Below are 72,089 nucleotides of genomic sequence, written 5' to 3'. Positions count from 1 at the left end.
ATTATAGGTTTATTTCAGAGATGTTATGGGTTCAATTCCAGACCTTCAAAATAAAGTGAATATCACAATAATATATTCACCCTTTTTTTTTGTTTTCCAATGCATATAAAAGTATATGTATAATGTAAACATAATATAGTCTATTAAGTGTACAATAATGTTAAATCTAAAAAGATGTGCATCTCAATTAAAAAAAACTTTATTGCTAAAAAATGCTAAACATCATTTGAGGTTTCAGAAATTCATATATGCATGTGTGTATATATATATATATGTATATTTATATATATATATATATATATTTTTTTGCTAATGAAGGTTCTTGACTCAGTGTTGAGGGCTGCTGACTCATCAGGGTGTTGGTTGGTGAAGGTTGGGATGGCTATGTATTTCTTAAAATAAGACAGCCATGAAATTTACCACTTAATTGACCCCTCCTTTAACTTAAACATTTAGAGACTATTGTAGGGTATTATTGACCTTCTTTCAATATTTTTGTATCTCAGGGAATAGTAAAGTGCAAGGTGAAGAAGAGAGATGAGAGAATAACCTATCAGAATGCAAACAACATTTACTGATTAAGTTCACTGTCTTTAATGGGCTCTGTTCATGAGACCCCAAAACAGTTACAATAGTTACATCAAAGATCACTGATTACAGATCATCATAGCAGATGTAATAATAAGAAAAAAAGTTTAAATATGATACAAATTACAAAAATGCGACAGAGACATGAAGTAACACATACTTTTAGAAAAATGGCTTGCTCAACTCAGGGTTGCCATTAACCTTCAATTCATTAAAACAACAATAACAAAACAGACAAACAAAAAGAAAAAATTAAGTATCTGCTAGAAGCAATAAAGCGATATGTGATAAAATAAAATATGCCTATTTGTACTCATTGTAAGGTAGTATGCTATGGAACATTTTCTTATTTGGAATATAAATCAAGATAACTTGATTTTAAATTGATTTTAACTTACTGTATACTATAAAACAAGTAACAGTCTTTTTACAGGACAGCTAGCTGGCACATTGAATAAGTGTCTGGTTTAAAACAGGAAGCCTCAGCTTCCTGAATCAAAATCTGGCTTCAGACACTTACAAGCTGAGTGACTTAGGCAAATCACTTAACACTGTTTGCCTCAGTTTCCTCATCTGTAAAATGAGCTGGAGAAGGAAATGACAAACCACTTTGATATCTTTGCCACGAAAATACCAAAAGGGATCATAAAGAGGGGGAGATGACTGAAATGACTGAACAATGATAAAGAGCATCAATTTCTTCATTGAGCATATGTGTTAAGGTACCACTGTTGTAGGGTGAGATTGTAGACCAATACTGTGACAGGACAAGTAGCAAGGTAGAAGAATACAAATTCCAGGAACTGGAAATGGGAACCAGGGGAATCACTAATCATAGGATAAATGCTTATAGTGCAGGAAGAAGTAGGGAAAGATCCAGCAGAAAGAACAATTACTAATAAAGGGTAAAGGTACAATGCCAGGGTCAGAAAGTATCATATAAATTCAAGCTGCTGATGAAAGACACCAATTACTACAAAAGCCTAGTCACCAAGAATTTCAATTCATTTTTTAACTATTTAAAAAATTTCTTTGCACTTAATGCAGAGCTGAGAACATACATTGTTACTCAATAAATATTGTATTCTTTAGATTATAAACCACATATCTTCCCCCACCTCAAATCTTAATTATTCAAAAGTAAAATATATAATTATATTAGAAAATAGCAGAATAGTACAATAGAAAAATCACTGATTTGGGAGCCAGGAAAACCTGGGTTTAATTCTACCTCTGGTATTTAACTACCTGTGAGACTTTGGGTCAATTATTTTACTTTCCTTATCTTTAAAATAATGAAACTGGACTAAATGGCCCCTGAGGTCCTTTCTGCTTTTGATACTATGATCCTGTAATTTATAGAATGTATGCATGTATACATATATTAGTATATACACATATGCAAATATACATGCATTATTAATACACATATGCATATTATATATATAAAACCTTTCACAGTTTATATATGTATAGAAATTCACAGAGAAAGTAATTCTTGTGAATGCTTATTTTAGTAATTTATATATATATATGTATATATATATATTTAAGCTTACTATATCCAAGTCTTATTGAGATGTAAGGGACAAAAATATAAAGAGATTTGCCATAGATAATATTTTCAAACAGTTTGGTAATGAGGACAAAACTATGCTGCAGTGGAGAATAGGGTAAGTATCAAGTGAAAATTCAAGTAAATTTTTTTAAAGAAATAGGAAGAAGAGAGGGGAAATCTGGAAAAGGTAACATCTAAGTTTGACTTCAAAAGAAGAAATAAATTGAAATAAATAGAACAGAAAGGAGTTAAAAGATCATTGAGCTAGATTTAAAAGCATGATTCCCCCATTATAGTTGAGGAAATCAAAACCTGAAGAATTTGACTGAGGCTACATCAATTCCAGAGACGACAGACAGTGTAAGCAAAGATACAGAGACTTGAGAGAACAGGGTGAAAATGAGGATAATGAGTGGTCCAGTATGGCTGAAAAATAGGAAAGGAAAGCTGCAGGGGATGCCCATATTTTTGAGCTCATAGTTTCTACCAAGGAACTCTCTAGATCTTGTTCTATTTTCCTCCTTAACTTCCTCTCTTCCAGGCTTCTCTCTTTCTATTGAAAACACCACCATTCTTTCTATCTCCTACATTCATTACCTCAGAATTGTTCATAATCCCTCACCTTTCTTTGCATGGCCAATCAGTTCCTAAAATGCCTTTGCAACATTTCTTGCATGCTCCCATTTTGGTCTATTTAAACAGATAGAACCTTAATGCAAACCCTCATCACCTCTCATCCGGATCATTGCAACAGCTGATCAATCGGTCTCTCTACCACAAGCCTCTGACTGCTCCCATCCATCCTACTTTGGTCACAAAGTGATATTCCTTAAGCACAAATCTGACCAATTATTCTCCTCCTCAATATCAGTGGGTTCCTATTGCCTTTAAAATATAAACTCTTCTGTTTAGTTTTTAAAGTCCTGTCCAGTTTGACCTGAAACTATCATTTCAGTCTCATTTGAACATATTGCAATCCTCTGAATGTGTTATAGAGTGGTTAAGTGACTTTCTCAGGGTCATACTATTAAGGTCAGAGCTAGGACTCAGACTCAGGTTTTCTAACATTAAGAACTCCATTCAATCCTACACACTGGATTTAAAAACAAAACAAAAGCAGAACTTATAAATCCAAAAGAACAGTGTCTCCTTCAAAAGAGTCCCCATGGGAAGCAATACATTTATTCAAAAAATATTAACATTGTCAGACCTTATCTGAACATCTCCTTTAGGAACTGTCTTCCAAATAAGTTTATGAGCTACAGAGGAAAAACAGTACTGTCCTGCCAGAACCAGATCTTACTTTGGACCAAACCTGTTATCAATCAGCTTCATTCTCTACTTTATTCCCTATATCACTCTGATTGACTTTGGGCTGTTTCCAATATGTAAATTGACTTTCAAAGGATATAGATTTTCCACCATTGAGAAAATTCAAAAGAATGGGCCATAGGCATGGAAGGCAATTCCCAGGGAGGAGCTCTTGACATCATTTGAGAAATGGAAATGTTGAAATAAGTTCTCCCTTGGGGACAACTTGGAAGGACTATGACTCATTTAGATATATGTGTTGAAAAATACTCTCACACTGCGATTTGTGCTCATTCTAAGGAAGACTCTTCTGACATTTAGAGCTCTTTGACAGTGGTACAGTAGTGGGGATGAAGGAAAGGGTTATTGAAAAAAAGAAAACACTGAAAGTATCTTCTAAAGAGAACCTAGGTTTGAGTCTTGATTTCTACTTAGTGCTATTGAGAAAATTATTTTCCTTCTCTGAATCCCAATTTTCTTATCTATGAAGTGAGGGAGCACTGCATATAATTTTAAATATTTAAATTATCTTGGTTAGTTTTGGTGAAATGTTCTTTCCCCTTCTTTGCATAGTTTTGCAACAAGAAATGATTTTATTGAAGTGGACAGGGAATAGGAAAAGGATGCATTGGGAAATGGTAGTGATGTAAAAACAAAATGAAATTTTACTTATTTTTTTCTATGGTTCTTGTTTTGCAAAGAGCTGCTTCTTTAGAAGATTGGAAAATAATGATAACTCAGGAAGTAAGAAGTGGGTTCCCACTCATTAGAGGTTTTCAAATAAATGCTAAATAGACAATAGCTAGCCTTATTGCAGAGGGCATTATTAATCAGGGATGGTTGGATTAGGTGTTGCTTGTCAGCCTTTCCAACTCTAGGATTCTGTACCCCAAACAACAAACAAAACAAAACAAAACAACAACAGAAAAAAAGAGTAACAAAACTTCCTTATGTATGATAAGATTTTTAAAAAAACATTTGTCATAGATACTGTAGAGAATATTCACATTTCAGATGAAAACTGAATCTGTTAACTTCTGAAGTCTTTTGAAATTCTAAAATTTGGTGATTTATGGTCACACCTCATTCTATAAATTTAATTTCATTTTCAGTTCATCAATCATTTATTAAGAACTTATTTTGTGCTAGGAACTGTGAAAAAGGATACAGAGATAAAATAAAACTATTACTATTTTCGATAAGTTTATATTCATTAGGAGAGCAAAATGTATACATTTAAATAAATAATTTGTACAAAATCATTGTTGGATGATGGAAACCGGTCCAAAATTTAAAGCAGTTTATAACCAATTATAAAAGGATTAAAGGAATATTGAAAAGGTAGAGAAAAAAGATAAATATTATGATGCAATATGGAATAGTGGTCTACCCAATTTAACACTCAGAAGTTTAGTGATACTGGTGCAAAGGTAATGTCAATTTGATTTCAGGTCTCTGAGAAAAAAAATAGAAATTGGGATGAGACAGTAAATGGTTTTTTAAGGAGGGTATGAACTCAATGGAAGAACATATATCCAGTGTCTGGTCATATCTGTTGAAACAGGGGCAAGTAGAATCACAGGATAATATATCATAGAGTCATATATGCAGAGCTAAAAAGGACATTAGATGTTGTTGTTGTTATTTTTCCTTCCTTCTTGAAGAGGACCAGTGATATCAAGAGGGTGCTGTCTTGACTTGCCAACAAATTGGCTTTAAGTGAGGGAGGGCTGTACAAAGTCATCAACTTCACTCTCTCCTCCAATGTCAATTGAGTCCAGTGGCAAGACATGTCATGATGACTGGAGGTAATCCCAGATGCTGTGGAGAACTTGGCCTTTTGAAGTTAAAATCTTTAAGAGGGCTTAATTTGTCTAAGACTGTCTAGAAAATAAATGAGGCAAAGGATAACATAGGTTACCTATTCAATTAAAAAATTAATTAAACTGGGAGGGGAAGACATCCAGGATTTTGGGCTAGAACATACTTACACTTACTCTGAACCATCAAAACCCAAATAAAGAACAAGTGATGCTTGGACTGGGAACTATGACTGTCCAATCAGTGAGAGCTAAAGTGATTTGGATTTAAGGCATGGTCGAGAAGCTCTATTTAAATCTCAATGGGCTTTATCAAAGCCTGGTTTCTCAGAGTTGTATGTCAGGAATTCATAAATGAAACTCCATAATAATATTTTGGTTTTGGTGTAGGACTACCACACATCAAATGATAGAATATATAAGCAAAGAAGAGGGAAAAAAATCTAACCCCAAATCTCATGTGAAGTTTTGGCAAGCACAATTTTTATATTCCTTTGGACAGAATAACCACATATAAAGGTATGATTTCCTATGTGGACACAAGGAGAGGAAGAAGGAAGAAAGGAAGGAAGGAAGGAAGGAAGGAAGGAAGGAAGGAAAGAAGGAAGGAAGGAAGGAAGGAAGGAAGGAAGAAAGGAAGGAAGGAAGGAAGGAAGGAAGGAAGGGAGGGAGGAAGGAAGGGAGGGAGGAAGGAAGGAAGGGAGGAAAGAAAGAAAGAAGGAAGGAAGGTAGGAAGGAAGGAAGGAAAGAAAGAAAGAAGGGGAAGAGAGGGAAAGAAGCAAAGAGAGAGAAAGGAGGGCAGGGAAGAAGGAAGGGAAAGAGGAAACTGAGGACCAGGGTCAAAACATTATAACTCAAAAAGGAACAGAACCCAGAATATGAACTTAGGTTATCTGACTCCAAATCCAATATGCTTTCCTTTACACTATATTGCCAACATATCATCTGGGGGGGTTAAGCTATTTATGGCAGAATGAAGCATGTTTGCACATTCAGCCAAAATATTTCAGTTCTGTACCAGAAATCACTATAATATGAAATAGATTATCTTTTCACCAAAATAAAGGGTACTTGAGTTCATGCTTTTTTCCTATGTCTAGGAACCTTTCTTTTCTATACTTTATTGAATTCCTATGAATCTTTTAAAGCCCAGATCCAGCCTGACATTCCTTGGAATGCTTTCCTTGGGGCCTTACCTCGGAAGTACCTTCCTCTTAGGACTTTAAAATTTTTTGCTCTGTTTTATACTTCTCTGATTCACTTAATTCAGAGTGTGTTTTAGGGTTATGTGAATTGGTGTCTTTATACACTATTAACATCTAAATTATACAAAGGCAGGGACTATATCTAAATTTTGTATCTCTCCTAATGCCAGGCAAAGAGTTTAATGAATGGTAGATACTTAAAGTTCTGTCAAATGAATGAATGAATGAATAAATAAATATTAAGTGTTGAAGAAAGTATTTTAATATTATCTGTATAGGTTCTTATCTTTTTTTGTAGAAGAATAGGTTTGACAATGTAATCTAAAGCAAACTATGAAGTTATAAAGCAGCATTAATCACCTTATTTTCCCTTCATGCATATAGATGCATATCTATATATATATGAATATTGTGTATATATATATACATATATATATATATATATATATAAATATATCCTAGATCTAGGTATATATGTATTTTATATACACACATACACATGTACACAGACACACACATCCCACACAATATACATGCTGTATCCATCCATACATATATGTTAGATTTCACCTTATCATACTTTTTCATGTAAACATTGAGAAGCTGTATCTGATCTTTCACCAGTCAAAGAGTGTTTCCCAGTATGGTATAGCCACTGGGTTCTTTTATCTCACATAATCACAGATTTAGAAGGGAGGAGGAGGAACGAGGGACAGAAGAGCTGAAGTTGGCCACCAGGGATCTGGGAAAGCCTGCTCTGACATTCACAAAAGAAGCTAACCTCATATTCCCAACAATGATCCCCTATTTCCATTCCCCTCCTACATCTCGGCTGGAGTCTGAAAGCAGCATGAACATTACTGCTGTTCCAGAGCTGAGTGATAATTTTCAGGCTAATGGAAGACGTATTGGCAAAAGTTGACATTAAGTGGAACTAATTGCACTGTAACTGCAAAATAACTAAGAAATAACTACCCTGTAATTTATGGTGCTGGGTGGACTGCTCAGCAACTTTGAAGCTCTATGCACTGCAAAGCACTCATCGATGCATGGGATGCCTGACTTTTCATGGGCCAAAAGGACCCTCAAAGTGCAGACTCATCAACTGAGCACACTGGGACTGCAGGAGTTTACAAAGGAAGCCTATCTGGCTTTAGAAGTGATAGCTTCCACCTAAATGGCCAGATGATATGGAATTATTCCTAATAGACCATTATTTATAAAAACAGTTGAGATTAAAATCCCATACTCAGTCATATTTCTTTTCAAGTGTTATAATTGTGATTCAGTCATATTATGTATATCTAATTCTTTTTGGTGTCTTTTGGGGTATTTTTGGCAAAGAAAATGAGTAGCTTGCCATTTCCTTCTCTAGCTCATTTTACAGATAAGGAAACTGAAGTTTCTTGTGCCCTATGCCCAGGATCACACAACTAGTAAATGTTTGAGGCCAAATTTGAACTTGGGAAGATGAGTCTTCCTGACTCTAAGGCTGGCGCTCTGTGCCAACTAGTTGCCCCTATTCTCTTTTCAGGCAAGTACATCTTAAATTTAAATTTAATTTAAATATTAAATTTAAATTAAAATGCTTAAATGCTTGAAGAACTTGCTACTGCACCAAACAGACTCTGAAAAAAGGTAAGGATTTGGACATAACAGAGAGTCATATCAAGTCAACATGCATTTATTGATTTCTTGCTATGTAATAGGCACTATGCCAAGGACTGGGCAGATAACAGGACAGCCCCTGCCAGCGAGAAACTTATGGTCTAATAGGGGAAGAAAACACATAAAAGGGAGTGAAAACTCTGGGGGAGGGGAAGGGTACTGGGAAACTGTGAATAAAGTCTCAAGATCCAATGGAGTCAAAGAAGATTGAAGAACTGACTGACCTAGGCACTTATCTTAAAGTGGAAGTTATGGGAAGAACTGAATAATCAGAGGAAAGGGTCATGGAATATAGAGTACTTCCAGATTAATAAGGCTGATAAGGCAGAGAGAAATATCCAAGGTCAGAAATGTAATCTAGAGGGGAAGAAAGAAGTAATAGAATTGGAATTGGAAGACCTTCAATGTAAGCTACTTGAGTAGGGGATTATTTTTCAATTCATCATTGTAGACCCAGAGTTTAATATTCTTTTTCTTTTCTAGGCATTTTAATTAGCAAAAGAAAATAATGATTAAATTAAAAAAAGAAAAAAAGCTCTTGTGTCCAAGAATGGGAGAGGAAGAAGAAGAGACACAAAAGATAATGAAATTGCACTAAAATCAGGAACTTATATACAGGGCAAACCTGTTACTTGTTTGTTTGTTTGTTTTTTTTTATAGAAAACATCTACACTTTGGGATAGCATACAGAATAAATTAATAAATAAGGCATGGCCTCCAAAAGGTGACAAGGCTCTCTCCCATCCCAGTCCATGCCTTTCTTTCCCTTTGGTAGGGAGATTTGTGTGCAGATTTGTCTGCGTAAGCTACTTGGACACTAGTATCACGGGCTCTCTAAGTGTGGAAGATATTAAGATATATGAGGGTAGGTAAAAGGCACCAACAGTGCAAGGGAAAGGTGACAGTGGTCCTGGGCCCACACCAGTGCCTGGAAGTGAGGGTATGGGAGCACTAGAAGGGAAATGGCACTATTGATTTTCTGGGTACACAGGGAGGATGGCTGTGAGGCAGTGGGATGAGGAAGAGAGGTTCATAGAATTAAGCTGACAGAGCAGGGAGAATCTTCAAAGGTTATCTTTATTTTAATGATGAGGAAACTGAGACCCTTAGGAATAAGAAACCTTTAAGAAATATATGTTGGATTGTATTGGAATCCTGGATTGCTGTATGGCACTGGGCAAGGCATTTCTCTCTGAGTCTCAATTATCACACATAGATACTGAAGACAGAACTGACAGGATTGTGGAAAGGATTAGATATAATCATAGGCGTACAATGAGGTATTGCATAAGGACTTCAAGTAAATTGAATATTATTGTTGTTGTCTTACAGAAGTTGCCATTACTTTTAATGGAGCTAGGAATGTGATGGCTACTGTGCATGAAAAGGAGAGAAATTGCAGGGAGAGAAAGAAAAAAGGATGAGAAACAACATAAAGATGTGGAGAAAGAGAAATAAGAAGAGAAAGGAAAAAAGGAGGAAAAGCAAGAAAGCCAAAAAATGAGAAGAGAGAAAGCAGACAAATAGCTCAGTGCTATTTTATATCTAATTTCCTCTAACTTCATTATCATTCAGTAGCAAGACATGGCCCTCACAAGAGGCTTTTCCAGAAAGCTTAATAATGTTCCACTGGTGAAGGAGTTCTCTCAAATGCTCTTTTTTTTTTTTTTTTTTTTTTGCCAACCAAGTTATCGCTTAGTATATAAAATAAAAGTCTTTTTGAAAATTGACATTATAACTTGCATACAAAGAAGTTGTTCCATGATAGATAGTTGTTTCCTTAAGAAACTTGATACTTTCCTTCTCTCCAACCCAGAAAAAAAAAAATAGAGGGCTTATTTTCCTTCTGGATTTAGGTTAGCTTTCCAAAGAATGTTGGGAAAACCCCTAGCTGTCTTGCTAAGCCCCCCAGTTCCTTTAGAGAAGAAAAAGGGACAGCAAAAGAACTGAAGCTAGAAAATGGAAAACAGCTTCAGAAGGGGAGATATGCGCCCTAGGCTTCTGTCAGCAAGAATAATCTTTCTGTTATTTCAATTATTGACATGTGTGTGGGGGTGGGGTGGGAAGTGGTAAGTACAGAAAGAAGGAAAAAAATCTCTTCCACAAGATGTTGTCCAGTTATTAGTCATACATGTGAGGGCAAGGGATTGTGGATTTAGTGTAAGAAAAATCCTCCTTAAAGATCCTTTAAAAATCTCTCATTTCAAAAATGTGGAAACTAAGGCTTAATTTAGTAAAGTGATCTGTTCAGGGAAACAAAGGTAAATGAGACAGTAAGTATTCAAACCAAGGAACAGTCCCTATTAAAAGTATTGTTAGCTGAAGAAATACATGTCTATATAACCACAGGACAATAAAATTTTAAAAAATCTTAGAAAACATCTTGTCCTTCACTTTTACTTTTCATTTGAGGAAACTGAGTCCTGCCTGCAGAGAGGGGAAATTATTCTTCCAAGATTGCAGAACAAGTTAGTGGCAGAGAGAGCACTCCTAATTCTCACTTGATCTTTTTCACTATACTCAGTGATCCTTTTGGAGTAGACATCAATGACCATAACCTCCTTTAAAAGTAAATTCTTATGCTAATCAGGACTAAGTCCACTTGGGTATAGCAGCATAAAGTCACAAGTAGAAAGCTATATGCTCATTATGTCCAATTGCCGCTAACATACATGATAGGGTTGTCAGAGTGTCAGAAAAGTCGGTGGAAGACTTCTAAATGTGAAGGCAAAAAAGGGAAGAAAAAGGTTCACTCACAATCAGTAGATGGAAGAAAGGGGAAAAAAGGAACACATCATATGTTCAGATTGACTACACTCAATTAGAACAACAATTCCAAGATATCTATTAAAATCAGTTAGGGTGGTCAAGATTCTGTAGAATAATCCATCTAATTCATAGAGATGGGACTCAGATAAGTGAAGGGACTGACCCAGCTTCCTGTAGCTAGATAGTGTGCAGAGCTTAGAATAGATCTGAGCTATCTTGATGGATTCAAATAAACTGTTTTTCCTACTCTCCCTTCCTGGTATCTAAGAACAAAAACACATACAGCTAACCATCATTCAAAATAATAAATAATTTATGTAAGGTTTACTGACTTTTTTCTTCATTGTGTAAATAGATAGTGCAAGTATTATCTCCATTTTGCAGGAGGCTGAGGCTCAGAGAGGTAAAACAATTTACCATAGGGTAACATAAGAACTAATCCAAGATTTGAACACAGATCTCTTGACTCTCAATCCAGTTTTATTTCTAGTATAAACTGGTAATAATAGTCTTATCTCTTCATGAAATCAGGTTAAATGAATTTATATTTGAAAATATTTATTTCAAATTATTGCTTGAAAATGCTCATAGCCCTGCAGAAGAATCATAGTCTCAGATATGGAAAGGACTTACTTTCTCACTTTAAAAATGAGAAACGAGTTCAGAGTCAGATGAAATAACAAGGACCACACTTTCTCAATAATTCCCCAGTTTTCCCAATAATTCAGACCTGAAGTACAACAGACTTTCTAAAAAAAAAGCACCAGAGGTCTCTAAGATGACTTGATTGTCCACTTATTGGTTAAAGTGTTTACAAATAGGTTAAATGGATTGACCTCTAAAATTCCCCTCTAGCTATGCATTCTGTGCATCCAGAAGAAGAAAGGAAGAAAAGTGAAAATGAGGAAGAAATGATTAAAATAAATAATCATAATATAAATATAAGTAATATAATAAATATATATAATAAAAATCATTAAAATACATTTGTAAAATGAATTAACTTGGGAAACTTTAGGAATAGAAGACTGATTGGAAAAACTAGCATGGGGTCCTCAAGAAATCAGAAAATACCTCAACTCTAAATGAGACCAAGCATTCTGTGAGACCCTCAAAACTGATCCTTCTCACTCTCCTGGATTTTAGTTTCCTAATTACAACCATAGCCCTCATAATCACTTTGCCTAATGTAGAAAGAACTGCCCCATTAAATCTCAGAGGTCAATAGCTAGAAGGCTAGCTATGCATCAGATTCAAGTCTGCACAGAGGGAAGCTAGTTCATTTTGGGGGGGGGAGAATTAGGGGATATAAATACTGAGGCCCCCACCATTTAGAACTCTTTAGGTTGTTGTTGTTTTTGTTAAGAATTAATAAATAGCTAAATAAATACATTTATTAATTCAAATAAAACATTAAAAAAAGCACTTGTGTCCAATACATTGCACCTTCATGTGACTTATATTCTAGTTGGAGAATAAGACATTGACACCAAAAGATATGATATATAATAGTACATGACAAATGCATTAGAGAGATAAAACACAAAGGACTATGTGAGATTTTAGGGGTCATAACTGATGAGATATTACAAAAGGTTTCATGGATAAGGTGGCATTTAAGATGAGCTTTATCAATTATGTAAGAATTCAACAGGTGGAAAGGAAAAGTGGAGCTTTGCAAAGTACAGGAAATAGCTTGAAGAACAAAAGCTTAGCAGTGTGAAAGGGTAGCATGTGCTCAAAAAGTAGTCATCACTTATCTGCTATATAAAATGCCTGGAAAAAAGTGATAAGAGATAAAGTTGGGAAGATAGGTTAAGACCAAATTGTTAAAGGTATTATAGGATTATAGATTTGAAAGAGACCTTGTAAGATCATCGTGCCCAATCTGCACTTTTTTTTCCCCCTCAGATGAACAAACAAAGGTCTAGAGAGTATTTTCCTTGATTGGTGAATAAAGGTACTGAAACTTTACTTGGCAAATGATAAGAATCTGCTAAAGACTGTTATTAAAAGAAGGAGTATGGTAAGTTTTATGTATCAGAAAGACTATTCTTTCAGAGTAAACAGAGGAAAGAGAAAGATTTTGATATGGAGATATTGAATAGTTCAGGTAAGTAGTACTAATTGTTTTATAACATAGTGGCAGCAGTAGGACTCTAGAAAAAAGAGATGTTACAAATGGTAAGGTATTGGAATTGACTGGTCTTGGTAAATGATCATATATGAGAAATAAAGGACAAGGATGAGTCAAAAATAATTATAAAAGTTATGTACATTGGAGACTGAGTGAATGATAACACCACAAACAGAAATAACAGAATAATTCACTAATGAAGAATTCAGAAATTTACAGACCCTTCCTGTGCATTTTCCTAACTTCTGGTTCCCAGTTGGTCCTTTACATTACTTAATGAAAGCACCCTTCTCATCCATCCATCACACAACTATCTTCCCTCTCTTGATAATGATAAACAAAATGATAGCTTTTGTGTTCCACAGACGCATATACCATGACACTCCTCAGAGTATATTTATTTATGAGGACAATGAGAAATGAAATCTAGAAGAAAACAAGAAAATGGATATGAGAATGAAATCAGGTGAAACATAGGTTCCGACACCTATAGCCAGCCATTTATAAAATAAGCAGTTAAAACAATTTTAAGTTCATCTCTGTCACATTTAAGTGATTAGTACATGGCTTGCTGAGATTGGAAAAAACACAGCTAAGGTTACAGAAATGGACCTAACCATCTTGCCAGCAGATAAATAAAGGATTGATCTATCTAATCTAGAGATCAATCAACCAATCAACCAATATCTATTAAGTGCTTACTATATACCAGGCACTATGCTAAGCCTAAGCATTGGAGATACAAAAAGAGGTAAAAGACTGTCCTAAAGGAGCATACAGTTGAATAAGTAAAAAATGTAAATATGTATGTATGGAGAGAGATGTATGTATGTAGGTGTATATGTATATACATACATATGCATGTGTATAGCCCTATATATATGTATGCATACATAGATATGTTTAAGTATGTATCTGTGTATATGCATATATATGTATATATATATATGAAGCTATATACAGGGTAAATAGGAAATAATTAAAAGAAAGAAAGCACTGGAACTAGGAGGATTTAGGTAGGTTTCTTGTGAAAGGTGGGATTTTACTTGGAACTTAAAGGAAGCCAAGTAGATTAATAGTTGGAGCAAAAGAGGGACATCCATGCAGATTGAAGGGAAGGCCAGAGAAAAAGCTGGGAGCTGAAATATTTGGTGGTGAATAGGCTAGGCAATCTTGCTAGGTTTTAATTTCAGTGGGGAAGATGAGGCAAAGAAGATCAAGAGAAAAAAATGGAAAAGATACTTGAATTCTTTAAAGAAAAGAGAGCTTAATTATAAAGAGTGACTCATTACCAAGAAAATCTCTGTTTATAGAGCTGAATGAACAAAGAAAGGATTTGAGGATTAACTACACACAGAAAGTCAATGAAACACATCTGGATGAGTGTTGCTAGAAAGAAAAAGACATAAAAATGATTTTTGTATATACATGTGTATATATATGTGTGTAATATATACATACATGTATGTATTCATATGTGTATATATGGATATATGTTTATACATGCACATACACACATATGTCAATCCAGAACCAAAGATAACCTTTTTATTTTTAACTGCTTTTTACCAATTAAGAGAAGTCGTCTTAGAATCAGAAATTGGGTTAAAGTTCTGGTTCTAAAACTTGTCATAGATTCAGGTTTGTCACTTCACCCCTCTGACTTTGTTTCCTTGCCTGTAACTCTTGGCTGAGATTTATTTCTGCTGAGAAATAATTTCACTTTATAAGACTTTCAGGATCTGCTCAGACCATGGTATCGTTTGTCCTTCATTCTCAAAGAAGACCACAACATCAGGGAGGTGATGCTATTTAAGTGAACTGAATTTAAGTGAAGGAAGATTGTCCAAAGTCATCAGTCTCATTTTCCCCCTCTAGAGTCATATGGGTCTAGTGGTCAGATATAGGCCAGGACAACTGGTAATGGTCCTGGCTGCAGTGGGAGACCTTAGCCTTTTTAAACTAAGGTCTTTAATAGGTATCAGTTTGACTGAGGCAACACTCATTCAATGATCAAGGCTAAGTAAGAAGGAAATGAAGCAAAGAATGGCCACTTTTACCTAATCACAAACCTTCTCCCCTAAAACAAAATCAGTCTGGGAGGGGAAGACCCTTGGGTTTCTGGACAAAACAGAAACAATTTTCATTTACATTCACTATGAGATGAATGAGGGCCCAAACGATGACCAAGTGGAGTTTGAACTGGGACTTATAGTTGGGCAGTCAACAAGAGCCAGACAACAGACTGTGGAGGGTACAATAGTCTACATAATCATAAGTATGCAGAAATGAATGGGGTCATAGAAATCAAGTGCAGCTCTTTATATGAATTCCTTCTTAAAGGTCCTGATCCATATAATCTTTAGACAATTATTCAAGTCCAGTGATAGAAAACTCTACCTACTTATGAACTAAATCAAGTTATTCACCTGATATCTGTTCATTAGAAAGATATATCTTATATTACCTTTCTATTTGTAACTTCCTCACTTTGGTTCTAACAGCCTTCTGAAACCAAACAAATATTTCCCCTCTCTATTAGTAGTCTAGGAATTGTTCAGCTTGCAAAAGTTCTAGTTTTCTGAATCTATAATGATGAGTTCCATATCCCTTTAAATGTGACTTTTTGAAAAAGTGTGACTGTGCACTAAAATGCACACCATTAGTTTTCAGTCAATCCCCGAATACAGCATTCAGATTTAAAACTTTCAGTAAAAGATCCCCCAAACAAATTCTCTTTTACTTAAGATATTTCTCCTACTTAAGAATATCTTATAATGTTTTACATTTTAGGACCCTAAAAAAGTGATATAAGCTGGAAAATATAGTCTCATTGACACACAGTGTACAGTAAAATGATATAATTATTTCCAACATGCATGAATATTTTAGTACTATGCCCTGTGAATGTTAGATAAAGCCTTTAGATTCCTGCTTCTGCAGCAGCCTGCTGGCTTTCTGCATTCCTTTTTGTGGAGTGACTTTTTCAAAGATTTTGGTTGCTGAGAATGTGTGTTTTATTTTATTTTGTATTTAGTACTTTTCCTAATACATTGTAGGATTCACTAAGGAGCTCAAAAGCTCATCCCTTTGACTCACAGATTATTTATTAATTTTTCCCCCTGGTGGGGTAGCATATTCAAGAATTCAAAAAGCAGTTAAATCATATTATTTAGCTTTGTTCTCCTCATGCCTGGAGATGGCTTTTTTTTTTTTTTTTAAGTGCAAAGAGCTAGAATTTCTGCTTCCTCTAATATTCCCTTCCCTCAAGTCATATTGTTTTCTGAAAATCTGTTTCTAAAACAATTTCTATCATCACTTATGTACATTTACCTTTAAATACTCCTTTTGCTAAGCCTTTCTGCCCAGTGATTATTTTCTTAAGCTTAATGATATTATAATATGTCATGATATGAAAGGATAGTCTCAGAAACTAGACAAAATGTTGGAGCTAGTTTATAGAATGCTAGGACATTAAAGGCTAGACTTAGAAAGGACCTTAGAAATTAGAATGTTAGAGACAGTAAAAATGTAAAATCATGAATTTAGGGCTAAAAGGAACTATAAAAATTATTTAGACAAAATCTTTTATTTTACAGATGTGGAAAGTGAGGCTTAGAGGGAGTAAATGATCTGCTCAAGGTATCCATGGTAATAGGTAGTAAAAATGAGATTAAAATCTAAATACTCTGCTTCCTAATTCACCATTTTTAAAGATTACATCATGCCATCTCACTATTAAAATTTTAGTTTCAGCCCTGAAAGGAACTTTAGAGCAAAGGATATTAGAACCTAGAATTCTATGAATGGAGAGAATCTTAGAAAAAAAAATTATCAACAGAGTTGGGAATAACGGTTGATCATTAGGGCAAAGTCAGATTTATTTTTTTTTTTGTAGTTTTCTTTAAGACTGGGGGAGAAAGAAAGGTGAAAGCATATTTTGTCCTTGGTCTTTCCTCCATATACACATTCCAATGTGTCCTACAATCAAGTGCCAAGTTGATTTTTCTAAAGCACAGGTTTGAGTACACCAACTTCCTGCTTAATGAGTTTTAGAGGCTCCCTATTAAATTCAAAATCAAATATAAAGTTCACTATATGACCTTTATTTTACAATTTAATTTTTTATTCTAGTTAACAAGCATTAATTTCCTCCCTCTTGCATCTACTCTCTCAACAGAACAACAATAACAAAGTCTGTTCATAATTATCATACTCAAGCAAACTAAATTCCTGGATTGGTCACATCCAAATAATAAGTTTGATTCTGCCTCTTGAGTACAAAACCTCTCGTCAAGAGTTGGGTGACATCCTTAATCTTTGATACTCTGGAATAGTGGTTTGTTACTAAAATGAATAGCGTATTTAAGCCTTTCAAAGTTGTTTTTCTTTATAATGTTCTAATTCTTACACAAATTGTTTTCCTGATTCTGTTCACATTGGTTCATACATATTTTGTTCTTTGAAGGCTTCTTACTCCATTGATTTTATGACATGTGCTGGCTCCATTAATATACCATAATTTTTTTTAGCCATTTAAAGATGGATATACTCTATTGCCAGTTTTTTGCTACTTCAAAAAAAAATTGCTATAGAAATGTTTTAGAACAAAGGACAGTGTACTTCTCAGATCTATGGAGAAGTAAGGAATTTTGGGCCAAAGAAGAAGTGGAGTACATTATGGAATGCAAAATGGATAATTTTGATTATATTTAATTAAAAAGTTTTTGTACAAATAAAACCAATGCAGACAAGATTAGAAGGGAAGCAATAAACTGGGGAAAAAATTTCACATTCAAGGGTTCTGATAAAGGCTTCATTTCTAAAATATACAGAGAACTGATAACTCAAATTTATGATAGTTCAAGCTATACTCCATTTAATAAATGGTCAAAAGAAAAGAACAGACAATTTTCTGTTAAGAAGAAGAAATTAAAAACATTTCTAGTCAGGCAGAGCCAAGATGGTGGAGAGGACACTCGCTTCTTTCTGAGCTCTCCTCACACTAATTACAAAATTCTGAAATAATTCTAGACTGGCAGAATCCATGAATATCAGGAGTGCAGCCAATTACCAGCAGAAGATAATTTCAAAGATTGCTGTTTTGGTAGGGTGCAAGCACAGGAGGAAACCAGGTGCAGGCAAGGAGGCAGAGCACAGCAGCCAGCACATGCTGAGCAGAGGGAGGGGGAGTGGGGAGGAATGGGGCAGAGAATCTATGGGGAGAACCCTACTACAGTGTTGGCTACTCTGCCCTAGTTTGAAGCCAGTAGATCAACAGAAAAATTACAAAACACCCAATACAAATACAAAAGGTAAAGTGTGATGACCGACTATTTTAAAATCAGCCAAAGTCAGGAATTCAGGTTAAGGGAAAATCTTCAATCTTTATTCTCAATAGAGGTGAAGAAGGATCGGAGGTGAAAGAGAATCGGAGGTAAAGGGGGCATTGCGATAGCAATGTGTGCAGCTACATCAAGAAGCCAGCCAGTAGTCTCTTTCTGCTTCTCTCTCTGCCCCTCTGCCTCCACCCACCAAAATCATCATTTCCTATACAACACATCAGTACTTGCACAGAGAGTGGGTGGGGGCCATTCTTTATCCAAGCATATATATTAATAGAATATGGTCCAATTACTATTTAGTCTCACATGCTTGAGACCTCAGTGCATCAACTTGAGCTTCAGCCCATTACAGTAAAGAGTATACCCCAAAGCGTCAGAGTCTCATGGGACCTGGCCACACCCACCTAGCACAGGGAGTGAGTCAGCAGGATCCCAGCACAGCCACTGTTGCTTTCTGGTCTGTAGAGGAAGCTTGGAAAGTCTTCCTTGCCCTTTAAGCAGATTCCAACTTTTTTTTAAAAAATGAGCAAAATTGCAAAGCAAGCTCTAACTATAAGTAGCTTCTATAGTGAAAGAAGAGAAGAGATTTCAAACCCTGAGGAGACTAAAAGCAGATTGTCTCCAGATGAAGCCCCAAAGAGTGATATAACAAAGAGTGATCCACATCACACAAGGCTCTCCTAGAAGAAATTAAACAAGATCTTAAGAGAGAGAGCTAGAAGAAAAATGGGGAAAGGAAGTAAAAACTTAGCAAGAGGATTTGGAAAAGGCATATAACTATTAAAAGATAGATTGGAGAAAGAAAACAACTCCCTGAAAAACAGAATATGTGAACTGGAAAAGGTAAAGAACTCCCAGGAAAACAGAATTTGTGAATTGGAAAAAAAAACTCCTGAAAAAAAAAAAGATTTGTGAAATGGAAAAAAAAAAAAATTCCATAGAACAAAACAACTCATTTAAAACTCAACTGGACAAATACAAAAAGAAATAAAAAAAAAAGTAAATGAAGAAAATAATTCATTAAAAATCAGAACTGAACAAATGGAAATGAATGAGTTAATGAAACATCAAGAATCAGTCAAGCAAAATCAAAAACATGAAAAAAATAGAAAAAAATGTTAAATACCTACTTGGGAAAACAAAAGACCTGGATAATAGATCTAGAAGAGATAATCTAAGGATTATTGGACTCCCTGAAAATCATGATGAAAAAGAGCCTAGACACTATTTTTCAGGAAATCATCAAAGAGAACTTCCCACAGAATCAGAAGGTAAACTAGCCATTGAAAGAATTCATTGAACATCTCCTGAAAGAGACCCCAAAATTAAAACTCCAAAGAATACTGTGGCTAAATTTTAGAACTATTGGACCAAGGAAAAATATTACAAGCAGTCAGAAAAAAAATTCAAATACTGAAGAGCTATAATAAGGATTACTCAGGATCTAACAGCTTCCACATTAAAGGATCGAAGGGTCTGGTATCTGATATTCCAAAAGGTAAAGGAACTTAGAATGCAGTCAAGAATAAACTACCCCACTAAACTGAGTATTTTTTTTTACAGGGAAGAAGATGGGCATTCAAAGAAACAGGTGAATTCCATTTATTTCTGATGAAAAACCAGAGCTAAACAAAAAATTTGACCTCCAGATATAGGACTCGAGAAGCAAAAAAAGATAAAAAGAACTCTTGAGAATTGTATTTTTGTTATGGACATACATAAGAGAGTATGTATAATTTGATTTTACAGTTATAATATAAAAAAGAACTAGAGGTGGAAAGGGGATTGTGCTAGAAAAAGGGAAAAGTAGAGGTAAAAAGAAGGAAACTGCATCCCACAAAGAGGCAAAGGAAGCCTATTGTACCTGAGAGGAAGAACAGAGGGGGATAAATATTGTGTGAACCTTATTCTCATCAGATATGGCTCAAAGAGAAAATATTAGACATATTTGGTTTACAGAGAAACTTCTCTCACCTTATAAAATGGCAGGAAATACAGAATTAGTAGTTTTAACCATAAATGTGAATGAGGTGAACTCTTCCCATAAAGCAGAGACCAATAGCAGACTGGATCAAAAGCCAGAATCCTATATAATATGTTGTTTACAGGAAACACATTTAAAGCAGAGTGATACATACAGAGTAAAGGTAAAAGGCTGGAGCAGAATCTATTATGCTTCAGGTGAAGAAAAAAAAGCAGGAGTAGCCATCCTGATTTCAGATTAAGCAAAAGCAAAAATTCATCTAATTAAAAGAGATAAGGAAGAAAACTATATCTTGCTAAAGGATACCATAGATAATAAACAATATCAATACTAAACATATATGCACCAAGTGGTATAGCATCTAAATTTGTAAAGGAGAAGTTAAGAGAGATGCAAGAAGAAATAGACAGCAAAACTATAATAGTGGGAGATCTCAACTTTGCACTCTCAGAGCTAGATAAATCAAACCACAAAATAAATAAGAAAGAAGTTAAAGAGGTAAATAGAATACTAGAAAAGTTAGGCATGGTAGATCTTTGGAGAAAACTGAATGGAAACAGAAGGCAGTATACTTTCTTCTGGGCAGTTCATGAAACCTATACAAAAATTGACCTTATATTAGGACATAAAGACCTTAAAATTAATTGCAGAAAGGCAGAAATAGTAAATGCATTCTTTTTAGGTCACAATGCAATAAAAACTACATTCAATAAAAGGCCAGGGGAAAATAGACTAAAAAGTAATTGAAAACTAAATAATCTCATCCTAAAGAATGAATGGGTGAAACAGCAAACCATAGACACAATTAATAACTTCACTCAAGAGAATGACAATAATGAGACAACATAACCAAAATTTGTGGGATGCAGTCAAAATGGTAATAAGGGAAAATTTTATATCTCTAGAGGCTTACTTGCATAAAATAGAGAAAGAAAAGAGCCTTAAAAATTGAGTCTGTCCAGCAGGATAAAAACAGAGAGTCTTGGAGAGACTTACATGAACTGATGCTAAGTGAAATGAGCAGAACCAGGAGATCATTATATACTTCAACAATAATACTATATGAAGATGTATTCTGACGGAAGTGGATTTCTTTGGCAAAGAGACCTAACTCAGTTTCAATTGATCAGTGATGGACAGAAGCAGCTACACCCAAAGAAAGAACAATGGGAAATGAATGTAAACTGTTTGCATTTTTGTTTTTTTTTCCCAGATTATTTTTACCTTCTGAATCCAATTCTCCCTGTGCAACAAGAGAACTGTTCGGTTTTGCACACATATATTGTATCTAGGATATACTGCAACATATTTAACATATATAGGACTGCTTGCCATCTAGGGAGAGGAGGGAGGGAGAGAGGGGAAAAATTGGAACAGAAGTGAGTGCAAAGGATAATGTTGTAAAAATTACCCTGGCATGGGTTCTGTCAATAAAAAGTTATTATAATAAATAAATAAAAAAAATCGGGTCTGTAATAATTGGGTTTCCAACTAAAAAGTTAGAAAATCAAATACTAAACTTGAAATTCTAAAAATAAAAGGAGAGATTAATAAAAATTGAAACTAAGAAAAAATATTGAATTAATAAATAAAACTAAGAGTTGGTTTTACAGAAAAAGCCAAGAACATAGATAAATCTTTGGTAAATTTGATTAGAAAAAGGAAAGAGGAAAATCAAATTGTTAGTCTTAAAAATGAAAAGGGAGAACTTTTCACTAATGAAGAGAAAATTAGAACAATAATTAGGAGTTACTTTGCCCAACTTTATGTCAATAAATTTGATAACCTAAGTGAAACGGATGAATACCTACAAAAATATAGGTTGCCCAGATTAACAGAGTAGGAAGAAAATTACTTAAATAGTCCTATATCAGAAAAAGTTATACAAGATATTGATCAACTCCCTAAGAAAAAATCCCCTGGACCAGAAGGATTTACATGTGAATTCTACCAAACATTTAAAGAACAATTAACCCCATACTACATAAAGTATTTGAAAAAATAGAAAATGAATGGGTCCTACCAAATTCCTTTTATGACATAGACATGGTAGTAATACCTAAACCAGGTAGGACGAGAACAGAGAAAGAAAATTATAGACCAATCTCCCTAATGAATATTGATGCAAAAATCTCAAATAAAATATTAGCAGAGATAACAGAAAATCATCCCCAGGATAATATACCATGACCAAGTAGGATTTATACCAGGAATGAAGGACTAGTTCAATATTAGGAAAAGTATTAGCATAATTGCCTATATCAATAACCAAATTAACAAAAAACATGATCATCTCAATAGTGTATAAAAATCATTTGATAAAATCAACACCAATTCCTGTTAAAAACACTAGAGATTATGGGAATAAATGGACTTTTCCTTAAAAGAGTCAGTAGCATCTATTTAAAACCATCAATAAGCATCATATGTAATGGTGATAAACTGGAAATAAGGTTGCTCACTTTTACAATTACTATTCAAATATTGCATTAGAAATGCTAGCTCTGGCAATAAGAGATGAAAAAAAGATCAAAGGAATTAGAGCTGGTAATGAGGAAACCAAATTATCACTCTTTGTAGATGATATGATGGTATACTTAGAGAAGTAGATAGAGATGCTTATAATAGTAGGGCAGATGAAAGGGGCAAATAGATTTTTATTCATTTTTTCTCTCAAAGGAACAGAATTTCTGGGAGTTTGAGGATTTCTTCTGGGGGATAAATATAAATTATTTCGATACTGATGATTTCAAGTTGGAACAAGTGTGTATCAATTATAAAACTATTAGAATTAATTCAAAACTTTAGCAAAGTTGCAGGATACAAAATAAATCCATATAAATCATCAGCATTTTTATACATCACTAACAAAATCCAACAGCAAGAGATACAAAAAGAAATTCCTATTTAAAATAACTGCCGATAGTATAAAATATTTGGGAATCTATCTGCCAAGGGAAAGTCAGGAACTATATGAGCAAAACTACAAAACACTTTCCACACAAATAAAGTCAGATCTAAGCAACTGGAAAAATATTAAGTGCTTTTGGATAGATCAAGCAAATATTATAAAGATATCAATACAATCTAAACTAATCTATTTATTTAGTGCTATACCAATCAAACTCCCAAGAAACTATTTTACTGACCCAAGAAAAAATAACAACAAAATTCATCGGAAGAACAAAAAGTTCAAGGGAACTTAATGAAAAAGAAATCAAATAAAGGTGGCCTAGCTTATAGATATAAAACTATATTGTAAAGCAGTGCAAAACTATTTGATACTGGCTAAGAAATACAGTAGTTGATCAGTGGAATAGGTTAGGTTCACAGGACAAAATAATCAATAACTATAGCAATCTAGTGTTTGACAAACCCAGAGACCTCCGCTTTTGGGATAAGAATTCACTATTTGACAAAAACTGCTGGGAGAATAGGAAACTATTATGGCAGTAACTAGGCATTGACCCATACCTATTACCATATACCAACATAAGGTCAAAATGGGTTCATGACTTAGGCATAAAGAATGAGATTATAAATAAATTGGAAGAGCAGAGGATAGTTTACCTCTCAGACCTGTGGAAAAGGAAGGAATTTATGACCAAAGAAGAATTAGAGCTCACTATTGATCACAAAAAGATAATTTTGATTATATTAAGTTTAAAAGTTTTTGTACAAATAAAACTAATGAAGACAAGATTAGAAGGGAAGCAATAAAATGGGAAAACATTTTTTACATCCAAAACGTCTGACAAAGGCCTCATTTCTAAAATATATAGAGAATTGACTGAAACATAAGAATTCAAGCCATTCTCTAATTGATAAATGGTCAAAGGATATGAACAAACTATTTTCAGATGAAGAAATTGAAACTATTTGTAATCATATGAAAAGGTGTTCCAAATCATTATTGATCAGAGAAATGCAAATTAAGACAATTCTGAGATACCACTAAAAACCTGTCAGATTGGCTAGAATGACAGGAAAAGATAATGGTGAATTTTAGGGGGGATAAGGGAAAACTGGGACACTGATACATTGTTGGTGGAACTGTGAATGAATCCAATCAGTCTGGAAAGCAATTTGGAACTATGCTAAAAAAGTTACTATTGGGCTTACATATCAAAGAGATCTTAAAGGAGGGAAAGGGACCCACATGTGCAAAAATGTTTGTGGCAGCCCTCTTTATAGTGGCTAGAAACTGGAAATTGAATGGATGCCCATCAATTGGAGAATGGCTGAATACATTGTGGTATATTAATGTTATGAAATATTATTGTTCTGCAAGCAATAATCAAGAGGATGATTTTAGAGAGACCTGGAGAGACTTCTATGAACTGATGCTAAGTGAAGTGAACAGAACCAAGAAAACATTATAGGTGGCAACAAGATGATTATATTATGATCAATTCTGATGGATGTGGCTGTTTTCAACAATGAGTGATTTAGGCCAGTTCTGATGATCTTGTGATGAAGGCAGGCATCTATATCCAGAGAGAGGAATGGGGGAACTGAGGGTGGATCTCACCAAAGTATTTTCACTTTTTTTGTTATTGTTTGCTTGCATTTTGTTTTCATCCTCATTTTTTCCCTTTTTGATCTGATTTTTCTTGTCTAGCATGATAATTGTGGACATATGTATAGAAAAATTGCACATTTTAAACATATACTGGATTACTTGCAGTATAGGGGAGTGGGTAGGGGGAAGAGAGGGAGAACAATTTAGAACACAAGGTTTTTCAAGGTTGAATATTGAAAACTATCTTTGCATGTATTTTCAACATAAAAAAGCTTTAATGTAAATATTTTTATATATGTAGGTAATTTTCTTCTGTCTTTAAACTGGCACATAGACTTAATCAGTGATATTACTGGGAGTGAGTTTGTTCCTAATGTTCCTAATGACTTTCCAAAGTGGCTAGACCAATTCATAGCTTCACCAAAAATGTATTAATGTCCTTTTTTTTTCTGTAGCAACTCTGACAATTATCATTTTGCTTTCCTCCCCCCCAAACTGATGAGTGTGAAGTAGAACCTCAGTTTCTTTCATTTGAATTTTTCTAAGATTTGTATCATTTTTTGAAAATATGGCAGTTTATAGCTTGAATCACTTCCTTATTTAACTGCTTGTTAATATTCTTTGTCTATTTATATATTAGGAAATGATTCTTCTTCCTATCTTTGATCTAGCTACAGAAGTCTACTTACAATTCCTTAAGTACAACAACTCCATCTCCTATTTCTGTAGTCCTTTTGTTCTAGTAGTCTTTCTTGCACAGCATGTTTTGTCCCCCTCCTCTATCTCTTACTTTCCCCAATTGTCATCATGACGACTTGTAGCCCACCCCCGTCCCCACTAATATCTTCTTTCAGACTGTTTTCTAAGTATTCTATACATTGACTCTAACTAGTTGTTTCTATTAGAATGAGGGCAGGAACTATTTTCTGCCTTTGTTTCTGCCCAGCACTTAACACAGTGCTTGTGACATATAAGTGCTTAATAAATGCTTGTTGACTGATTGACACAGAGAAAGAGGGAATATGACTCATCTATTGCAATCAAATGTCTGAAAATACTTAAAAACTATAAACAGTGATATTAATACCAAGAATTTTCAGCATTATGGTAGGCTGATGGTGAGACACTTTGGGAGAAAAAGAAATGTTCCAGAAAGTACTAGTTAGTTCTCCCTCCAAAACACACACCCACACCCACACCCCTAATCAAGCATTCTAAATTAGGTACAAAATCTGCTGTGTGAAGTATTGAGGATTTACAGAAGTCATCCCCATTCTCAAAGAGGATAAACAATGTGATCCTAGGGACAAAGACAGGATAAGTCTGTCTAAGGCATATACTCATTCCCAAGAGTGAGATCAGGTAGACTACTAAGAATTACAGAGGTAGAAACACATTAAATATCATCTGAGATGATGACACAAAACGTATGCCACGGTTAATGAATTCACAGCTCTAAACCAATATACTGGAAAAAATCATCTAGAAAAGGCGGGTTAAAAGTAAAGTATGATAGAGCAGAGGGTTGATAACATAGTAACAATAAGCAGAAGCAGGAAAACACGTAGGTATATGAGCACCTAAGTATTCATGGTCATGTTGGGTGGTTTTCCTTTGGAGGGGTTATATGAATCCAAGGCAGGGCCATATCATGGAGTAGCAAAGTGGGTCAATGTTTCTTGGAGGCATGGGGTGCCAAACTGTCAGACATACTGTTGTTCTTGGAATATACTTCTTTTTGTCTCTAACTCTTAGAATTTCTTGTACCTTTCAAAACTAAGATCAAAAATCGCTTTCTATATAAAATTCTTCCTGACTTTTACCTCCAACTCCTCAGTTCTCGGTGCCTTCTAATTACCTTTTATTTATTTTCTATATATTCACATGTTTTCAGATTGACTCCTTAATACATTGTAATATCCTCAAGGGAAGGGGTTATTCCATTTTAGTCTTTGTAGCTGTAGTGTCTAACCAAGTGCCTGGAATACAGTAAATATTGACTGATTCATTAGAAGGCAAGATCATACCAGGGCACAAAGATGACTTCAATGCTCTTTCAGTCTGTGAATGGGTCATCAAAATAAAGTTTGGTTTAAAATAGTTCATTACAGTTTCACATATAGCATTTCAAAAATATCTTTATGAATATACACAGAGAAAATGCTAATATTAGTACAATCCTATTTTAAAAGCCTCAACAGGATATCAAACTAATTTTGCTAAATTCAAATTGTATTTAAATGGAAATCTCTGGCTACCATGTATTATATTAATTTGGTTTTATTTATTAAAAAATAAAAGTCAAACTTTCCTCCCATTTCTTATTTTTGCACTCTGCCAACATGCCAGTCTCTCTGATCTCCCCACACCCCTCTCAACAGTGTATCCTTGCCCAGAATTGGCACTTTTCCCACCCCTCCCCTGTCCACCCTCCACTGAGACTGCAGGATACAAATACAGTTACAGCAGAAAGCACAAATACTGAAACACAACAAGGTTTCCGTTAAACAGCTTGGCTAGAACATGGGCAGGGAGTTGTGAATGCATCTGTTCAGCATGGCTTTTTGTTGAATTAGAATTCATTGAAGCTAGATCAGCAAAGCATGGTTACTAAGGGCTATCCACAGGGACTTGGGAATAGCTTTGTTAAACAGAACCCTATGTCAAAAGAGCATTTGTTAAACCAGGATTTTACCTTTTATCTATATGAATATTCATATAGATATGTCAAACAATATTCTGAAATAGCATGTCTTCTTATTATTAATCATCAATAAATCAAAGAAAGCCAGAGCAGAAATAAAACTTTTAGTAAAGAATATCAGAGGTAAAATGATTCTTAGAATATGGAGTTTTAGAAGATAGAACATAGAATGTTAGAACTGGTACAGAATATTAGAATTGAAAGGGTCTTTAAAACACAGACTGTTAGAATACAGAATATGTAATGTTAGTGCTACAAAAGCTTCTGAGAACACAGAATGTTAAAAAAAAAAATACAAGAGCTGGAAGGGATTTTTAGAAGATAAGGGATATGGGGGGAGGAAGAGGAATCAGGAAATAGAATAATTATAAAGTCAGAGGCTTCCTGAGGTATCATCTACACCAGAAGTTCTTAATCTGGAATTGATGGAGTTGTTTTTAAAACTACTTTGATGATTTTTGCAATATGATCAGTTAGTTGCCTATGTTATCTTATGTGTTTTACTTTAAGCATTTAAATAAGGGGTCCTGAGATTTCACCAGACTACCAATAGTGTCCATGATACATTCAAGGAAAAAGATTGAACTCCCCTGATATAGATCAACCCCCTCAATTTTGTACACAAAGAAAACTGAGGTCCAAAAAAAGATGATGTTTCTTGCCCAATGACATATAAGTGGTAGAATTTAGCTTAAAGCCCAGTTCTTTTTACAACCAAGTTAATTGAAAAAAAATTTTTTTAAGATTTTTATTTTCAAAACATATGCATGGATAATTTTCAACATTTACTCTTGCAAAAACTTATGTTCCAAAATTTCCCTCCCTTCCTATACTCCATCCCTTAAGATGGCAAGTAATCTAATATATGTTAAACTTGTGCAATTTTTCTATATGTATTTCCACAATTATTGTGTTGTGCAAGAAATATCAGATCAAAAATGAAAAACAAAATGAAATGTAAAGAAACAACAACAAAAAAGTGAAAATACTATGTGGTGATTCACACTCAGTCCCTACAGTACTTTCTCTGGGTACAGATCACTCTCTTCATCATAAGATGGGACTGACTTGAACCATCTCATTGTTGAAAAGAGCCATGTCCATCAAAATTGATCATATTATAATATTGGTGTTGTTGTGTACAATGATCTCTTGGTTCTGCTCATTTCACTTAGCATCAGTTTATGTAAGTCTCTCCAGGCCTCTCAGAAATCATCCTGCTAGTCTTTTCTTATAGAACAATAATATTCCATAACATTCATATACCATAATTTATCAGCCAATTCTCAAACTGATGGGCATCCACTCAGTTTCCAGTTTCTTGCCATTACAAAAAAAGCAGCCACAAACATTTTTGCACACGTACATTCCTTTCTTTCCTTTATAATCTCTTTGGGCTACAAGCCCAGTAGAAATACTGCTGGATCAAAGGATATGCACAGTTTGATAGCCCTTTGGGCATAGTTCCAAGTTGTTCTCCATAATGACAATCAAATTATTTAAAAATATTTATTAAAATATTTATTTTAAACCATTTGAGTATTTGTTTTTAAATATGTTCTCCTAATAACCTGGGGGGAACCATTTTTAGAAGCTTTTTTTCAAAGTTTGATTTTCAGATTCTCTCCTCATCCCTTTCCTCCTTCCCTCAGATAGTAAGTGATTTTATATAGACTATACCTGTGCAATCATGTAAAATATTAGTCACATTAGGAAAGAAAACACAGACATCTCCCTTGATGCACACACAGACAAAAAAAAATTAAGATATTTGCTCTGCATTCAGATTTCATCAGTTCTTTCTCTAGAGATGGCCTATATTCATTGAATGATATTGTAGTATATTTATTAAGCATCTAATGGGAGTCCAATGCTACATGAAGTACTATAGGGAATACAAAAGAAGTTTAAAATATTCCCTTTCCTGAAGTCAGTCTAACAAGATACAGAAAAACACTTTAAACAAATTCTAAAACAAGAATAATTAGACTAAAATTCAGATCTAAATTGTGCAGTAACCAGGGTTTATGAAAAATATCTGTGGTAATCAGAAATTAAGAGACCACAGTTTTGTCCTGGATTTGATTCTAATTCACTGTGTGATCTTGGGCATGTCACTTACTATGGTTCTATTCGTGTTTTGTTAATTTTTCTTCTGTAAAATGGAGTTAAGCCCAAAGACCCAAAGAGCAACTAAGGAAAGTTCATTGCAAAGCATACTTCATATGGATATATGAATGCATGAATGATGCATGCAAAATGAAGAATAAGCAGCTAGGTGGTACAGTGGGTACAGCATTGGGCTTGAAATTAGGAAAGCTCATCTTCATGAGTTCAAATCTGCCTTCAGATACTTATTAGCTGTGTGACCCTGGGCAACTTACTTAACTCTGGTTGCCTCAGTTTCTGATCTGAAAAAGGAAATGGAAAGTCCCTTCAAGAACCAAACATAACTCAACAAAACAATATTTTCGATAGTGACATCAAAAGTTTACGTGTGGCTCAGTGAATAGAGCTAGTGTTGGAGCTGGAAAAAGGAAAACAGGAATTCAAATCTAGCCTCAGTCATTTATAGGCTGTGTGCTCAGGAAGGTCTTTAACTCCTGGAATTCATCCTAGTTTCTTTGTCTGTAAAATGGCAATAATGATAGTACCAATTTCATAGGGTTGTTGTAAGCATCAAATGAAATCTCAATTGTAATGCATGTATGTTCTTGGCACATAAATATTTATTATTATTATTATTATTGTTAGTAGTAGTATTAATAGACTATGCACATGCTACAATGTAATATGAAGATTAATAATAATACAAAGTAGGAAGCAAGGTGGTGCAGTGGATAGAAGGCCAAATCTGGAGTCAGGAATCTGACTAATCTTCATGAGTTCAAATCTGACCTCAGACACTTATTAGCTATGTGATCCTGGATAAGACACTTAACCTGTTTGCTTCCATTTCTTTTATGATAAAATGAGCTAGAGAAGGAAAAGGCAAATCATTCTAGTATTTTTACCAAAAAAACCCTGAAAATGGGGTCACAAAGAGTCAGACATGACTGAAAACTACTAACTAACAACAAATGCAAAGAGAGAAAGATTTAAACATCCATGATTTTCTTTTAAGTGAGTCATTATACATCTGGGAATTGTCTTCCCTTTTCTGAGCTACCATTTCCTTATTTAAAAAACAAGCAAGCTGGATTGGATAGCCTTGAAGATCCATTTTAGCTCTGACATTCTGTCTTCCAATATTCTATATTCTGCAGTTGCATCTAGCTTTAACATTCAATTATCCATCTAATTTTTCCTTCTTTGACTTCCCCCTCACTTTCTCATTTGCTATGTGGCTGGCACATAAGCACATTACAATGGTTATTTCATTTAATCCTTACAACAGCAATGAAGTTGGTGCTACCATCATTACCATTTTTAGGTAAAGAGACTAAGATAATCAGGAGTTAAGTGACTTTTCACTGGATCAGCCAAATCCATTTAAAATATGTGTGTGTGTGTGTGTGTGTGTGTGTGTGTGTGTGTGTGTTTTCTAATCAGTTTCTCCATCTATATCTTAGGTTCATGTATTTTAAACTGACTCTAAATTGTCATCTAATTCAACAATTCCATTTTACAGATGAGGAAACTGATAAGATCACAGAGGAATTATATTTGAGATTTAAAGCAGGATGCCTTGACTTCAAGTTCAACATTCTTTACAAAACACCAAATGGGTGATGGAACTAACTGACCTTTTTTCTACATCACCCAACCTAGGCTTGTTTTACAAAAGCTGCTGAGAGCCATGTGCATGCTGAGATATATTTTCATTTTATGCAGAAAGCTAATATTAACATTGTGGTCACCCATTGCAATGCTTTAAATACTATTATATTTTTCAATTCTTCAAGGATCTGTGATTTCTTCAATGTGGGTACTGCTTTTTTCAACACAGATTGCAAACTCTCTGTGCATTAATAGATGATTTCACGAATCTCTAGGCACCATAATTTATTATCTATTAGCAGATGTTCCCTTCCTCTCTTAAGATGACTGTTGTTTTCATAATACTTGAAGGTTTACAAATTATTTGCTCATTTAAGAAAACAAAAACAAAAACAATTCTGCAAGCTAGGTAATGTTATTAGCCCTATTTTACAGATGAGGCAACTGAGTCTCAGTGGAGTTAATTGGCTCTCATGTGGCTACATAATTATTAATTTGAGATCTAGGAATATGATTTCAGTCTTTTGACGATAAGCTTAGCACCCTTTTCAATATCCATGATGTACTCCTAACAAATATTTTCATAGCAAAAATTTATTTAGTACTCTGTGCTTTTAAAAATAGCTTTGACATACATTTAATGACCCTCACAAGCTTGAGAGTTAAATAGGGCAAATATAATTCCTATTTTGCAGATAAAGAAATTGAGAACTTGAAAACTGGAATGAGTTGCTCAGTAGCACAATATAGTTTCTGGATTTAGGTTCCAAATCCAAAACTCACTCAATGAATGACACTTTGTTAAATCACTTAGCCTTGCTATGTTTCATTTTCTTTATCTATAAAATGGTTATAATCACATTTGTGCTATCTCTCTCACAAAGCTTTGGGGAAAATACTTGTAAAAATGTGACTTGCTATTATTAAGTAAAATCAAGTGTTTACTAGGTGCCATAGCTGAAAGGCTACACCAGGTCTCTAGATTTTGAATCCCAAGCTTTTTCCAAATGCTGCTATCTATTACTCATGTGTAGGGAGAATTCCCATACCATTTACTGAACCTCAAAGTTAGTTAGATTTGATCTTGCCCACAAGAGTCAATAATAATGAGGAATTGGGGAAAGGAAGATAAAGTCCTATGACATCTAGCCCTGAGCCCTTCTCATTCCTCTGCTTGAAATACCATGAGAGGAAACATTTCAGGACACATCTCCCCTCCTAGTCTATATTCATTTCCTCTTTTTTGCTCTTACTGTAGAACCTGGGAATGATTTGAAGAGGGTTTCCTATTGCTGAGCTGAATGGCAACCTTCAAAAAAGGCTATATCTTTATCAAAAGACAACATCAAATTAATTTCTCTCTGGTCTCAGGAACTCATGTAAAATTTATGGGCTGTTTTTTAATTTTCTCGAGTGCGGGTAGCATGCCGTGGTTGGGGGCAGCGGGGCTGTTAGTGGTGGAAGGAGAGAAAGTTTGTCGTGGAATTGGCTACACAGACACAGGCCCATGCATGGAGTGACCTTGCTCGCATGCCAAACTTCACACAGAACAATAATGAGAAGGCAGCGGAACTAATCAATTTGGAACAGGGCCCATTCCCTCCATCCCTTACACGGCCCTGGCCACTTAGAATTCAAGCGATGTCCTAGGCATTTCGTACAAGGCTGCCCTTTGAAGACAAACACAATGACTTCTCTTACATAACCCAACAGCAATTGAGCAGGTTCACAACCTAAAACAGGCGCTGAATTTGTTATCTTATTAATGCACCTTCTCCTCTCCTTTCTCTCAGTCTCCCTCTTCATCACATTTCTTTGTGGACACTATGGTAACATGAGCAGGAGGATACTACCTTTGCTTCATCACACGATGGCAAAGAGACCCAATATATAAAATGAATATAAGTCATAGCATCTAGTATAAGAAATCTGAATAATTTGGGGAGATAAAGATGGGAAGAATAAGGGTTGGGAAGAAAAAAAATTAGACCAAAGGAGAGAAAGCTTTATAAGAAAGCTGGTGTTTAGTATTTCACTGAAATCATAGGTTAGAATTGGAAGGGACCTTAGAATGTGAGATCTGGGACAACATTTAAACAGAAGGTGTTGGAACTGGAAGGCAGAACGGTAACTAGGAATTTCAGCATCTGTGGCCCATTCTGTTGAGCTGATGAAAATAAGGTTAAATCAAGCCATGGTTTCATGCCTAAACTTTCTTTTCCACCTTTCTGTACCCTTGTCATTTGTAGTTTCAGGGCACTAAAACAAAAATCTCCCTTTTTTCTGCTATCCCTCCCCAATCCCTCATTGTCATTCACTTCATTATTCCCTCTCCCCCTCAAGTGGTTATCTTGTTCGGCCCTTCTTTTTTGCTGTGTTCTCTGAAACCTTCATCTTAACATTAATGATTTTCACATTGTCCTCCTCTTTTTTCAGGTTCTTGCATCCATGGAAACTGGCTTTCTCAAGAAGAAACTAGAATCCAGGTCATGCTCCCAAGTGGTTCCATGTCTTGACACACTGTGCCAGAAAGAAGAGGAAGATTAAAGATATTCCTTGCTTCTACTTCCAGCCAGATTTTCCTTCCTTTGACATCACTCAGAAACTTTTATTCCTCGGAATTTCTTTTTTATTTTCTATCACATTATTTATATCTTGATGAATGCCATTGGTATCTGTGTCATTCTCTCTTTTCTCTCAATTCATTCAAAACTTGACTCACAGGGTTTTTTTCTTAATTCTCTTTCACTTGATTAACTTATCAAGTAATATCAGTTTAATTGTCATTTCCATGCAGATGACTCTGAGGTTTTAGATATGTAGTCTTGGCCTCCATTCCTATAGTCATCATGAAATACCTATTGGATATCTAGTAATGAATATCCTATAGGCATCTCAAACTCAATATATCCAAAAGAGAACATTCTCCACCCCTCTAGAACTCACAGCTCTTATGAGTTTCCCTATTTCTGCCCAAATTATTACTGTCTTTTAGTCATGCGTATTTACAACTTCAATGCTATCCTTGACTCTTCACTCTCATTCACTCCACATTTCAAATTGGTTGTCAAATTTTGTAATTCTTAACATCTCTTACATATATCCCCTTCCTTCACCTTAGTTCATCTTAATTCAGCTGTCATTCTACTTGATTCCTATCACTCCCTACCTTGACTATTTCAATAATGTTTTTATTGGTTACCTGTTTCAAGTCTTTCCTCACTCTAACAACAACTCCCGCCACAACCAAAATTGTTTTTCTTTAATCCTATGTCTGTCTGGATCATAAATCTCCTCAGTAAACTCCAGTGGCTCCCTTTCACTTCCAATGTCAATCAATAAATCAAATAAGCATTTATTAAGGCTCTCTGTGTGTTAGGTATATAGACTTCTGAAAAAGTCCTAAATATTTCCTCATAATGATATAGCAGTAACCCTGGGATTTAAAATTTATACCAATTAACTACAGATTCTTGAAGCTGAAAAATTTTATAGTGTATCATGTATACATTCTGCCTTCTGTCCCAGTTATAGAACTGCTTAGGTCATATATCCCCAAAGAGCTCAAAGAAAGAGGCAAAGACCACATATATACAAACCTATTTCTAGTTGCTGTTTTTGTAGTGTCAAAGAAGTAGAAAAGAAAGAGGTGACCATCAATTTTGTAAAGAATGATACTTCAAAAGGAGATATATATATATATATATATATATATATATATATATGTGTATTTATATAAACTGATTCTTGGTGAAGTAAGTAGAAACAGAAGCCCAATTTATAGTATAATAAATATCATAAAAAATGAATAATTTTAAAAAAGAACTCTGATAAATTAAATGATCAATGATGATTCTAGAGAACTGGAAAAAATGACCCAATTTATGATAATGAACAAATTTAAAAATAAATACATTTTTGTCTTTGACCAATATAGAACTAAGTTTTTTCTTAATAAAAGTTTATATAATATGGTAGTTCTACATATTTTCCCTTTCTTTTTCATTAGATAGAAGAAAATGAAAAGAAAAAAAATGACTGGCTAATTATTAAAGAATTAATAAAATTTTGAAAAGATGAAAAGACTTCAAGTATGGCCTCTGTTTTCTGAAGACCTGTCTAGCTAATCATCTAGACAGAATCAAAACATCAGTAGGCTGGCCACATGGTGATAAACCATTTTTGATCATGAAAAACCATGAAATAGGGAAAAAAAAAAAATCGACTGTCAGGCGTATTCATTACCCTTTTGCTTCTGTAACGATGTTGGCAAAGTGCCCTGAAATGAAGCAGAAGGTTACAAAAATCACACGGATTTTCAACCACCAACAAAGCTAGTTCAACTCTTATTACTCTATATGTGAGATCCTTGACCAATAAGTAATGTATTGAAGTATTGCTGGAGGAGCTAAATCATATCAATCATGGCATTTTTGTCATGAACAAAATGAGAAGAGAAGGAAATTGAGCACCATGAAAATAATCAGAACTCGATTTGGAACTATACCCCCCCAAATCACTAAATTGCATAAACTTATTGAAAGAATCACTACTACACTTTTAACTCAAAAAGATAAAAGAAAAAGGAAAAAGGACTTCTCTGTATATAAATATTTATAGTTCTTTTAGCTTTTGTAAGATTGGCAAATAAGAGATTGCCCATAAATTTGGGAATGGTTGAACAAATAATGATCTATAAATGTAATGGAATATTCTTAAATATAAAAAAAATTCCATAAAAAAGGATGAATGTGATGGTTTCAGAAAAACTTGAGAAGACATGTGTGATCTGATATACAACAAAATAAGTAGAACCAAAGGAACTATTTATGCAATAATAAGAGCACTGTGTAGTCAAAAGATTTTGAAAACTTTGAAAACTATGATTAATGCAATGACCAACTAGAATTTTAGAGGATAAATGATGAAATATGCTACACATCTGCTAAAGGATTGACTCAAGATGTTACACCAAACCTTGTATTTCTTTTTCTCTCTTTATCAAGTCTTCACCAATTTTGACTTGTGGTAATTTATAGTGGAAAATAAACAAATTGTTCCCTGCCTCTATAGGGCTGGAAATTGTATTAATTTTGCATATGGGGCCATCTACTGCCAATCTGGGTCAAATAGACCATTCCTCTGCTATATTGGCTCTTTATTTGACTCTATTGACACTGCTTTCTGTTCTACCAGTGGAACATCCGAGATCTCTGAATTATCTCTCAGATAAGTCTTCTAAACATTCTTTTAAAACATCCATTCTCATAAAATCAAGAAAGAATAAATACACAACAAAGAGAAGGGATGTGTGCTCATGGACATATGGAGACTTATGGGGAGTTAGAGAAGCCTCTCTTTCCCCTCTGGAAGCTTATATCAGTTTTCTTTAAATGAAAACAATGGAAAGGTCTTATGGACAGGAATTGACACCTTAATATGTGTGTGGAGCTCTGGCTTATTTGTCAATGAAAAGATTTTGTTAGTAAATTGCATTAACCTCTAAGTCATGTCTGACAGGAAACAAGATGGAGTTTGTATAGATGAAGCAAAAAGTTAATTCCTCCCAAGCTTCCAGGTGTTTACCAGGAATGTCAGCTGAACATATCCTAAGATGACCAAGGGAGTCACTAAATCTATATAAATACATATTGTCTCTCCACACTATAAAATTAGATTTTTGAGAGCAGGGACTATTTTATTTTAGTCTTTCTAGCTCTGGCATCTAGCACAATGCCTGATACATACTAGGAATTTAATTAATGTTAGTTGATTGATTGCCCATTTGAAACTGTGACCTTGAAGAAATTCCTGGACATAATTTTTTTTTTCCCTCTTTAAAATGAGAAGGTAATTCTGAGGTCCCTTCTAGTTCTAAATCTATGATTGCATGATTCTTTCAGATTTGATGGACTTGAATGTCATTGTGCTATTTTCCTGCTTTTCTTCTCTATCTTCAGTATTTTCCTTTTCTTTCTGGGCTCCAAGGCCATGTGTACCCTGGCAGTTATATAGAAAGTAAAGTTAATTATCTTGAGAATACAAATTTTAAAAATGTATTATTGGAAAAGAAATTAATGTAGGGTCTCAATTACTGAGACTCTTTATCTACTTTGCACTTTTCCCCAGCTGTATATTTTAGTCTACCTAAATAAATGTAGAGGCACAAAAACTATATTAGTCAGTATAATACCAGTATTGCCTTCTAGGGCTTGTAATGTCAACCAAAAGAGGTAGAACACATTCCAAACCTTATCCTTCCATCTCCTCTCACTTTTTTTTTGTTTTTTCCTCATTTGAGTCATAATTTTTTCAATCTGTCCTAATACATATGGAAGATACTTATCCATAATTATTCTATTTGGTTTGCTGGGTATTCTTTTTAGGCCTTGCATATTCTACAAGGTTAAATTATCAATAATATGGATCATGATTTTATACAAGTCTGTTCTTCTAAGAAAAAAAGAATATAGAGTTTTATCCCTTTCTGTGAAACAGCTATGAAGGGAGGCAAAGTGGGAAAGGAACTAATTAATGTGAGTACCTAGGAATATTAATGATTGTCTGATCCCTAAAATGTGATGTGATAATTTTCTTTTTCTTAAATGTTTTAATTCTATTCATCCATGTAACAGGAGACAACTGCTATCATTTTCATTGTCAACACCTTTTCCCCATGGGAAAAGTAACCTGTATTTCAGCACAGTAGAAAGACCATTGGTTCTGTAATTAGAAGACGAATTCAAATCCTGTGTCTAGTGCTTACTTCCCATGACCTTGGGAAAGTCATTGAATTTCTCTGGTTCTATACTTACTCTTATGTAAAATGGGTTGCTTAGACTAGAAGCTCTGAGCTTCTAGGACTACATTTAAGATTCCATGATCCTAAGACCCTCTAGTCCATGACCTCCATACTATCTCCACATTCCTCACTTGCACAAAGCTACCCAGCTTTGCAAACAGCTGAGTTATCCTGACTGGTAGATGAATTAATAAAACTCTTCAATGCACTGATTCTTACCAGTCCTAGGACTTTACCTCCACTCTAGTCCTTGATTAGGACCTATGAGGAAACCAAGAACTACCCAGAAAGAACATTTTTTCCCTTTTGTGCCATCTTGACCACAAATGCACACTTACACACAAAGATACTAAGAAACATACAGATACAGATACACACAGACACACAGACACACAGACAAATGCACTCTACCTCTTGTTTTTTGCTCTGGAAACAATAATCAAAAGAGCACTACTGAAAAAGGTGTAATTAATGGCCTATTGCCTTATTCTTCTACTTAATCCCTATGATTTTCTAGATCAAATTCCTTTTCTTTGTCATCAGTACCTCACATATTTATCCCTTTATTGGAATTGATTAATGAACTTTTACTAGTATAACCTCCTTGAAGGTAGGGACTAGCTCATTTTTTATTATGGCATTCATAGTGCTTACCCTAATGTCTGACACAAAGCAGTTGCTTAATAAATGCTTGTTGATTGATTAGTGGACTTATAGATACAAATTTCAAGTTATTTCTCTCTCTTGGCTTTAGTAAAATGAAGGGTTAAGATAATGTCTTAAATCCCTTCCAATTTAAGCAATATTCTATGATTGATATTCTTAAGTTTTCTAACATATTGAAATGCCAAACTTTAGGGTTTCTTCTAGCTCTATTTTTCTATGTTCTAAGGTTCTTTTCCAGCTTTAACATTCTATGACCTAATTCTTTATTTCTTACATTCTTTCTAGTCTTAAAATTTTAAATTCTAAGACACCTTCTAATTTTGACAGTTTAGATAAAGTTATTTTACATTCTCTGCTCGGAAGTTCTTTAAAACTATAAAATGCATGTTCTAATGCATCTTCCAATTTTAACATTGTTGAAGTCTATAAATTATGGGTCTTTCTAACAATGTGCTCAAGATAATTATTCTATTACAGACACTGATATCCCCCTTTCAATCTGACTTCTCCAACTCTGCTCCCTTGATCTTTTCACCAAGAATGGTTTTAATTGGAACCTTCATTTCTATTTAGATCACAAAAAGCCATTGAACTAATGCATTCAAGGAAGCATCTATATTGCATCTTTGTCCCTATTCTTGGATCTTGATCAATAATCAACAAATATTTACTAAGCTCCTATTCTATACCTAGCTCTGTCGTTGGTGTTAGAGATAAGTCCAAAGAATGAAACAATTCATATTTACCAGAAACTTACATCCTAAAAGGGGAAAGAGCAGGCACATTTGTATATGCACACAAATACACACATATATCATAAATATAAAGTTAATAAATGCAAATAAATATAAAATAGGTAAATGCAAAGTAGTTTGGAAAGGATTTGTGGAAATCCAGAAAAGTCTCATGTAGAAGACTGTTTAAACTTCATCATTAAAGAGATTAACTCTATTAGTTTGAGGCAAGGAAGTTATCCTGGATGGTAGATGAATGAGTAAGAACTCTCTGCAAGGATGATTCTTACCAGCCCTTGGACTTCACCTCTCCATCAAGTGGGTCACAATTCATTACATAGACGCAATAAATGTAGGATGGGTGAGCTTGCCTATGGAGCTAGTCCTTAGAGCGTATACATTCTCTCATTTGACTCCAGTCCAAATTTCCACATGGAAACTTTGGAGTTTTGGAGATGGCTGTGTGTAAGAATCCTGTTTCAGGTTTTACATGACTAATAACTGTATACTCTATGATGACTGAGCTCCTTCTAATGGTATACAGAGGGGCAAGAACTCTCGATTGAGGGGTTGTGTACAAAAGAGTGACTACTTCTTCATTCATCTTCCCATTGTGGGTGTGAGAGAGGCAGGATGACTTTGAGCAGCCCTCCTGAGAGTTGTGTAAGGGAAGGTTGGTTGCCCTGTCTCACACCTGGATAGGGGCTAAGAGCTCACAGTCATTTCTGTACCTTTGTGTTCATCTTTCTGATTTTAGGCTAACAAGCATTCTGAGATGGAAGTGCCTAGGTGATATAAGTTTAGAACAGTGGTTCTCAAAGTATGGTCTAGAGAATCCTGGGGATCTCTGAAATCCTTTTAGAGGGTCTACAAATTCAAAAATGGTTTTTATTTCCAATATGGTAAATGTCTATAAATATAATCCAGATAAACAAAAACTCTTTGGAGAGATCCTCAATAATTTTTAATAGGATAAAGATACTGAAAACAAAAGTTTGAGAACCACTGGTTTAGAAGATTAGAGGTTCTGTCTAAGGTTCCAAAATCATTCAAAGCTGAATGGTGACAGTGGCAACATCCATCAAACAGAAGAGTAATATTCCATAGAGTAATAGTGTCTGATAAACCAAGCCAAAGATAACTTTATGAGGACTCACAAAGAGAAAAAGGTTGACAGGGCCAGGAGAAATCCTTTTGTCATGTCCTTTGCAAGTGACCTCAAAATTATTGTATTGTGAGCTTATAGCCATTCACTACAACAAAGGCTGTGTTTATTGGTAGTAGTTTGTGCCCAAGTTTGGCAGGATTGGATCTTTTGTACCAATGATTCTTGCAATGTTTCTTAGTAAACACCTTTTCTAAAAGCTGATTAAGTCTATTTGTTTTATTCAAATGGAGAACACACTGATGAGTATTTAAGATATGGAGGATTAGGAGAAGAACTCTTCAGGTTTACCTCTAAAACGCTAGGAATCAGTAGTTAGCCATTTTCTAAGGAGCCCAAAACCATAGCATCAGTGACAGTTGGTGGGGGCTCAGGGTGGTGGTAGAGTAATTATTTAATTCATTTTCTTCTGGTATGGCTATGGTTTACAAACAAATCAAAGTCTAGGGAAAAAGCATAGAGGAAATAGGTGTGGAGAGGAAAAAATACCTAATGTCAAAAAAAAAAAAGAAAAGTCACTAACACCTTTCAATGATTCTTCCTAATTAAAAATGCAAACTTTTTGTGTGGATTTAAGTTAAAGACATATGGCCTCTGATTGCTGGCATTTTCCATTCATATGGGAACATTACTTTGTTGCATTATTGATGAAGAGGAACTTTTTGACATTTTAAACATGTTTGAGTCTTTTTCTTCCTTCTTTTCCCTCTTTTTCAGAGATAGACCAGCTGAAATAAGCCCCATTAACTATGTTTACAATTCTGTCAATGATGTGATCCTATAGACTGTGTGAATCTGTCATCTGAAAGAACTGAAGCTGGCTGGGATACAAAGCCCTTTTGGGTCCCTGAGATAGAAACCAACTTCCTGAAAAGTTTCCTACCTAACTTTCCATTTGTCAGTCCCTGCCCTAATATCTCTAAAGCCTACATACTAGCTCAACATTCCTATAATAATTCCAAAAATAGTGTAATATAATGTAATAGAAAGAACACTGGGTCTGGTTTCAGAGGGCATAGGTTTGAATTTCATCTCTTGTACATGTTACCTGGCTGGTTTTAACAAGCAACTTTGCTATCTCAGGACTTTAGATCACTAAAGTCACTTTTATCTCTACATTTACTAGTCTGATAACATTAGTAGCTCAGAATTTATGGGATCTATTCCGATTATCAATATTTTAAAGAACATATTCAAATCTTATTTTTTTCCATGAAAACTTCCCTGACTGTTCCATCTTGTAGTGCCCTCTTAACACTGCTGTGAAACATTGCACTTGGTTTTTGATTTTTGATTGCTACATTAATTCCTATTGACTGACTAATGACTGGCTGGATTAAATCCAGGCTCTGTCACTTGCTAAATGCATGACCTTAGTCAACATTTCCTTTCTCTGTACTTAATCAAAAAAATAATAATAGTAATAATAATTAAAGGACAGCAGGGTGGGACAGTGGATAGAGTGCTGGACTTGGAATACAGAAGACACCTTTCTGAATACAAATCTTATCCCAGATACTTACTAGCTGTGGGACTTTAGGTAATTCATTTAATCCCCTTTACCTCAGTTTCCTCATTCATAAAATAAACAAGAGAAGAAAATGGTAAGAAAATCCCAAATAGAATCACTAAGAATGAGTGAAAAACTGAAAATGACTGAAAAAAATAAATGGCTCTTAATATTTATACAATGCTTTAAGGTTTGCAAAGAACTAAATAAATGTCCCATTTGACACTCATAATAAGCCTGTGAGATAAATGCTATTATTATCCCTATTTCAGTTAATAGAATCATAAATTTTGACCTGGAAGGGACTTTAGATGCCACTGAGTCCAATCTCCCCATTTAATAGATGAAGATTCTAAGTTCTAAAATCACTTGTTCAGAGTCATGGAGTTGCTAAAAATATGAACAAAATTTGAACCCAGTTCTTCTTGACTCCAAGTCTAGAACCCTCCAGGGAGGATTAAATGAAATGATAAAATTTAGGATCATGAGATTTTGAGTGGAAAGGATCTATAGAGAATGTCTATTCCAATATTTTTAAAAAAACTTATATATGAGGACATTAAATAGATATAAACTAGTAGTTAGAATAGAGATTTTATAAAATTATTTTTATTTAATTGATCACAATGATGAGGGGAGCCCCAAAACTCTTTCTCTTTCTATCTCTCTGACTTTGGGAATGAGTCATGAGGTAAAGCATTTGAAGCTCCTTGAAGGAGAAAATCTCCTTCAACCCAGTCTCAGTGAAAGACCACCCCAGGGAATCAGATAAAGTGGTTTATCTAGGTAGGGTTGGTTCAGTCCTGAGCTAAGGAATTCTCACCCTATTCAAATGAAGATCTTCTATTCAATTTAACTCAAGCTGTACCCAACCCCATCAAGAGCAACCCTCAGCTTGTAGCCAAGGCTTATAAAAGAGCCAATCTAAAACCCTCTCTTTGCAGAGGTCCTAACATGTCATGTCATGCCATGCTATGTCAAGGAAACCTCCGCCCACTGGAATGATAGTCTCTTTCAGCATTACCCTCTCTATATCCTCACCTATTTCCCTAATGAGACTTTAAACCTCTCTGTTGGGATTTCTCTAAATTTCACTTCTCTGTCATACCTTGCCACTAAGGAATTCAGCCTTTCTATTTACACATAGCAAAGGCTGGCTTCCCAAGGCCTATAATAAACCTCTTTTATCAATCTAGGTTTTTGGGTTTGTAAATTCCTTTACAGAGAATCTCTGTACTGACAGAAGGGGGTTCCCAAAACTCAAAACCTGCCATTAGACCTCATCACTTAACTCCCTGACCACCATCATTTCCTTACATGACAACCCTAAATCTAGACCTCATCATATTCTGGTTCTCAGAATCCCAAAACTTAAACCTCATCAATAGCATCATAGATTTCTCATTATAAGATTCCTCAGAATCCATTTGATTCAGTCCTCTTATGTTACAACAAATTGATACTCAGAGAGATCTCACAACTAAGAAGTTAGCAAGATGGAATTTGAACCCATCTTTCCAAAATCAAAAAATACTTTCTATTGTACCATGTCACTCTTAGTGAGAACACTGAGCCTTAGTGAGGCTCAGAGACTTGAAGCATCTTGCTCAGGTTTTTTATATGCACTTACTGACAGATGCAAATAAACAGATTACATGAAGGTATAATCTCCATGGCTACTCTGCAACCTGACATTTTATGGACAAGGAAATTATAAACATTTAAAGTTTGCATGTCCAGTATTCTTGACTATGTCAGCAGGAATTGCTTCTGTGTAAGAAAGAGAACATTTTATTTACTCTAAGGAGACCTGAGTTCAAACTTACACTCAGCCTCTTATACTTGTCTAATCTTTGACAAGTCACGTGATTTCCCTTGGCCTTGGTAACCTCATCTGTGAAATGAAGGTCTGGAGGAGATAATCACATAATTCCCTTCCAACTCTACACCCCATCAAGCTTTTTCTCTAAGGCTTCAGACTCTTTCCCACCCTAACCTGTCCCAAGCAATGCAGCAATTTCTACAGAAGGAATCACAGACATAGTTCTTTTTGATCCCTGTGGTTTTGTTTCTCCTCTTTTTAGAATGTTCCCAGTGTGAGAATTCAGGAGAGAAGATTTCAAAAGACAGAAAAGTACAATCATTACAGCTGAGAAACTGCTCTTGAAACTTATTAGCTCGTGACTCATATCTCTGAAAGGAGCTAATACCTTAATTTCATATTTCTCTGCTCAAATGGAGACCAAGGCGTAAACTGAAATGAAACTTTACACTAATGGCTTCTTAATTATACCCATCTAAAAGCAATTACCTGAGTTATAACAGATACAAAGTTAGGGTTGATGGGACCAGTAGATGAGAACTGAAATGTAAGGTCATCTGAGAAAAGATCAGTAGAGAAAGTAGTTTTAGAAGAGATGGGGGGGGGGGAGGAAGCTAGAGGTGGTCAGTACTGTTAAACCCCCAATACATATTTTACTGAGATTCTAAAAGGAAGGATCTTTCCCCCCAATAGGAGGAGGAAAAAAGAAGGGGAACTAGTTTTAACAATTGGAGCAAGAACTGGATCTGAAACCTTGATAAAATACATTGTTGTTTAATGACCTAGGTCAACTCTTTCTAACAAAAATCCAATGGGCTGGGGTTGTACAATATAAACTACAGTTGTCCTGTTGGTTCCTTTCATTCAAACAAACTAAAAATAAATCAGTCAAACTCAGCACTTAGCAAAATTAGTCAGAATAATAACAAAGAGGTACCTGATACTACAATAGATCCATAATCTCTAGTTATTGAATTAAGAGCATTTATTAACTATTAAATGTGTCAAATATTGTGCAAAATTCTGGTGAGGTCCTCTCCTGGAAGTTACCCTCTAATAAGGAGACAGGGCATTTCTTTGGGATGGTGGTCATGGAAGAGTGTTTTGGTCTGGAAGATCACAAGAATTGTGACACTTCCCTCTTAGTCCAAAACCTAGCACATATTAAGAGCTTAATAAATATGTGTGATTAATGATAATGATAATGAATTGAGCCACAGAAGAGTTAATTGAGACATCCTTTATGGAAGCAATGGTAGTATTTTTTTTTGAATTTGCTTGATAACTAATCAAGAGAGCTGGAGTGGATACTTCTTCCACTTATTCTTCTTATGTATATATGTATCTCTAGATTAAATTACAAACTCTTTAGGATGGCATTCAAAGTCTTCCATAATCAGGCTCTGACTACCTAATTATTCATTACTTCTTTTCATTCATTCTAGCCATGTTAGATTATTAATTGTTCCTTGAATATAGGATGATATCTTTTAAGATAGAAAGAAGCTTGGAGACTCTCTCCTTTTATATAGGTTGAAGTTGAGACACAAAGAATTTCAGTAACAAATCCAAGACCAAACATCGTCCAAATTATTCAAAATTCATTCTTCTTTGCCTTTCTACTCTCCCTGTTGCTATATCTTGCTTTTCATACATTTATGGATCAGAATCCATCACTGGCATTCATTCCTTTTTCATTTCTGTCTTTTAGAATGCTTTCTCCTTTTCTTTTAAGGCTCAGTTCAAGCACCACTTAAACCTTGGAGCTTTTGATGATCTTTGCTACTTCCCTCTCTGTCCCCACTTTCTCTTCCAATGAAAGTGTTTTCTTACTCTTCAAACTTTCATGAAGCACCCTGTCTTTGTCTCATTTTTGCTTCATAACTTTGTAGTACTGTGCCTGACACATGGAGGGATAGGGGGAGGAGCACATAATTAATACTTATTGATTTTGTCAGCTTAAAAAAAGTGAAATCCCAATCACTAGTATAATTTAAACACAGTAGACATGCAATACATGTTTTATGAATAAATAAAGAATAAATTCATTGAGAGCAAAATTTCTTTGTATTCTCAACATCTAGTACAATGTCTGGTATGTAGGAGATCTCTATTAAATGCTTTTGTATTGACTGATTGATTGACCTAATGGCTTGGAGGTCTTTTTCATGTTTAGAGTATAGCAAAAATTCTTTCTCTGGTATCTCACCTTGATCTGAAAGATACTCTTAATTTCTAAGTCTTTAAGAGTACAATGAGAGTAATCAGGGAAATCATTGTTCCCCCATTACCTCTGACCAGAGAAAAATCCATAGAAAATACTATATATATTTTCTTTGGAGTTGGGCATAGCCCTTTCTGGTGAGTTCCTCCAGAAGGTTCTTGATTGGGGTCCATTTAACATCTTTCCCATATTCTTCCATGGGGGGATGAGGGGGAAGTCATGAGGGAAGTGTCAAAGCTGCTATCAGAAAAATCAATCACAAAAGTTGGGATGAGTCACATGCTCAATAATCCCACCCTTTACTGCTTTCCTCCTTTTCCAAAAGGTTAGGCACCAATGGGAAATTTTCTGGGAGACTTTAAATGAAGGGAAGGAAAAGGTCACCCTTCAGGAACCTCCTGCCCCTACAGAATCCATGATTTCTCAAACATGAAAGCTAGAGTAGGGGATCATCCAGGTACACCTGATTAAGACTCTGAAGGCCCCGGCCCCTGCTTCTGTCTTATATAATCTCTCTGTGTCTCAGTTGTTTAATGTATAGAATGAACCAATCTCTAATATTATTTCCAGCCCTAAATCTTGTGATCTTGAGTATTTCTATAATCAATTAAATTAAACTGACATACATAGTTTCTTTTACTTCTTGATGATAGTTAAATGTACTTCATATCACTTTGGATTCAAACCCAGATCTTTAATCTCCAAATCAAGTGTTTCTCTGTCCTCCCTGCATCCCTCACTACCAATGGCATCATGTCCTCATAGACAAAAAGAATGAAAAATATTGCTTTAAGGCTTATAAAACCCTTCATTTATTAAAAAACATGAGGCAAACAGCATATAAAACCTATACTCACATTCACACACTCTGATATTTTGCATCTGGATCAATTGGTGACCCTTCAACTCTATGCTCTCTTTCCATACAGAAATGACTTGTGTCTCAGAACTGTGTCATTCAGATGTACTACTTTGGACGGGGTCTTTTAATAACTACAGCTTGAAGGAGTATAATAGGACACAGTGTGCACTCAGTGGATGCCTATATAAGCAGCAGATATCTATGCCCCAATCCTCACTTTCACCATGTTCCCTAAATCAAAGAATCTTCTAATCCAAGCGTTCTTACCTTTTTTATATGTGTATTATGAATCCCTTTGGCAATCTAGTGAAGTTTATGGGCAGGTAATAAAATCCAAAATATTACAAGGGAAACCAAATATATTGAAATCCAGTTATCAAAATATTAATACAGAACAATAAAACAAACAAATAAAAAACAACGTCACAGACTGCCAGTTTAAAAGGTCTGTTTTATTGCCTCAAGGACAAATATCAAATATGGACAAGTAAGGGATACTTCTATTTGTTGCTGTTGGTTTTCAGTTATGTCTGACTCTTTATAACTTTATTTGGAGTTTTCCAAGCAAAGGCATTGGAGTGGTTTTCAATTTCCTTTTCCAATTCATTTTACGGATGAGGAAACTGAAGCAAACTGGGTTAAAATGACTTGCTCAGCATTACCCAGCTAGTAAGTATCTGAGTCAGAATTTGAACTCAGAAAGAGCAGTCTTGCTGAATTCAGACTTGGCAGCCCTACCCACTAGTTGCCCCTTCAAAGTCACTATCCCTTTAATATTCTCTTCTCTGTTTTTTTAACCACAAAGAACACTCTCCTTCAGGATCATGGGGATGAATTCAGTCCGGGTATCCCAGAGGGAGAATTGACACCCCTTCTGGTAGAAAAGTGGCACAGTACATAAAAAGTCAGCCTAGAAAGTAAGATCCTTTGGATTCCATTGCTGCCTCTGAAATCCTTTAGTACTCTAGGCCAATGGTGTCAACTCAAATAGCAACAGATCCCTGTGAGCTCCATATTGATTTGGAAAGCCACAAGTCAACATTATCTGTAGAGTTCTGTACTTTCATTTATTCTGTTAAACATCTACCAATTATCTTTTAATCTTATTTCACAAGTTTGACACTTCTGTTCTAGACAACCATCTAAGATATAGAGATGGCAATGACCTTCATTGAAAGAAGGAATTTCCTCACTTGGAAGGTTCCTGTACTAATGAAATTACAGTCTCAGCTCTCATTCTATCATCAGTCCTTATTTGCTGTCACTTGACCTTATAATATTTGAATAGAATCTCATTCTGGTTGAAAATGTTTCTCAAATTTACATTTTTTGAGATACTCTTGTTCTTTCATTATCTCATATACCTGATTGTTTGGTTATTTCCTTTTCTGCATCTAATATTCTTCCTATTTCTTCCTACATATAAATACACATCTATATTCACATTGATAAACATGTATGTGTATTTATGTATTACTCTGTTAATATTTTATGTAAATTATAAAATATAAATTATAAATAAATATAGGATAAGGATAAAAGCAATATTTAAAAAATAAATTTAGAATTTATTTAATCATATTAGAAAAGATAAATAAATTGGCTATCTCAGACTATTCATTGTGATGTGTGCTGTTAGTGAGGTAAAGGTAATAAGAGGAGGGACAGAGTCAGAATGAATGACTGCTTGAAGAGGAAAACATGTGGCTGGCTATCCCTCCCAACCCCAAGAGACACACTCAGAGAAAGAAACAGCTGACCAGCCGGGCAGGCAGTGGCCACAAGTACTCTGAACAGTGGTACTGTTCCTCCTCATTCTAATATTTTCTTCCCATATGCCAGTGTATCATCCCATGTACCTCTTGGGGGTTCCTGTGTCCCACTTTAATAATTACTAGTTTATAAGAGTGATCAAATCAGCTCTATTTTTTTCAGAGCCTTAGAGGTAGAGGGGAAGCTTCCTTTTCACTTTCCCTTGTTCAGAAGACAGACAATGTGGGGCTAGGGAGAAAACCTGTACATTCTAAGTCCTTTTCCTTTAGGAAATGCAAATAACTGCCTTGAGAACAAGTTGTATTTGCTTATAATGGAGAGACCCAGAGATTGGATTTTCCAAACCTGAGAAATGGCAACTACCAAGGCATGAATACGTTTCTTTGTGAAAAGTAGGAATACATGTACCCACTTTGTCTAAGGACTTGGTTCACAGACACTGTTTAGCTAACCTAACTAATGTGAGTGCCTGCATAAACTGGTTGAATTGACTGTGTTGTTTGGTACTGAAATGTAATAATTTTAGGAAAGCACTTATATAGAGCTTTGTGTTTTATAGAGCTCTTTACTTGTTATCTAATATGGGATAATTAATTTTTTTGTCTCATGTAGTTCTCATTTATAATTTCATGAAATATTGATCTGACAAGGCAGTCTTTGATAAAGCCCAATATGATTGAAATGAAGCTTCTTGACTGTGTCTTCACACCCAAATCATGCTGGCTCTCAATAATTGGCCAATAATAGGTCCCAATCCAAGCTTCACTTGTTTATTGTTTCTGTTTTTATGGCTCAGAGTAATTGTAAATAGCAACTGTATTTGTCCCAGCGGGAAACACCCCTCCAAGCCCAATTCTTTTGTGAAGTCAAAACCAAGCCATCTTTTGCCTCAATTTTTTCACCCAGCCATCTCCAGACATCCTGGTCTGTCTCTTGCTCCTGGCCTCAAAGGGCTCAGAAGGAGAAAGACTGATGATTTTGCACAACCCTTCTTCTTTTAAATCCAATTCACTTGTAAGTCATAGCATAACCTTTAGGATGTCATGGTGCTCTTTCAGAAATAAGGACAAACAATAAAACCTAAGGTTAACTACTGAATAGGTGTCGCCCAGACAATTGAGACCTGGGAAAGACTTTAGTTTAAAAGGGACAAGGTCTCCCATTTCATCCAGGGCCATTGCCAATTGTCTTGACCTGTATGTTGCCTGATGACTCTGATGACTCTGTAGGAGAGTTGAGGCTGTTGACTGCACAGCTCTATCTCACTTAAACTCAATTCACTTACAAGTCAAAACATCATACTGCTGATGTCATCAATCCTTGGGATAAACAACAATGATCCAATCCTCACAACAGCCCTGTGGAGTTGATGCTATTATTATTCCCATATTACAGATGGAGAATCCTAGACTAAGAGAGCTTAATTGACTTGTCAATGTTACATGGCTAATAAATATCTGAGGCAGAATTTGAACTTAGCTCTTTCTAACCTGGAATCCAACACTAAATTTACTATAAAAATTACCTTCTCAGTAGGGATGAAAGATTCCTGGCCAACACTAGTTTTGGGATTTGCCTTGTGAGTAACCCCAATTTCAAGACTTTCAGAGTATGTGAGACCTTCCAGAAAAAGAATGGCATTTCCCAATCCATTGTGCTCATTACAGAAAGCAGAGAATCACTGATACAATTCCAAAGAGCTTCCAATATAGTCACTGAGTCATTCAGACAGCTGCAGGAACCATGGGAAGGAAACTGTTCCTCCAGCAGCATGAAAACATATGCAAAACCCAGTCTCAAATCATGAGTCTGGGAGGGACTTTTTAGCACTCCACTAGGTTGGAAGTCTAAATGCTGCTATAGGGGTAACCCCAAATCTGACTTCCTTCTGGGAGGATCTGATGATCCATTTAAGTTCTTTATGTGTTTAGGGGTTGTTATGAGTCTGTTGCCTAGATTTTCTATAGAGTTAAAGATCGTATCCATCACTACTTTGAGTATTTGTTTGAAAACTGAGATGATGTTACTCAGATTTGGAGAGAAGCAGACAGAAGCCAAATTAACTATGGAATAACTGCAGGTGAGGGCAATAGAGTAAAGAGATAATGAAGCTTTTAGAATTCAGTCTCTAGGATTTAACCTAGTTCATGTGAGTCCAGAGGCTTGGAGTAGGGAGAATGGTTGGATCATGAGTAACATATAAAAAAACAGAATAAAGCACTTATCATGACTCACAATGACTACCAGCATGAACAGGTGGGCATACACTGGGCCTTAAAAGTATGGGACATAAGAACGTAAGGATACACAATTAGTGTATCCTTTCCATTAGAACCAGGAGTTTAATTACCAGAAAAACCTTTGAATAGACCATTTGATAGTCAGTGGAAAGTGAGCTGAAGTGATTTAAAAACAGCCAGAAATAGCAACTGAAGGGACATTTGATGTATTTATTTAGGAAGATATTGTCTATAGACCTAGCTTTGCTTTTTTTTCAGTGAAGATAATGGATTTTTTTTCTTTAAACAGTTTTTTTTTAAATCATGGTTACAGATCTGATTTTTTTTTAAATTACCATCTCTACCAGAGAAGGATATTGGAGATCAGGGGAGAACATTTAAGTCAGAAGACCTTACAATGTGAATAGTATTGAATCTTAATTCAACACAAATAACTCATATAGGTTGTTCCAAAAGATTTTAAGCTAACACTTAACATTTTAATCTAAAACTTAAACCTACACTAAGACTTTTGTGACACTACCTACATAATGCTTTTAGTTTTACAAATACTTTCATCAAAATTCCAAGGCAAAATAGAATCTGTTCCTATGATCTCATTAGTATAGGGAACTCCCAGATGAGGAAATTCTCTCTAACAATGTAGCCAAGCATCTTCAAATTACAGTATTTGATTGTTTCCCAGAAATCTGGGAATTTAGGTAACTTTCCCAGTATCACACAGTACATAGAGGAGAGAGTCAGGCTTTCTAGTTTGGCTCCAAGTCTTGCTCTTCATCTACCATGACATTTGTTACTTCTCTCTGTGAGAAAGACTATGCAGATATGAGTAGCATATTACTGTTGTTATTTTAGTGATGAATGTTCAAAGGAAGAAACATAAATAAAGTGCCCACGATTATCCAGCTGTTAAGTGGAAGGTCTGGGATTGAAACCCAGATCTTTGGGTTCCAAGTTCAATACTTTTTATACTAAACTATAGTTGCTTCATAGATAGTGAGGTATATTTTTCTTGATAGAGGAAGATCTAAAGTTCAATATGCCTGGAGATAAAATCATGTGGAGTGCTGAAATCATATGGAATAAGTAATTTCCTTACACTTTCAGTCTGTCAACAATACCCCATTCTACACTGTGAGTATTATTTGTTATGCTTTCTCATCTGTCCTAAACAACAAACCCAAAATCTGAAGATCTGTTTCTCTCTATATCCTTATATCACTCAGTCATCAGCACATAATAGCAAACTATCCCTAACTTCTGCCTCCAATTCTCTCATTGCTGTCTTGCTCAATTCTTCCCTATCTATATCCCACTTCAAAGCTACTTATTTCTTCCAATGTGCCTTCTGGAATTCCTTTCATTCTGATCCATCTTCTCACATACCCTATCTCAGCCATCACTTAGGCTTAGCTCACCATTGATAACATTGCATCTCTAGACATCTTTTCCAACTAGGGCTGTACTTTCATTGATGGCCTATAATACACAGGAATTAGAATACTTCTTCCTTCCCTCTCTTATTTTTAAACTATTCTTTTGCCTTTATCATTCATTAACTTAATCAAAATTTTCCCTTTTCAGATTATGGTGACTGTAGTATACTGGCTTTTATGTTATTTTTTTCAATTTGGAAGAGTTCTTAGAATATATGTTAAAGCAAAATAACGTTTTGGTCATGTATACTTATTCTGTATCTAATTTATATTTTAATGTACTTATCATCTACTGGTCATCCTGCCATCTGGGGGAGGGGGTGGGGGGTAAGAGGTGAAAAATTGGAACAAGAGGTTTGGCAATTGTTAAGGCTGTAAAGTTACCCATGCATATATCCTGTAAATAAAAGGCTATTAAATAAATAAAAAAAAGAATATATGTTTAAGTTAAATAGGAATTTAGAACCCATTACGTTAAAACATTGCTAGACTTACAGGAGACCTTAAGTAGCATATTCTAACACTTTAGTTTTACAATTGATAAAATTAAGCCTCACAGAACAATGTAGCATATATAAGGTCACATTGATACTTAATGGTAGATCCAGTACTATTACATTTTTCTTTTTTCTAAATTTCTCTTTCTGTCTTTGTCTCTGTCTCTATTCCTCCCTCCCTCTCTCTTCTTCCTTCTCCTTCCTTCTCCCCCTCCTTCTCTCTCTTTTTTTTTTTTTTTTTTTTTTTTGCTGTCCTAAAAGCAGTAAAGAGCATGATTGCTACAGAATTTATTTCTCCTGTGATCATGCTGGAACAATATATTTTCCTTCTTTAAGCATTCGGCAAAGTAGAGCTTCTAAAAAGATGGATGGGAGAACATTCTCCTAACTATGCATTTTTTCCCCCTTAAGTACTAAGACTCACAAGCCACTTATTGAGTATCCTATATTGCTAATGCAGTATGCACAGCTTTGTTGACCTGGATACATATTGCCAATTACATTAGAAACATTACAAAATCCAAATAGGAGAGCATACAACTGGGAGTCAAGAGAACTGGATTTAGTTTCTATTCTACCACCAGCTAACTGTGGACTTGGACAAGTCACTTTCCCTTACTCTGGGACTCAATTTCCTCATCTATAGAATGCTCTATTCTAAGTGGGTGTAAGTGTGTGTATGTGTGTGTATGTGTGTGTATGTATGTGTATGAGAGACAGAAGGAAGAGGAGGAGGAGGAGAAGGAGAAGGAGGAGGGGGGGATGAGAGAGACGGAGACAGAGACAAAGGGAGGGGGAAGGAAAAAGGAAGGGAGGAAGAGAGAGAAAAAAGAGAGAAAGAAGGAGGGAGAGAAAAAGAGAGGAGGAAAAGAAAGGGGGAGGGAGGGAAAGAGAGGGGATGAGAAAAGAAATGAGAGAGAGAGAGAGAGAGAGAGAGAGAGAGACAGACCAAGAAGGAGAGAAATAAGGAGCTAGGCAGAGAGACACAGCAAGACAGAGGAAAAGAAGGGGAAGAGAGAAAGAGGTTATAGAATTAGGAATGACAAGATATGGCAATTAATTGAATATATGGGTTGAAGGAAAATGTCAAACAGAATGCCAAGGTAGCAAACCCGAGTGACTGGAAGAGTGGTGATACCCTTAACAAAAACAGGGAAATAGGGAAATTTGGGAGATGAGTGAGTTTTAGGGGAAAGATAACACAATGATAATGGATTCATGTCTGCTTATTCTGTGTTAACTCAATTTTTCCCACCAAAAAATGAAAAATGTATACATGTGAGAAGGAGACAGAGAGAGATCGAGAAATGTCAAGAAGAGAAAGACAAAGAAAAGAGACACAGAGGGACACACACACACACACACACACACACACACACACACACAGACAGTGACAGAGAATAGGTCTTACTCATTGGCTACTGCAGCAAACGGATTTCATCTAAAGAACACCTACTTCAACTGCAAGGAAATGCAATGTGTAAGGGGGGAGACTGTGGAGATGGCTGAGGTTTTGAAGGGAGGATGTTGTGGGGAGCACAATGAATTTTGCTTCTACCTCTGCTGAGCTTGTGGGTAGGATTTGATTTAAAGTACTTTAAAGGACATGCTCTGAGCAGCCCTAAAAGAAAGTGTGTAGAGTGGAAAAGTGTTTAAAAGAGTGATATAGTTGTGATTAGGCAAGTCCAGCCCTTGTTATGACAGGGGAAAGAATGAGATGCAATTTTCCATCTTTCACTCTCCAGATGACCAAACCATCATCCCCTTAGGTTTGATATGGGTTTTCTTAATTTAGTAAGCATTTTATGGGCCAGGTTCAGCCTTCCCCTTGGAAACTACTACTCCAAATGGAACTTACCTTTTTAAGCAAATCTTTTGTTTCCTTTTCTTTAAAGTATTTGAGTCATCACTAAGTTAGCCATCAAATAACAAATCTTTTCTTCCACCACAACTCATGAAAACATCTTATGCTTTGGATTTACAATAATTCAATGAAGATGCATATTGATAAAATTACAAATTGTTTAAATTTTATATAAAGTCCTCGTTACCAGCTCTGTAAGCCTGAAGGGACAAGGAAGAAGATGGAGGAAAGAGGGGGTCCATGGTCCCTGTGGTGAAGTGCCTTGACATACCATTCACACACTTTTTGGAGGGAAGGGGTTAACAGTACAAATAAGGCCACTGGTAGAACCAACATAAATAGCATTTTGCAAAAGAGCCATTTATTAGGGAGATTATGGAATCTGTTTGAGATTCCCCCAGAGGACCTGTTAAAAAGATGGCTCCTGAGCAACTTAACGAGAGGTGAGATGAAACACATCAGGCTCTGTGTAGGTGGGAATGCTTGCTGAAAATTAAATCCACGTTGGAAATGTTAATAAATGCATACACATGTTCTTGTTTGTAACATGTTCCTTGTTGTTCTCTCTTGCTTCTTGTTGTAACAAGAATAAGGACTCTCTGTGATGTCTCCTGGGACTCATCTTTCTCTTCTCCCTTTTGAGCTGATTTTGTTTCTAATGTCCTCCTCAGGTCATTAAACTTCCTGAGCTACCTATGAGCTTAGCATGGTTCTAATGAAGATCAGTGGATATTGTACAAAAGGGAAAAGATGGCAAGAGAAAGGACTGGCTGCCTGTGCTTTATAGTGAGGGGTTTTATTATATTTATTTTTCCAAATATCAGAAAGCATACTTGTCTGCGATTCCTAAGAAGAAATTCCTGAACCCAGAGGATTGAGTGACAGAAAAAACTTTAAGGCTCCTGTTCAGATATAGATTGCATTAGATGCCCTCTAATTTACCTCTGATTCTAAATTCATGGAATTATGGGGTTAAGGGTTAGATGAGAGTATCCCTTCATTTTCTGTAGGAGGAATTAGAGAACTCAGGAGGGGAAGTGATTGATCCAAGCTCTTCCAGGGTATAAGCAGCACCTTCATCAAAACCTGGGCTCTCTGACTCTTAAGTCTGAAGTGATTAGGTTCTAAGATACTGGGACCAATGTTCCCCTGGAGATGATACTAGAGGAAACAAACATGTAGGGCAATTTATTACTAGAGACAGTTTTCAGGAGCAGTGACAGATGGATTTGGATTTAGCAGCAACTCAAAAGAATCAAAGGAATGAAAAATGGGAAAGAGTTTTGGGAAGAGCTCATAAGAAAAGTCATCAAAAGATAATGAACTAAACCAAAAATATTTTTTTAAGATTCTATCTTCTGGTATAATATCTGGGTCCTTCCTTGTCTTGACAACCAAGACCATCAGATTTAGTCTCCTGCTTGATATTCTATTCACCCAAGCATAAGAAGGAAGGAGAAGAAGAGCTTGCACCAGCTCCAAGAGTGGAAGAATAGATTGTCACTGGCTCAAATAAATCTAGAATCAGGAGTATTCAGAGAAAAGAGGACTAGATTAGAAGTCTAGGAGCCATTAAGCCAGAGTTTGGATAATGGTTTCATCACTAATTATTTGTAATCTTGGGAAACCATTTTAGTTCTCTTATTTTACTCCCTCCTTTGTCCAAATGAAGAGACTAAAAGATTTCTAAATTTCCGATATAGCACAAAGTACTAGGACCCCCCGCCCCAGACTATCAATTTAAGTTAATCAGGAATCCAAGGATAATAGAGAAATGAAAGCAACCATGAGATACCAGAAAAGGAGTTAGAAAGTTTTAACTATTAAAAAAAGTATAGGGGGGAGGGGAGAAAAAATCTGAAGAAGTCTTAGAAATACTTATTTACATCTCAGCAATTGATATTCTAATAACAAGCCACTACAACAAAAGTAGGAAAAAATTAAGCCCCACTTCTTGAGTTATAATGAATGTTGGGTGATACTGGATAGATATTGAAGAATTCAAATAGCAGTTTTAAATCAACAAATATTTACTAAGTATTTATTCTATACAAGTCTCTGAGACGGTGACACAGGCAGTTGAATATGTGAGTGCTCTGAAACAAACATTCATCCTTTTAATATCTTGCAACATAGGGGAAAGATTGTTGTGCTTAGAATGAGGAAAATTTTTGCTCATATTCTATCTCTGACACTAACTAGCTGTGTGACTGAAAAAGTCACTTAAACTCAACTGAGAAAGACTTATCTAATGAGTTATACAAAGGTTGTGTCTGTGTAGATAATTCAAACATCAGGAGTTTGTTCACTGTGATAAGATCAGAGACATATGTATATTCTTTGATGTGCTCTATGGCTATGAATCATGGATTATCACAATCTCCAACAAATCAGAGTTGTGGGTCACTCAAAGGACAATGGAGAAAACTAAAAGCTGTATTATTAAAAAAAAATCCATACAATGATGTCAGCAAAGACAAGTAGGACCAGAACATGAGTATATCATTCATGGAACGAGGTCACAGAATGGATAGACCATATGTTGAGCTAGTACCTTAACCCTAAAGAAAGAGTAGACCTCCCACTTTAGTATATATGAGGGGAAATGAATATGAGTCCCACAGGATGATAAAGAAAATATCTCCATATTTAAAGAATGAATCCATATCAATGAGATTTCATATTCACTAAAGTATTGGAGATTTTTGCAAGCCATGTAATAAAACATTAGATAAAACAGGTGAGGAAAAACCGCAAATCTCTCTAAGTCTCCATCTCAAAGGGGACAGGAAGAGACAGACCTGGATTAGCTGCCAAGATAATATTATTCCTATTCCCAAACCCATTTGTATGTGACTCTCTCCTCAATGGTAGATATGGATACCTTGCTCTCCATGAGGGGCAGAAAGGAGTTGATCAGAGAGCAGAACATTAGTTGTCTTTAGTCCTCTTTAGGACTCTTCAAGTTTCAAGTGACTTCAAGAACATCTGGCTTCCAGTTGTAAGAGGGAAGATAGAAGATAGAAGAGATCAACTCTATTTGGAGATGATGAAGAAAAAAGGATCTGAGAAAACATGAAAGGAGCTAGGAGTCTCCATAATGTCTTTATCCCTAGCTTTGCTACTCTACAGAATGCAGGGAGTTTCCCCTTGGGTAACATCAAGGATTTTCTCTTGGTTGAGCTAAGTGATTTTGCTCCCAAAGGGATGGTTCCCTCATTCTGTATCATCTGGTATATATTCTCCTATCTATATTTTCTCTGATTTCTCTTTTGCTATGATTTGTATAAATGTGTTTCTTTGCCATTCACTATCTGTATTTATTGTTGAATTCATATTTAGTAGGAAAGAAGTCATCTTGCATATGGAGCTTGGTGTCCCCCTAACCCACAATAATAATAACAAAATAATCAGAAGTTATATTGAATCTGATAATATCCCCTAAACTAAAAATATTTAAGAGAGCAGATAGATATACTTCTAGTATTTTATTCCTCTCTGTAAGGAAAGCCTTCAGCCTCAACATCCAGCCTCCCCTCTCAGCAATAATGAAAACCCTTGGAGAAAGGGGTAGAGAAGGCTAGAGATGTCTATTCTGCCTCCATTTGAGTCACACAATGACAATCTTAACCACAGGTGGGCTTCTCTACACTTGAGGTATTACCTTCAGAAGCAAAAGAGCATAAGGCAAGAAGTTTTAAATAGAAAGTGTTATTGAAAAATCTCTTTCAACTACTAGTCATGGGGTGAAGTGTGAGTTTATGCAAGCAGAATACACAAGGTTTGAGAGGTGTTCTTAACAAGCTAGAAAAGCATTAAGAATGGGCCAGATTGTGGCCTACATAGCCTAGCTCAGTGAAAAGAAAGAAGCTTATCAGCAGGTAGGGCTTCAGTGATGAATTTTTCAGCTACAGCACCAGGGTAGAGTAGTTAGAAAGCTGAAATGAGGATGATGTATATTCAAAAGTTATCCCTGACATATATGCTGATTGAGAGTCTCTGGGAAAGTCACAAGTTCTAAGTGACCAGGTAACTCTCTCAGATCATAAATTACAAAATAATTGCTGATTTCTAGAGACAAGGAACTTTTTTTTTTTTTACCTAGGGCTCTGTAAACAACTGGAACCATAGTTCTAGGTCAGAATAACAAATAACTCTTAATGACCATTTACTGAGTTAAAAAGGGGCTGCTATTAGCATCGGTGGAGGTAGGAACATACAGGGACAATTCTGGAAGTAGGAAGATGTGATATGGAATAGTAAGTTAACTACAAGGAAAAATAAAAAGTCCCATTCTAGACTGTGATGAAGCATTTTGGCATCTGAACAATCTCCAAATTAAATTAGAACAAACAGACAAGAATTTATGAGCATATTATGAAGAAGGTATTGCACTAGTAGTAGGAGATACAACTAGTATCTCTGGTATCCCAAGATTATTAATAGGAGATACAAGAACAAAATAAAACTTGCCCTCATGGAACATAATTCCACTATTCATGGTGGAGCAATGTGTATACAAATGACGCAAAAATACAAAATATATGTAAAATTAAAACAAAGTCATTTCTGAGGAGTTCCATTCAACAGGAGAGCTCAGAAAAGGTCAGCAGTATTGGCAAATGTTTAACAACCAGCTCTCAATAAAAGGTCCACATGACACACCTTAAGCTTAATCTACATTAATAACATTTTCTCTGTCACTTTGTTAAGTATAGGCAATTAACAACATAATCATTCCCTTTACCCATGTTTATACATGTTTATATAATGTTCACTCTGAAAGTTTATACTTGACCATCAAGCTAGTTTGAACTGGGTCCGACCTAAGTTTTACTTATTTATTTATCTATTTTTATTTTTATTAAAGCTTTTTATTTACAAAACATATGCATGGGTAATTTTTCAACACTGACTCTTGCAAAACCTGTTCCAAATTTTTCTCTCCTTCCCCTAACTCCCTCGCATAGATGACAGGTAGTCCAATACATTTAAATATGTTAAAGTATATGTTAAATCCAACATATGTATACATATTTATACAGTTATTTTGCTACACAAGAAAAATCAGATCAAGAAAAGAAAAAAATAAAGAAACCCGAGAAAGAAAACAAAATGCAAGCAAACAACAACAGGAAGAGTGAAAATGCTACGTTGTGAACCACACTCAGTTCCCATAATCCTCTCTCTGGATGTAGATGGCTCTCTTCATCACTGAACAATTGGAACTAGTTTGAATCATCTCATTGTTGAAGTGAGCCATGTACAACAGAATTAATCATCGCATAGTCTTGTTATTGCTGTGTATAATGATTTCCTGATTCTGCTCATTTCATTTTGCATTATTTCATGTGAGTCTTTTCAGGCCTTTCTGAAATCAACCTGCTGGTCATTTCTTACAGAACAATAATATTCCATAACATTTATATATCATAATTTATTCAGCCATTCTCCAATTGAGGGGCATCCACTCAGTTTCCAGTTTCTGGACACTACAAATAGGGTTGCCACAAACATTTCTGCACATGTGGGTCCCTTTCCCTTCTTTAGTATCTCTTTGGGATATAAGCCCAGTAGTAGCACTGCTGAGTAAAAGGGTATGCACAGTTTGATAACTTTTTGGGTATAGTTTCAAATTGCTCTCCAGAATGGTTGGATTCATTCACAGTTCCACCAACAATGTACCAATGTCCCAGTTTTCCCTTATCTTCCCCCCAAAAAAATTCACCATTATCTTTTCCTGTCATTCTAGCCAATCTGACAGGTGTGTAGTGGTATCTCAGAGTTGTCTTAATTTGCACTTCTCTGATCAATAGTGATTTGGAACACTCTTTCATATGAATAGAAATAGTTTCAATTGCTTCATCTGAAAATTGTCTGTTCATATCCTTTGACCATTTATCATTTGGAGAATGGTTTGAATTCTTATAAGTTTCAGTCAATTCTCTATATATTTTGGAAATGAGGCCTTTATCAGAACCTTTGAATGTAAAAATGTTTTCCCAGTTTATTGCTTCCCTTCTAATCTTGTCTTCATTAGTTTTGTTTGTAAAAAAATTTTTTAACTTAATATAATCAAAATTATCTTTTTTGTGATATAATAATCTCTAGTTTTAGTATGATCACAAATTCCTTCTTCCTCCATAGAATGTGAGAGTTAAACTATCCTATGTTCTTCTTTTTATTTATACTCTCGTTCTTTATGCCTAGATCATGAACTCATTTTGACCTTATCTTGGTATATGGTAGTAGGTGTGGGTCAATGTCTAGTTTCTGTCATAATAGTTTCCAATTTTCCCAGCAGTTTTTGTCAAATAGTGAATTCTTCTCCTGAAAGCTGGGATCTTTGGAATTGTCAAATACTAGATTGCTATAGTCATTGATTATTTTGTCCTGTGAACCTAAACTATTCCACTGATCAACTAGTCTATTTCTTAGCCAATACCAAATGGTTTTGATGACTGCTGCTTTACAATATAGTTTTAGATCTGGTATAGCTAGACCACCTTCATTTGCTTTTTTTTTTTTTTTTTTTTTCATTAATTCCCTTGAAATTCTTGACCTTTTGTCCTTTCAGATGAATTTTGTTGTTATTTTTTCTAGTTCAGTAAAATAGTTTCTTGGGAGTTTGATTGGTTTAGCACTAAATAAATAGATTAGTTTAGGGAGTATTGTCGTCTTTGTTATATTTGCTGGACCTATCCAAGAGCACTTGATATTTTTCCCATTGCTTAGATCTGACTTTATTTGTGTGGAAAGTGTTTTGTAGTTTTGCTCATATAGTTCTTGACTTTCCCTTGGCAGATAGATTCCCAAATATTTTATGCTATTGGCAGTTATTTTAAATGGGATTTCTCTTTGTATCTCTCAGTTTGTTTTAAAAAGAAGTAGAGATTCTGAAAGAGAGTGAGTTACAGGCATGGAGGACAGCTGTAGGATGAGATAGAGGTGGGAGATGCAATGTCCTTTAGGGATAACAGCAAGTAAGCCAATTTTGCTGCAATGTAGGGTATACAATGCACCCTCAAATCAAATCTACTTAGGCAAATTCAGGTGAATGTGCTGAGAGTGATGAGGAAAGAAAAAAACTTACACCTTAGGAGTCAAGATCCTTTCAGTAGAGTGAGCCATATATGATGAAAAGCTATTTCAGGTAAGGCAACATATTTTAGAAGAGAACCAGGGAGGGGCCTAGCCAGGGAAGAACTCACCTGGGTGCAATAGCTAAAGTGGGGGAGAGTGGATGAGAAGGAAGGATGCAATCTGGTAGCTTCCCATTTTAACTCTTCTTGATAACCAGGTGCTAAATTCATTTTTTTTAAAATAACTGCTGAAGGAATGCCAATGCTGTCAGTAAATAAAATTTCTATATATATGTCTCCTCACCTTTCATTGGTTCCAGCTCTGGACCCAGCTGATGAACCATTTTGAATGATTGGCAAGAGATCTTTGGTTTGGCTACAGTCTTTATAGGTTGTTGGAGATTTGTTCCATTGAAAGCAGGATTTAGGAAAGCTGTGTTTAGGACAGAAACACATGACAAACTGGCCCAATTTTACCAACCTGCCGCTAATAGGCTTTGAACTTCTCAGTGGGGAAATTCAGTCAAGTGAAAAATACTGTAATTATTGTTGTTATTAACACTAATAATAATGCTAATGAAAAAGCCTTATGTTTTCAAGTGCCATTCTTCCTGAGAGCTCAAACTTCTTAAAATGATAGATAAAAGCCAGGGAACTTAAAGGAATATGATACAATCATACATTTTATCAGCACCAAAACTCAAAGGTATATGCAGAGAATTTTAATTCATATACGTGTTTATTCCCTCTTCTCTCTCCAAATATACATAAATCATTTTATCATCCATTACAACTACCCTTAATCTTCTAAATCAATTAAAAATAATATAGATAATTCACAAAAGTTTCACCATTTTAAAATATATTGAGGAGCAGTAACTAGGTTAAGCAAACATTGCCCATTCAATATCTTTAGGAGTTCTACTTTAATGAGATGCGTGATTCAGAATTGGATTATTCTTTGTTGGTTTATACTTATAAAGAGTTTCATAGGATTTAGAGATAGAAGGAATGTTAGAGATCATTCAGTCCAGTCCATTCATTAAAAAGAGCTAGAAACTGAAATCCAGTAAAGCAATTTGCTCATGTTTATACAGGAGAGCTGGGATTTGAACCCAGCTCCACTGATTCCAAATCCATTGTCCTTTCTATTATGCCATTTTGCTTTGAGGATGTTCATTAAATATTTGTTTTCATACATAGCTTAAAACACTTATACTGCAATCTTAATGCTATAATATAAGTAATCATATTTCCCAATGAGAGAGCTGAATACCTATCAATAACTCATAGTAAAAGAGGCAAACTTTGAACTTAATTAGGTTTGGATTTGTTCTTAAAATAAATATTAGTGTTACCAAAATTCCATTCAGCATGTCAAATAAGTATCATTGGATTTAGCATTATAAGGCATGTAAATATCTTTTAGTCCAAACTTTTTTTTTCATAACTAAAGAAATCTATTATTAGAGGGATTAAGTGACTTGATCAAGGTCACACAAATATGAAGCCAAGAATCTTATGCCTCCCACAAGAGAATCTTCTTATCAGTTCTCTGCTCCTTCCTTCATACCAGGAGGTGTTAGAGTTAGAGGTCTTGGGAAAAGGAGGGTTCATGAATTATGGAATAACTGTCTTTCTTTCTTTCTTTCTCCTCCTCCTCTTCCTCCTCCTCCACCTCCTCCTCTTCTTCTTCTTCTTCTCTCTCTCTCCCCCTCTCTCTTTCTCTCCTTGACTCTGTCTTCTCTTTCTTTGAGGAAGATGTTATTATATCTTCATTTTATAGTTGAAGAAACTAAGGTAGGTAGAGATTGAATGACTTGCCTAGCATCTCACAGGTAGTAAGCATTTGTCTCTGGATTTGAACTCAGTTGGTTTTTTTTCCCCCTGACTTTAGGCCCCATTATTCAATGACTACCCAGATGCTTAGTGAAATTTCAGAATCTTTGATCTGGACCTAAATATATAAATAAATGAATGAATTAGTAAGTGAGTGAATGAATGCATAAACAAATGCTTATAGGCTAGCACTGTGCCTGAAACATGGTAAGAACTATATAATGTTAGTTGTTGTTGCTTCAATCCTATTACCCTCCAAAATAATTTCTTCCAAATAAAATGTAAACTCCTTAAGGACAGGAATTGTTTTGGTTAGTCTATCCAGGGGTCCTCAAACTTTTTAAATAGGGGGCCAGTTCACTGTCCCTCAGACTGTAGTAAAAACAAAAACTTTGTTTTATGGGCCTTTTAATAAAGAAACTTCATAGCCCTGGGTGAGGGGGATAATCGTCCTCAGCTGCTTTATCTGGCTCACGGGCCGTAGTTTGAGGACCCCTGGATCTCCAGAACAGTGTTTTGCAAATAGTAAATGATAAATGTTTTTTTAATTGAAATGAATTAAAGAGGACTTAATAATTAGATCACAGGATGACAATTATAGAATTAATTGTATTAGATAACTGTGAAGGTTATCTAAAAATAAAGAAAAAAAAAACTATAATAAGAAATAAGAAAACAAAGAAAAAAATTTTCAAGCATTACATAAAACTATATTCTACCTTCACTTTTCCTCAGCTTTCTCCCTCTCCCTGCTTCCCAACCCCATCCACCTGAACTTCTAAAAGATTGGCAATGCAAACCTGTTTCCGCCTTCCCCATTATTTCCCTAATCTGTCTCCACCCACATCATTAAAGTAATCGCCTCCCCCTCCCTCCTTCATCTCAGTGTTAATCACCTGTCTGTATCACTGACATAGGGACCTTCAGCCTACCTGATCTGGGTAATAAACTGGGGAGCCCTTCCTACTTTCCCTGTGTGTCTGCCTCTTCCTTCTCTGTTTTGGTGGGTGGAAATGCTGGGGCTGCTGCATAGAGATAGCTTTTTACCTTCATTTTTTTCTGCTCTACCCTACTAGCTTGATTATTATAGGAATTAGACCTGGAAAGGTCCCTAGCAATCATGAATTCCAGCTTCCTGATTTTACAGATGAGAAAGGCTGAGAAAGGTTAAATAATTTGCTCAAGATCACACACCTAATAAACCCTAGTGACATTATTCTTTCTAATAGATGTAAATCTTCCCTACTTTTCTTTATCATTTGTTTTTTTCCCCCAACTTCTTTTACCCCTTAATTATTATAATTAGAGAGATGGTGAAGCCTTGTATCTTCACTCTGTACCTCAACCCTCCTTTAACTTTTATTTTCTACCCAGGAGCAACATCCCTTCACCTTTTACCAATGAGTTTTCTCAGTGCTGAACCTGGAGTCAGAAAAACCTGATTTTGAATCCTACCTCTAAAACTTACGAGCTGAGTGACATTGGGGAAATCATTTGTGTTCCTCATCTGTAAACAAGGATAATTAATTATTGCTGTGCCTACATCATAGCGCTGTTGTGGGGTTCAAATAAGATCAAATATATAGAGTATTTTACAAATTTTAAAAATTCCATGTCAACATCAGTTATTATTAAATTAGAAAATATTATAGATAATATTATTATGCAGGGAAATTGAAATAACAAAGAATAACTATCGGAGTTTTGTTTTCATATTCCAAAAAAGTCACTAAAAGCCATATGAGGATTGTTAGAAGAAACAGAATATTTAGCCTGGAGAAGAGGAGATTTAGGAACGTGAAAGCTCTTTAAATTATAAAGGTTTGTCACATGGAAGAGAAAGTAGAGATTGTGTATGGCTCCAGAGGGTAGTGAAAGGGAATGAGAGTTTTAGCTCGATTTAAGGAAAAAAGCTTCTAATAATAAATAATAGCTAACATTTGTATGAGCAGAAGCATAATAATGGGAAGAGCACTAGTCTAGGAGTCAGGCAGTGCTGGATTCAAGTTACTGACTGACATATTATCTGTAAAACCACAGATCACAGTAACCAAGTCATAGTGCCCCCAGGTAATAATCTGAATATATCAGTTACAGACGAGTTATGATCTGTAATAGGAGAGAGAGTTTGTATACCAGAAAGTCCCTTATTCCCAATAAAATTACAGATCCAAACTAATAAATAATCAAAAAGATCAAAAAATATCAAAAAAGTTTGTGAGTTTGCAATTATAAAACAAACAAAAACAATTTATAATATTTTACTTGATGTGATATAAATTTCCTTATTTTGTAAATGAGAAAACTGAGGGGCTGATAAGCTTAGAGATTGGCCAAGGTCATATGGCCTTGTAAATTGCAGTTTTTGTTTACTATTTTTCAGTCATTTTTAGTGACTTTTGACTCTTTGTGACCTCATTTGTTTTTTATTTGTTTGTAGATATGTTGGAGTAGTTTGCCATAATCTCCACCTCATTTTATAAAAAAGGAAACTGAGACAAATAGGGTTAAATGACATATATGTGTGTGTGTATGTGTATATATATATATATATATATATATGTATGTATGTATATGTGTATCTATCTATCTATATATACATATATAGTCACACAAAATAAGCTTCTGAAGCCAAATTTGAACTCATGGAACATGAGTCTTCCTGCTCTATCCAAGCACCACCTAACTGCCTGAGAGTAAATTGCAGTACTGAAATACAAATTCAGATCTTTGGGATCCAAATACATTGTTCTTTATAGAATCATACCCTACCTCTACTAATGACTTAATTACTTACTCACAAGATAGATTTTTCTGAGAACTTGGAAGTTTCTAGTCCCTGAAAATATTTAAGAAGCTGCATGACTTCTTTTTAAGATGTTAGAAAAGATTTCTCTGTTGAGTAGAAGGTTGAATTAGATGACCTCTGAACTTCCTCCTACCTCTGAGATTCTAGGTCAACATGTTCTCTTATTTTATCTTCTAAGATCCCTTTCAGTTGTGATATTCAATTTCTGAGGTCCTTTTCAGCTTTAATATTCAACACATTAAGTTCTAATGTTCTGTATATTCTAAGGTTCCATCCAACTCTAACATTCTGTGATATGTTGAATAAAAGAAGTTTTAAAACTAATCTTTTCCACTTGGTATTTCACTCTCCTTTCTTCCTTCCTCCCTATCCCCACCCCATATAATTTACAGCATAATTGCTCTTCCTGGCTGGAAAGCAGAGAAAGGCTTTTTTTTTTTCTTTCTTTTCTCCTCATTGGCTGATATGTCTGATTCTTGTTTGAAGTAAACCCACAATACTTTTCTTCCTTGAATAGAACTGAAGGGTAAATCTTCCCCAGTGATATATTGAGACATGTCTCTATGTGGAACAAAAAATAAAGTAAAACTAGAAAGAGCCCTAATCACGAATTTTTCAGAGGACTGGTATGTAGCTGAAAAACAAGGATGGCGACTTGAATGCGTAGTGATAATAGCAACTCCTACAATACCTTTCATCTTCCGCTCTTAAAACACACTTTGCAAAGCAATATTATCCTCATTTTTCAACTTACCATTTAGCATTTGTATTTGCAAAGAACTCAAAGCCTGCTGCTATTAGTGATTTTTCAAAATATGTTGTAAGAGAGGCAGAGGTAGCATCTTCCTTGGTAAGAAATAGGTACAGAGATTGATGAAAATCATCTCACCTGGATGCCTATAAATGTATAGTAGAGGCAAAAACTGAACATTTGGCATCCTCCTCCATGTTTTGGGGAGGGTACGGTGTTAAGTTTTTAAGGAAAGTTCAGTGCCCTGGTGATATACCATAGACTGATCAATGGAAGTCACTCCTTCACAATCTTATTTGTTTATTAAACAAAATCTCTAGACAGATCAATAGAGTCATCTCCAAGGGGGAGATCTTATAACCCACACTTTTGCTCCTGCTATTCCCTCTGCCTATTATGTCTTTTTCTATTTTATCCAGCTATTCCACAATGACAATTTTTTGAGATCCAAATCCAGTAAAGATATCTTCCAGGATGTTTACCCTGACTGCCAACATGTCCTAATCTTTCTTATTTCTTTGATTTCCTGGCAGTCTCTAGTAGCCATGGACACTTTACATATACCATCTAGCATTGTTAGCTGTCTTCTCCTGCCTGCCTATTAGTCTCAGCAGGTTGCCCTGGAGCTCCTTACATTCAGGAGACACATTTTTGTGTCTCCATATCTAATCTAAATCCCTAGATTTAGAAGTAGAAGTAACATCAGAGATCATTTAGATCAAATCTATCATTTTACCTGTGAGGAAAATGAAGCCCAAAGGAAGTAAAGGAATTTTCTAAACTAAGATTACAGGGCAATCAAACTAAAACACAAAAGATCTTAGAGGTCACCTAATTTATTCCCCCTCCCCATTTCATAGATGAGATAATTGAGTCAGGTAAACAAAGTGGCTTTCCCTCAAGATTACAACATAGTTTCAAAGAGATTTGCACCTAGGTTCTTAAAATGCAAAACCAAAGCACATTACCCTGACCTATGCCTTTCCCTGTGCTTCTTGGTCTTTCTCACAGTGTCTAGCAAAAATTAGTGCATACCCCAACCACTCAGCTAGGTTTTGGTTGATTGTAGAGTCCACTTTTTATGGTAATAGGAAAAACAAAATTGAGGTGAGTTTTTCAATAGATTGTCTCTGTCCCAGACTCACCAGCTTCTTCTGAGTGTTTTTAAAAACTTGGCCTGGAAAATTCCTAATGAGAAATTTCCGTTTTCCAAACAACCCAACTACTACGTAATTCATTGTCTATGACATCAAAGACAGGAAACAAATCAAGCAAGTACTCTCAAGTAGAACTCCACATGTTCCTATTCCTAATAAATGAACCAGTATGAGAGAGAGAGAGAGAGAAAAGAAGAAGAAGGAGAAGGAGAAGGAGGAGGAGGAGGAGGAGGAAGAGGAGGAGGAGGAGGAGGAGGAGGAGGAGGAGGAGAAGAAGGAAGAAGGAAGAAGGAAGAAGAAGAAAGAAGAAGAAGGAGAAGGAGAAGGAGAAGGAGAAGAAGAAAGAGAGAAAGAAACCATATTCTTTGGCCTTTGATGATTTTGTTATTGCTCCACTTGGTGTATCCTTAGGCTGCCTCATTAGATTGGTTGCCCCCAGGATGAGGGGGTTACTATTTGAAGTCAGTAAAAATGGTTTAGGTTGAGGCAGAGTCAAGATGGGAAAGTGACAAGCAGCTGTGTGGCCAGGTTCCTCTTCATGAACTCCTGACAGAATTTGAAAATGCACCAGACCAAATCCTGATAGAGAAATCCAAGTTAAAAAAAAGTCACAATGAGTCCTTTTTCCATTCAGCTTGGTATGGGGAGACAGACAAGAAAATCTTCAGAGAGGGGTTAAACTGGGCCAGGAGCGTACTGCAGAAGGAATACTTCAGCATGCAGGAAAAGGCTACATGTAAGGACAAAAAGAAATCTCAGACCCACATGAGCCATTCCCAAAGACACTGGGAAATTGGACAGGAACAGAATGCCAATTGGCGGTTCTGAGTCACAAATTCAGAGCAGAGGGAAAAGGGGACCTGGGCAGAGCAGAGTGGTATCCTTAAATTAGGTGGCCTTGGGAAGTATATGAAGATAGGAAGAAGTTTAGAAGCCATAAATAGCAGTAACTGTGTGAGTAAAACTTCAGGCACAGAGCAGGGTCTGATTTTTAGCATCTAGCCCAGCCTTCAAGAGGAATAACCAGGGTAGGAATCCAGCCCATAGGAGAACATATGATTCTGCTGCTGTGAGTGAATGAATTTCTCTATTTGGCTAACAGGGGCTGAGCACAGCATCTATTTACTCTTGCTCAAACCTAAAATCAAGTCAGTGATTTGCAGAGCTCAGACAAGAGGGACAGAAATCAGGCTTTGCCCCTGACCAGACCACTTTAAGAGCACTGAGAGTTTGCAGTACTCAGTCTGTCCCTGAGATTCTGGAATAATACAATGTTTAATACCCCAAGAAAGTGGGAAGAGGATGAACTTAGATCTTCCCTCCAGAAATTCCACAAAGCCCAGCCCTAACATCAAGTCTGAAGCCAGGAAGAAAGCTAGAAGAACAGGCAAATGAAATAAAAAAACTTAGTCATAATGAGATATTATGATCTCAGGAAAGCTCAAATTATGAACGCAGAAGAGAATGCCTCCAAAACATTCGTAAGCATTACTTCAGAGAAAAACATAGCTCACACACAAAATTAACTAGAGTTCCTAAAAGAGATGATCCAATAATTTAAAAAAAAAGCTTAATGAATACCATGAGTATACCAGAGGAAATAATTGGAAAAGAAATGAGAGCTATGGAAGAAGGAATTTGAAATGGAATTAACAGTTTGACATAAGTGGTTCAAAACTTTGCTTCTGCAACAAACTCATAGAGCTGATTTAATTGACAGGCATAGTGGTCCAGAACTGTTTTTCCTACTACTGAGAAAGCTGAGACTGGTGAACTACCTGAGCTTGGGAGTTCAGAGCTTCAATAGAGTTAAAACCCATTTGGTACACACCAAAGTAGAGTACCAATATGATGAGCCCCTGGGGACCTGTCTGAGGAGGAGTAAACTGGTCCAGAGAAAATGAACAGGTTAAAGCTTCAGAGCCAATCAAAGGCAAAGGCCTTTTTAATTTCCTGTCACATATTAACCCACCAGTTTCACCCCAGAGCTAACATTTTCACAGCAGGTTTGAAATCACAGGCATTGAACAATAAGTTATATGTCTGGTTTATTTTAGATTCATGTGAAATATCCAGTTGTAATGTCCAAGGATAGTTGGAAATGTAAGTGAGAAAGGAAGTAGGCTTCAGTGTGCATCTAGAAGAGGACCTGTTTCAAGTTCCCAGAAAGGAAAGTCAGAACTGAGTTGTTCTACTCAATCATTGCCAGAAGTTAGGGAAGAGGGGGAAATCAAAGGATGGGGGAAGAGGAAGTGGTGGCTACGGATTCAAATGGGGTGAGAAAGATACAGAAACAAGTAAAGAAAGTAGGATAGGGGAAAGTTGAAGTCAGAGAGTAGATTTGAGGTTAGATGAAAGAATTGTAGATCAAAGACTCTAAGACAGGTTAGAAGTGGGGAGTCAGAGGTGGGAGATTAGAGAAGGTGTAGATGTCTGGGTAAGATGGAAGGGAAGATGGTGATACAGAGAAGAGAAGAAAGAAAATAGTGACAAAAGGAGAAAGTGAGGGGATAGAGGAAATAGAGTCAGAGGGTAAAAATGGGAGCAGAAAGAAGGAGGAGGAGGAGAAGTAAGGATTGAGAGCAGAGGGAGGGAACTTTAAGGAAAATAGGGAAATAAAGACAGAAAGGGAATCAGAGGGGAAAAATCCATGTCAGGGACAAATTTTAACCTCAGGTTGAAATTTTTTTTCTTCAAATTACAAATGTACAAAAACAGATGCAAGGGATGTTTGACTTTTCTTGTGAGAGTCCTTGAAATTGTTATCTCCCCAAGTACATATAGGGAAACATCTATTGAAAAAAACAATGTATCTGCACTCTGAAATTCAGACTGTTTTTCACTGTATAACAGTCTAAATTCAGGTAATTTAAGGCCACTATATGGTCTTAAATTAAACAAATCACTGACTCTTCAGAGACTCAATTTGCATATCCATGAACTGGAAGTAATGTTACACAACATAAAACGTTTTATAATTATAAAGTCTATCTACTGGTGAACTAGATTTTTAATAAGGGACTGACCCTATCTCATACTGAGCCAGCATGTAGCTAAGAATACATGGTAAATAGATCAGTGACTGGTCAAAGAACAGTGTACCATCTAACTACGTTAGACCATAGCTTAAGAGAATAGATGCCCCAACAGTTTCTCCTAGAAACTTTGGGGTAAAGATGTGACAGACATTGCTCTTGGAGAGTGAGCCTCAGGAATATTTGCTATACATTCAAAATAGAATTCAATATAAGATGCCTCTTCACTCTATCTTCTCTTGAACCAATTTGCACACTTTGGTCAGTAAGGCAAAAAATGAGTTGTACCTAAAATCTGCATGTATGGAATTCACTTGAGTTACCCTGTTCTACAGGAAGTACAAACAGATCAAATTGAGAAAGCTTAAGTGTGGAGGAGCCTTTCTATGAGAATTCAGAGGCAAGCTTTCCCTGTCGGAATCAGGAGTACTGCCTGTCTCTGACTTCCAAGTATGATTGAAGAGATAGTGTCCAAGTCTAGCCTCCCTCT

The sequence above is a fragment of the Sarcophilus harrisii genome, chromosome 2 (assembly GCF_902635505.1).
Source record: "Sarcophilus harrisii chromosome 2, mSarHar1.11, whole genome shotgun sequence".
NCBI classification, from domain to species: domain Eukaryota; kingdom Metazoa; phylum Chordata; class Mammalia; order Dasyuromorphia; family Dasyuridae; genus Sarcophilus; species Sarcophilus harrisii.
Note: the sequence above shows the minus strand (reverse complement) of the source record.